This window comes from Miscanthus floridulus, chromosome 6, assembly GCF_019320115.1.
Source record: "Miscanthus floridulus cultivar M001 chromosome 6, ASM1932011v1, whole genome shotgun sequence".
In the NCBI taxonomy this organism is placed as follows: domain Eukaryota; kingdom Viridiplantae; phylum Streptophyta; class Magnoliopsida; order Poales; family Poaceae; genus Miscanthus; species Miscanthus floridulus.
The window spans coordinates 114,133,672-114,204,553 of NC_089585.1; the positions used below are offsets into that span (position 1 = coordinate 114,133,672).

The 70,882-nt window shown below is 50.9% G+C and overlaps 2 protein-coding genes, 1 long non-coding RNA gene and 1 pseudogene across 3 annotated transcripts; 2 read left to right on the top strand and 2 right to left on the bottom strand.

Moving 5' to 3' along the window:
- Positions 1-2,554: 2,554 nt before the first annotated feature.
- LOC136456637 (uncharacterized) lies at positions 2,555-14,806 on the bottom strand. The gene is made up of 3 exons (XR_010759450.1): positions 14,155-14,806; positions 13,910-14,014; positions 2,555-2,644 (listed from the first exon to the last, which is right to left on the bottom strand). It is a non-coding gene; the product is annotated as an uncharacterized lncRNA (long non-coding RNA).
- A 3,761-nt stretch (positions 14,807-18,567) lies between these two features.
- Positions 18,568-55,170, top strand: LOC136456639 (alpha-mannosidase I MNS4-like). The gene is made up of 17 exons (XM_066456564.1): positions 18,568-18,789; positions 21,545-21,664; positions 21,753-21,845; positions 34,040-34,126; positions 40,502-40,592; positions 47,555-47,610; positions 48,090-48,162; positions 48,668-48,777; positions 49,553-49,603; positions 50,145-50,233; positions 51,155-51,236; positions 51,319-51,432; positions 51,751-51,830; positions 52,355-52,490; positions 53,211-53,281; positions 53,366-53,603; positions 54,122-55,170. The coding sequence occupies exons 1-17, from the start codon at positions 18,649-18,651 to the stop codon at positions 54,467-54,469; spliced, it is 1,980 nt and encodes a 659-aa protein (XP_066312661.1). The 5' UTR covers positions 18,568-18,648; the 3' UTR covers positions 54,470-55,170.
- A 149-nt stretch (positions 55,171-55,319) lies between these two features.
- Positions 55,320-56,007, bottom strand: LOC136456638 (photosystem II reaction center W protein, chloroplastic-like). The gene is made up of 2 exons (XM_066456563.1): positions 55,840-56,007; positions 55,320-55,744 (listed from the first exon to the last, which is right to left on the bottom strand). Exons 1-2 carry the CDS (start codon positions 55,910-55,912, stop codon positions 55,425-55,427), a joined length of 393 nt encoding a protein of 130 aa, XP_066312660.1. The 5' UTR covers positions 55,913-56,007; the 3' UTR covers positions 55,320-55,424.
- A 7,470-nt stretch (positions 56,008-63,477) lies between these two features.
- LOC136461053 (calmodulin calcium-dependent NAD kinase-like) lies at positions 63,478-68,558 on the top strand (annotated as a pseudogene).
- The last annotated feature ends 2,324 nt before the right edge of the window (positions 68,559-70,882 follow it).

The following is a 70,882-nucleotide window of genomic DNA, read 5'->3' on the forward strand; positions in this document are numbered from 1 at the left end:
CAAGCGGCCTGAACCCGGGTAATGCATTGTTCATGATTAAATTTTGCATGGGTTTATAGGTTGTGCATTATTGTGTTGACCTTTGCCATGAATACCATTGCAAGATAACACAGATTGCTCCTGCACCATGATCATGATGATTTTGCCTTGCATTCATGACAACTTTGAACAGTCAAAATAATATGGTGATGTAAGAGAGACAATATAATAACAGACATATATCATAATCTAGCATATACAAAAGAACTGAACATGTATCCTAATATAGAGACAATCCTATCCATACTGGTTGTACATTCCTTGCAGCTGCAGGTGCTCTGTAAAAGATATATTCAGTTCTAGTCATGATGAGACCATATTTTTAGTTAAAAAAGATAGAGAACATAGTTGCGAATATAGATATTAGATCTATAAGACCACAGGGCACATGCTAATTCAATTTGCTCATAGGCTTGTAATGGAATTAACCCTGGATAATGTATATAGTCATAAGGGGCTTTAGACAATAGACATAATGAAATGAAAAAAGAATGACATACATAGAACAGTTAGGTACCCTAACAATGTAGACCATTTCCTTAACAGGAAGTCACACCTGAAATATACAGAACAATCCACAATGTAGGAATTGTTCTCCTTCCTGGCACTTCAATATATTAATGTACCATTTGTTAGCACTGGTATGTAAGTAACATTGTCTTATTAACATGGCACAATAACATGGTTTTATAACTGTTACTATAGATGAAGTCTCAGGTAAAAGAGCAGTGAAAAGTATGGTCTGTGAGTGTTCTTTTACCTTCAAGCTATAGTCAGTAATCAGGAGCCCACAGACCAAAATCATATAGGCAGAGCATCCTGTGTAAGGGTGGCCTATCAATAAATTTCCAACATTTTTCAGAGCATCACGGATATAATCCGAAATAGACATAAACGAAAAAGACCTAAATTAGAAGCCACCAGATAAGCAATAGCCATGACAATAAAAGGTAAAGGTTGGTTATCAAAGCTAAATTAACAAACATAATAACTGCATACCAGCTGGAGTCATGGAAATAGAACTGAAAACATGAACAGAGGGGCAAGGATGAAGCTGAGAAAGAAAAGGAAAAAAAAAACTAAATCGACCCCGAAGATCCCCGTGGGCGTGGGCCTGAATCGAGGCGGAGAACCTCCGCCGTAACCCCGCTGCGCCCTGCGCTCATGGGGCCACAGCAACGCAACCACGCTTCGCGGCAGCAGTAATAAGTGCAGCACCAGGCTCGGGGAGCGAGCGGAGACGGGCACGGCGAGGTGGATGGTACGGTGATAGTAGTATTCCCTCGTGAAGACCGTAAATCTCGCCTCCGCTATCAAATTTAATATTTATTATTATTACTAGTAGACCAAGCACTTGAGGCACGCACGTGTTCATGGTTGTAATAAGAGATATTATATTATTATTATAACAATAAACTTTAAATAATTTTTATAAAATGTTTATAAGATACATAAACAAAATCTGTTTGATCTAAAAAAATGTGCGACATCATTTTATTTTAGGTATAAGACTTCATATTGTGTGGTATGGAAACTAATTAAGAAATATTTAGAGTCACGTTTTTTGGCTTGTATTGTATATAAATTATTACTAATCCATTTAATTAATGGTATATAAAGATACAATATACAGTTGCACATTATTTAAAGATAAACTCTCGTGAGCGCCAACATTGAGCAAACCTCTTCATATTTGATTGGGTAGAGTACAGAAATGAAAGCATATGCATAGATTTGCATGTTTTTTTTAAATGTCATATAAAAGGTAAGGACAAAGGTAACAAGGCAGAATATACATTTGTTGACACACAATCAGTTCACGAGATCCTTCAGAAGTCAAGAAAACAATTTTTTAGTATGAAGAAAGATTGCATTTCAAGTCTACCTGAAAAAAAAAGAGACTCATGCAAAGGGCCTTCTCTGAGCATTTTCCAAATAACCTATGGATTGTGTTAACCAGATTCCCATCATTGTTACCAGCCAACAGTCTCGTCCCAGGATCAAATAAATGAACCTGCGGATGGAAGCATATTTTAGAAACTCCATAAGAACTCATGGCATATAGCCAAAGCCATTCCAGCAAAATCGGTGCAGGTATCACCAACGTAATAACTGAAGGATACCTGATGCATAGATGAACACAGGATTTTCTCCAAAGAAAAAAAAGGGAAACAAAACTTTGATTTTAAAGAGATCTAGTGTGGGGTGCAGTGGTGAGAGCTGTCTCACTGAGTCACCAGGTCGTGAGTTCGAAACAGCCTCTCCGTAGATTTTACGAGGGAAAAGTTTGTCTCGGTTTATCCCTTCCCTACCACACTCATATGGGAGCCTCCGACACTGGGTCTACCCAAGTGTGCTTATCAGGATCCACACCGGTTAAAAGCTAGCAAAGCTAATGAAATGTTTCGGAAAGGCAAGACAAGATAAAGATTCTATGCAGATTAGCTGATGAATTTTTTTTCAGTGCATTAGGAATACTTTTTATACCGCAATAGATAGATATAATTGTGTGCCCACCTTCAAGTCCATTTAGGTCAGCGCGTATATTTATCTAGTTTGTACAAAAGACCACGAACAGGAGCATGAATAGCTTCTGATTATAAACCTGCGCATATATGCCAAAGGAAACAAAAGGTTAGTGTATAAAACAACTTATGATTATAAAATCAGAAATTGGGCCTCAGCAGGTTCAATGTTTGTCGGTGTAGAAAGTGATCAACTAGTGAATATTTGTAGTTTTGCTGTACGTTGTGATCGGAGGTGGCCTGGCACTCAATGACACAGGATTTATACTGGTTCGGGCAACGTGCCCTACGTCCAGTCGGGGTCGGTCGGTGACTTTATTCCTGAGCCCAGGTGCTCGAAGTTTGCAGTGGGGTTACAAACGAGAGGGAGAAAGATGGGGTGTACAAGAGGTCCGGTCGGCTCCGACCGAAAGGGCCGAGAGTGACAGGAACTTCACTACGAGCTAAGTGTTCAAGCGAATGCTTGATGTCTGAACATGATGGTTCTGTAGTTATGAGCTATCGATCTAAGGAACTCTGGCCTACTGAAATTGGTCTATTTTGTTGGAGGAAGCGTACCCCCTTTTATAGATGAAGGGGACGGCTTTACAAGTGAGAGGGAAATGGTGCGTATGCTACCGAGCCTTGTTGTCCACGCTTACCGAGCCTTGTTGCCCACACCGGCGGGTACCAGATAATGGTGGACGCCTACAACACTGTTGATGTCGCTGTAGAATGTTATATGCACATGGAAGGTCGTGCTGCCTTTTTTAGGGATGGTGGACGTCGATACATGTAAATACTGTTTGATGCCTAGAGGCATGTGCGGAGTCTCGATATGTTCACCCGGTATGGTAAATCCTGGTGCCCATACCGCTATCGATGTTCAGAGACACGTGGGAGGTCTTACCTGTATGGGAGTTTTAGCGGCCCCTACAATACTGTAGAGGGAGATGTCGGCGTCTACAATACTATTTATATCAGGGTGGCTGCAGAGTATTGTTCCGTACAGGGTATGGTCCCTGGTATAGTGGTTTTGACTTGTGAGCCTTGCCTTGCCTTTCTCCGCACGCCTTTTGGTTCCTACCGAACGGGCGTCCCCGGTCGGATGGCTCTAGTCGGCTCTGAGTGCGCCGGTCGGAGAAGAGCGATGAGCAGAGTTCTTACGAGCCTCGGTCGGAGGGACGTGGGGTCGGAGTCGGAAGTAGGGCTCGGGGTAGGCCTTCCGATCGAAGAGGCCGTCCGGAGACGGCTGGAGCCTGAATCGAGCGCTCCGGTCGGATAGGTGGGCCGAAGTAGCTGACGAGCGGGCGTTGCTCTTCTTGGGCCTGGCCTTCCGGTCGGTTGCTGGACCATCCCTTTGCCCTGTTGTTTTTAGACTCTTGGGCCGAGCCTTGGCGCAAAAGCCGGTCCCCGAGAGACCCCGGGTTTATGAACCCGACAGGAGCCCCCAAACTCCCGGGCGATTCGGGTAGAATCGTCCGGGGGATTTTTGTCTTGTCGACGGGGTGTTGTTTTAGCGGGCGTGCGCGCGCGTGTTTTTAGTTTGAGATGGATTTTTGTCAACCAAGGCGTCGTTGTGCAGCCGAGGCGTTTTTGAACTTACTGATCCCGACGTCGAAGTGCGCCATGGATCGGGCGAGGAAGTTAGTCCAAGCGTGAGAGAGCTCACTGATCCTAGCGTCGATGCGCGCCGTGGGATCGGGTGAGGGAGTTAGTTCAGTCGTGAGAGAGCTCACTGATCCTGGCGTCGGTGCACGCCGTGGTTTTGAAATGGTTAGTTCAGGGGATGGACGAGACCGAGCCCATGGGTCCTGGTGTCGTGGATCCTTGGCTTTGGCGCAGCCTGGGCAGCCGAGGTAGTTAGTTCAGTTAGTTTTTACGCGAGTTCGGAGTCGCGGTCTCTGGATTTTTGGAGCGTAGTCGGAAGTGAAGCTGTTACGCGAGTTCAGAGTCGCGGTCCCTGGATTTTTGGAGCGCGGTCGGAAGTGAAGCTGTTACATGAGTTCAGAGTCGTTTGGAGCACAGTCGGAAGTGAAGCTGTTACACGAGTTCGGAGTCGCGGTTCCTGGACTTTTGGCTTGAGCCCCCGAGCCCTGTCGGGCCTTTGTAGGGGTCGATGTGAGTTGTGTGCGTTACCGCATCCGGTTCCTCACAACCGGAGGGGCTGAGTTTCGTCGCTTGTCTCGATCGCTCAGGCTCGAAGACTAGCTCGGTGAGTTCGCTAACGGGTGTGATCGAGTGGAATCCAGGTCCGTCGTTCGTGACGGGGTTGGCATAGCCCTCTTGTGACATTCCACTACTCCTTTACCTGCAACCCGGCAGATGCCTAGGTCATTTCGGAGACTGACCCGGGTGGCCTAACGGCCTCCCCTTGATGAAGATTTTGTGGGCCTGATGAGAGGTTCAGGATCAAACGAGAAGGTTGAGATGACCCAGTTTGCCGGACCGGGCGAGGGCCGCACGGTGCTCATCTACGGTTTTCTCCCCTGGCTCTGTTGTTTGCTCATGTCGAATGAGGCAACCGCCGCTTTGTGACGCAACACGGAGCGTTCTGGTGCATTTCGCTGCACGTGCGATGCTTAGTTTCTGAGCCCCCGAGCAGTTTAGGGCCCGAATCATCTGGGAGACGTGGGCGTATGGAATGAGATGCGCGTATGGATGTATGAAATGACTTATAAGGAAATAGAGGGGTTCGGTATTGCTCACCTTGATGGCTTAAGTGATGAGGTTCGGAGAGGTTCAGTCAGAAAAGTTCGACCGGGACCTGCACTTGTCAATCATGGGCGAGTCCTTGTGTGAACAATTTTTGTATTAATGAACACATGCTCACCTTGACTGCCTGAGTGACGGGGTTTTGGAAAGCTTCGGTCGGAAATGTTCGACCGGCACCTTGACGACCTGAGTGACAGGGTTTAGAGAGCTTCAGTCGGAAATGTCCGACCGGGACCCATGCTCGTCGTTCGTGACGGAGTCGGCATGGCCTACATAGGGCGCCCCTTCGCTTCCTTACCTGTCATTCTGTGTCTATCCTGAGTGATTCGATCGACTCAGGGGGTCAGATGGTTTCTTCCGGTGGAAGACTTCGCTTTGGGTTCTTCTAGGTCTGGCCTGGGGAAGCGAGGAGCCGCCCGCGTGCGGTGGCGCTTCGGTTCCTATGCCCATTGTGTGGTAGTGGTTGATCGTGCGGTAGTGGTGGGCCATGGCCAGGCCACATCCCTTCTGATCAGGAGCCGTTCCGTCGGTCAGAGCACGTCTCATCGATCAGGGCACATCTTATCTGCATTAAATGAAAAAGAGAGAAATTCTCGCTCCGTTGTTCTGGCTTCCCCGATCGGCGCGTCCTTCCCTAACCGTTGTTCCCTTTTCCTTAAGTAGGAGAGGGGAGAGGGTTTTCGTTCTGTTCTTTTGCCTGTTCTTCATCTACCGCCGCCTTCTCTCTTCCTTTTTGCCGTGAACGTTCCTGGGAGCCACGGAGGTTTCTAGGGAAGGAAGGGGAGAGAGCGAGGGAGAAAAGAGGAACTCACCGAAATGTCGGACTGGAGGTCGTCCACCGTGAGGGCATCGGTGCTGGAGGCTTTTGTCATGAAGGGGTTTCTGCCACCGTAGGAGGTGGCGCACTAGAGGGTCCCTAGGAGGGAGGAGTTCCCACAACGTCATCCCAACGAGGTGGTTTCTTTCCTTACCTTTCATGAGCGCGGATTAGGATACCCCATGCACTGGTTCTTGCGTGGGCTCCTCAACGAGCGAGGTCTGGAGCTACAGCACCTTAATCCAACAGGGGTGCTGCATATTGCCAGCTTTGTCACCGTCTACGAGGCTTTCCTCGGGATGGAGCCGCACGTGGATTTCTTCCGGCGGTTGTTCTCTGGGAGGACCCTAACAGTGGGGAGTTCGGCTGAGACCGCGCCGGTGGGAGGTTTCACCCTGTAGAGGAAGCCGAGTGTGGGAGATGCGTACACCCCATGTGACTCCAACCAGGGATGGCATGGGGAGTGGTTTTACATCCGGAATCCAGCGGAGGCGCCGTTTTCGGCGTTCACCGGTGGGAGGCCGGTGAAGCAAAAAAGTTGGTCGTGGGGTTACGCCCGCATGGAGAGGCACAAGGTGGAGGTCATCGAGGAGGAGCTGTGGAAGCTCGTAAGGCTTGGCCTTGATGGGATGCAGGTGTTCCACACCCTCCTCCGCCGTCGGGTTGCGCCGTTGGTGGAGAGGATGCGGCCGATGTGGATGTACGGTGGCCGGTCGGACCCGGACCGTGCATCGTCGGAGGACCTGCCAGACGATGAGGTCTGGAGTCGCCTTGGTCGGGTGCTGCAGTTGAGGTCCAAGGATACGGTTGTGGGGAAACCCATACCGTTCAATGCCTCGGTCGTGTCCAACCTGGTATGATTGTTTATTTTGTTCGTGTTTCTTCCTCTGCTTTTGCTGTTTCTTGATCCCACGCCATCCGTTCTGTAGGGGCTTGAAAGGTGCAAGTCCTGGCTACACCTTCCTAAGGGACCGGAGGGTAGGGCCCGGTAGGCCGCCCAGAAGGAGGCGGCAGACGCCTAGAAGAAGAAGAGAACCAGGGAGGTTCAGCGGAAGGAAGAGAAGAAGGAGGAGGTCGCATGGCGCGTGAGGGCCAGGGAACGTAGGAGCGACGTCGAGTCAGAACTCACGTCGGATGATCCTATGGATCTAGATGACATGGTCTTCTCCGATGAGGAGGAGAGTCAGGGGGTCGTTGTGACCTCGGCGGAGCGTCGCGACCCTACGGCGATGTCCGCTGGTGAGGAGCAGGAGGCCACGCGGCATGCGGAGGTTCCTACATCGAGGAAGCGTGCGGTGAGCGTGGACGCCATCGGTGGACGGGCAGCGAAGCGGACACGGTCACCGCGCCCCTCGGTGGTGTCGTCGGTCCTGTCGTCGCCCGTGGCGGACGTGGCTGAGCGAGCCAGGCGATCTGAGGAGCGGACTGGCACTCATGCGCCGATGGGACCGATGCCAATGCCCAGCTCGCAGCCGAAGAGGCCCTATCTGCCGTGGGTGCGGTTGAGCAGTCTGGGCAGTCTAAGGAGCAGACTAGCGCCCAGGTGACGCGCGTGTTGTAGTCGGAGGACGCTCTGTCCACTGTTCCGATCGAGGAGTCCCAAGCCGGGGGTCATAGTGACCCGTAGGCCAAACAGGAGCCGGTCGGGATGACTCCACCCCCGTCTAAAGTGAGGGGCGCGGGTTGTAGCCTGGGAGCGGTCCTCGTGCTGTAGGTCCGTCGACATCGGGCCCTGCTTTCAGAGTCGTGCCACTCACCTTCCGATATGTTTTTCTTTCAGTTGTTTTTTGATATTCCGCTGGCTGAGCTTTTTCGGAGGGTGACTTACCCGCACTTTCTGTTAGCAGCCGGGGGATGTCAGGGTTGAGCGTTGCTCCGACCCCCATGTAGGAGACTTGGAGGCCTACCCTACAGTGTTCCCTCTCGGGGGTGATGCCTCTCGGGGCGGCTGTTGATAAGGCGGCAGCGGCAGCATCGATGTTGGTGGCGATCCCGGTGTCGATGGCGGGGGTTGCGTCGGAGGTAACCCTTGCAGCCCCTCCTCTGCTGGTCGCGGTGGAAGAGACAAGGGAGGGCAAGCTCCCTATCTCGCCGGGCGGAGGACCGCACGGCTTATCCTTGCCATCGGAGTCGAAGGCACCGGAGGGAAGGGCGGCCAGGATGGAGTTGGGACGCCTAGCAGCGTTCCACGGGGATGAGGTGGTGTACATCCCGTTTGATGACGAGGCAGACGTCGTGGCGGAGCCGCCGGTGTCACTGCAGGAGCTGGCGAGGTCGCCGCGGGAGCCGGTAGTGTTGCCAGGGGAGCTGGCGGTGGTCTAGTTGGAGGCTAGGCCCTCCGACGGTTCGCCGGAGGGTTACCTAGAGTGGCCTTGCCCTGAGGACCCATCGAAGGCATGGTTCATCCTCTGGGATTCCCGGGAGTGTTAGCTCTAGGGCATTTTTGGGGGACAAGGGCATGCCGCGGTGTTTGAGCTCACCAAGCTATCCGCGAAGCTTGAAAGCGCCCGAAAGCAGGCTCGGTTCGCTCGGCAGTTGGTTGAGGGTGACCTATAGCTCACCACGGAGGTGAGTTTCTGTTACTTGTCCTTGCCCTTTGAATCTTTCGTTGGTTGTTTTTAGCATGCTTGTTTTTCATAGGATATAAGGAAGATGTCGTCCCACAAGTCTTACTTCCTCCGGGCGAAATACACCCGGATGGCTGAGCTCGAGTGTCGGGTGGAGTCTGCTCGTCGTGAGTCCTAGGACCGGGTGGAAGTGGCGTGGGTGGAGGGGCAGTGTGCAGCGGAGTGGGTGACTACCACCGAGCAAGGGCTCGAGGCGATGAAAGCCCACCAGGCGGAGACTGAGGCGGAGTTGCGGGCATCCCTGGCGAGCACCGAGATGGCACTTCAAGAGGCCTTGGCGGCCCTTGAGCCACAACAGAGTGCTTTGGCATAGGAGCGGGCCACCCTGGAGTCAGCACGGATGGCCCTAGAGGCGGAGCAGACGGCCTAGTCGGAGGCAGACCAGGAGGTGCTTGTGCTCTGAGGCCGGGTGATGGGGACGGAGGAGGCGAACACCCGTCTGTGCGCGCAAGCGACTCGACAGGCGGAGGAATTCTCCACCCTTGAGAACTCTCACGCTGGTACATACCCATTCTTGTTTTTTGTTGCGTTGGTTTCTTTCTTCAGCCTATTCCTAAGCTTGTCGCCCCTCCTTCAGAGCTAGATGGAACGGTGAAGACGCTGGAGCAGGACCTAGAGATGACCAAGGCGACCCTCAGCCGGAATGCGGAGGAGCTGGCCAAGTCCCATGAAGAACGATGTGCTCTTGAGGGGGACCTTGACTAGATCCACAACATTGCCTAGCTCGTCATCTTAGAAGTCTTCGGGTTAGTGCCAAGCACTAGCGCGCCTGCTGTCCAGCTAGCGGAGGTCCTAGACGCGGTCAAGGACCTTGTCAAGAGCGAGCTGTTTTACGGGGCGTCGGGGGTGCTGACCTCAGTGGCGACGCACCACCCGAATCTAGACTTCACCACTATCTACAGCGGGTATGCTGAAGGCCTGAGCATGGAGGACATCCAGTCAATCGGGGAGAGCTTGCTACCGCACGCGTGGTCGGTGTCGGAGCAAGTTTCCACCGAGTGGGTGATGGACGTTCGCTGTGAAGACATGGCCCGAAGCATGCGTGGGGAGGATGCTTCCGAGCCTACGGATAGCATGGAGCCTGGTTTGGGGGGAACGTTGCCTCGGCCTCGATCGAGCCGAATGTCGTGCTGTCGGGGAGTGAGCAGCCTGCGCCTTCGTCGGTCGCGCCGTCAGCAGATGCCGCTAGGCCGGTTTAATAGCTTGCAGAATATAAGTAGTTAGTAAACGTAAAAAGTTTAAGTTCGTGGGGGAGCCCCTGTGTAAAACGTTCGTGTGTGTTTTAATGACTGCAATCGGTTTTTGTTTTTATGATGGAGTTGCTCCGTTCGGGGAAGCTTGTTCCCTTTCGTTCCTTAGTTTTCCCTTAGCATAATTTTGTTTCTTATTTCTTTCTCTCTCGTACCTGCCCGTTTGTCCCGTAGGCTGCAACATTGTGAGCCAGGGGCATGGCCCGCGAGGCTTGGCCGCTCGTAACCGTAGGAAAAGGCGGGGTGCGATCAGTCAGAATGTTTTAAAGCAAAGCTACGTAAGGTAAATCAAAGGAACGAACTGCCCTTTTGTTCGGGTAGGAAGGAGTTTCTCCATATGAAAGTAAAAGAGTACTTAAAGTAAAAACAAAATAGAGGGGTAGTAGAGCCCCCTAGTGGAGCCCCCGAGCGCCCTGAGCCAAAAAGTGTTCGGGTCGGGGTGCTCTTATAGGAGCGTTTGCTAAGTAAACAAAGGTAAGACTGAAACTTAGGAAAAGAAAAAGTGACCTAGCTGTTCCAAGGTGCTCGGAGAGAGCGTCGTCATTGTTGTCCTTTAGTCGGTAGGCGTCCGGTCAGATCACTTCATCCTTTAGTCGTCTAGATCCTTGCCCGCTGCGCCCCCTTCTTCGGTTGATGCCCCTTCGCCTTTTTGTCTCCTTGGCATGCCAGCCTACCCCAGCAGGCGCTTGAGGAGCTGGTAGTCCTTGTAGAGATGTTTGACGGGATAGTCATGGTTGGTGCACGGGCTCTCCATGAGCTTGTGAAAGTGACCGGGAGGGTATTGCTGGGGCTGCGTGCCCGCGTGATTGGCCATGGCGACCGACGCGGAGTTTGCCAGTCGGCGGCGATCCTTTCTGTTCTTTTTTCCCCTCTGCATGGAGGGGCCCTCGTCTTGATCCTGGCGCTTGGCCTTACCTTTGCCGTGGCCTCCATTGAAGCGCGGTGGGAACGACGCTTGCTGGAGGTGTTGGACAAAGGTCCGTGGTCCCAGGCTGTTAGGGCTGGGACTCCGGTCGACGCCGCGCATGTCTCAGTTCGGCCCGAGCCACGCGTAGATAGGCGGTCAGCACGGGGTGGTCGCCAAGTCGAGGTGAGGTGCCATTGCGGCTTCCTGTGCCACACTCTGTGGTTGTTGCGGTGATAGGGTGTAGTGCCCCAGCTGCTGCGTCCCTGTTCCTCAGACGGGGAGCGAGGTCGCGAGTTGGCATCGTGATACGGAGCACTCCGCTTGTTGAATGGCGGCGGTCTCCAGCAGTGCATGGAGGTTCCGGTGGATCACCCATTCGTGAGGGTCGCTCGGCTCGAACAGGTCGCGCAGGAGCATTGCCGTGGTGGCAATGTTCTGACTGGCCCGACCGAACTGCGGGGGATCGGTCCCCCTAACCGGGGTGTTGCGCTGGACCTGGCGGGCACGACCCCGAGCGCCGTTTGCCGGTCTATGCGCACGGAGCGTAGTGTGGTGCGCCGGGCGTGCCGGCGTAGTTGGTGGCTGAGCAGCCGCCATTGTCATAGTTCATCCCCGTGCTCAAGTGTGAGCTCGAGGGTCTCCGCGTGAGGGCCCGGAGGGGCGTGGGTCCGAAAGGACTCCATTACCCCTAGCGGCTGTTCCAGAGCGTCCGCCACAACGTACTCCTGGGACGGACGGTGGCTAGGCACCACGTCGCCGATGTTGGAGCCATCACTCCTGACGTCATCATCCATGATGTCAAGGAAATAGGTGGGAGCATAGCTCGCCATCCCCACGAACTCAGACGTGAGAGGGTGCGGCGCCAGCATCTTTTGGAGTCCCCAGGCGTATGCGTCCGTGAAAGACGCGAGACCATAGGGGAACTGGTCGTACGGCGGTTGCGTTGGGGACAACAGGGTTCCGCCGGGTATTTGGTGGAGGATAGAACGTAGTAAGTGAATAACAGCATGTATATTACTCACAGCGGGGTTTGAGCAGAGAGTTTGCTCGGAATGAAGCGCAGATGCCGCGCCGTCGAAATCGTGCGTCCTAGAGTCGATGGAGGATGTCTCTCTGACGGGTGCCGGGTCACGAGTCTCCTCGCGGAGGTGGAGTATGCCGAGCCGATCGGCGACGAAGCCCAGGCTTCTGAAGAGGAAGGCCTAGGATGGCTCGAAAACAGGTGGAACCAGCATCCCGGTGGGCGAGAGTGCGGGGAACTCCAATGAGCCGAAGCGAATCGTATCGCCCGAGCCCGCCACGGTGGGGGTGGTGGAAGAATGGGCCATCCGATGACTAAAAAAGTATTGAACGTACAACGTCTTCCCCACGGACGACGCCAACTGTTGGTGCAGAAAGTGACCAACTAGTGAACATTTGTAGTTTTGCTGTACGTTGTGATCGGAGACGGCCTAGCACTCAATGACACATGATTTATGCTGGTTCGGGCAACGTGCCCTACGTCCAGTCGGGGTCGGTCGGTGACTTTATTCCTGAGCCCAGGTGCTCGAAGTTTGCAGTAGGGTTACAAACGAGAGGGAGAAAGATGGGGTGTATAAGAGGTCCGGTCGGCTCCGACCGGAAGGGCCGAGAGTTACAGGAACTTCGCTTTGAGCTAAGTGTTCAAGCGGATGCTGGAGGTCTGAATCTGGTGGTTCTGTGGTTGTGAGCTATCGATCTAAGGAACTTTGGCCTATTGGAATCGGTCTGTTTTGTTGGAGGAAGCGCACCCCCTTTTATGAATGAAGGGGATGGCTTTACAAGTGAGAGGGAAAGGGTGCGTATGCTACCGAGCCTTGTTGTCCACGCTTACCGAGCCTTGTTGCCCACACCGGTGGGTTCCAGATAATGGTGGCGCCTACAACACTGTTGATGTCGCTATAGAATGTCAGATGCACACGGGAGGTCGTGCTGCCTTTTTCAGGGATGGTGGACGTCGGTACCTGTAAATACTGTTTGATGCCTAGAGGCATGTGAGGAGTCTCGCTATGTTCACCCGGTACGGTAAATCCTGGTGCCCATAGCGCTATCGATGTCTAGAGACACGCGTGGGGTCTTACCTGTATGGGAGTTTTAGCGGCCCCTACAATACTGTAGAGGGAGATGTCGACGCCTACAATACTGGTTGTATCAAGGTGGCTGCAGAGTATTGTTCCGTGCAGGGTATGGTCCCTGGTATAGTGGTTTTGACTTGTGAGCCTTGCCTTGCCTTTCTCCGCACGCCTTCTGGTTCCTACCGAATGGGCGTCCCCGGTCGGATGGCTCCAGTCGGTTCTGAGTGCGTCGGTCGGAGAAGAACGGTGAGCAGGGTTCTTACGAGCCCCAGTTGGAGGGACGCGGGGTCGGAGTCGGAAGTAGGGCTCGGGGCAGGCCTTCCGATCAGAGAGGCCGTCCGGAGACGGCTGGAGCCTGAATCTAGCGCTCCGGTCGGATAGGTGGGCCGAAGTAGCTGACGAACGGGCGTTGCTCTTCTTTGGCCTGGCCTTCCGGTCAGTTGCTAGACCGTTTCTTTGCCATGTTGTTTTTAGACTCTTGGGCCGAGCCTTGGCGCAGAAGCCGGTCCCCGAGGGACCCCGGCTTTATGAACCCGACAATGTCTCTCCAATCGTCCAAGGTCCCATGTGAGAGATTTTCAACGGGGTCTGGGATTAAAAACACTACTGCTCCCACAATATTGGACCAGCAAGGTCAACAAAGGTAATCAAATTGGAAATCGAAATAAATTTCAGTTTTGTGTTTCTTAATATCCCTCGTGAGCTATCAATATGTAGCTTATGAGGCATACGTATGCCATAGTATCGGATTGCTCAAGTGTTCAGTGTATGAGATATGGAATAATAAATATCGACTGGTAGCATGTCAAGAGCATTCAGAAATTAAAATAGGACAGCCCAGCTTAGATGCCAAGGTAACAAGCATTAGAAATCACGGTATAAACCCCTTATAACATCCAACTATCAACGGGAAAGGTGGTAATTTTTTTTAGGAAACAGGAACGGTTGTTTTCTTACGACGAGATATGATGATGCCTCGTCTACACTTGCTCTATCCCATTATCTTCTTCCTGGTAGACAGCTTCAGATCCTTGACAGTGGCAGAACTCCACACCGAGACATCTTTCATTGGTATAAAAGAAGCAGATAAGTAATCGAGTTGAATTAAAATATACAGCAGGATACAAGGACTACAACATCTACTGAATGGTAATGGCCTAATGGGAACAAAAACGTGAGGTCTAAAGGGGATCCATGTGTACCAAAGGAGGTCAGGTGTTGTAGCACTTAACGACGGTCAACCTCATGACGCTGCCAAGCTCATCAGCGTGTCGACGTCGGCGAGGGAGGGCTTCATGGGGACGTCCATGAGTATGGGATCATGGAGGAGCGCGGAGAGCATGGACTGTGGCCTCGCCTGGTTGGCCTCTTTTGCTCTGTTCTAAGAGGACACCTCCTCGGGATCCCTGGAACAATCCATTACTCCCAGAGTGGAACTCTGCGACGGAAGTCGACCCACAACGACAGTGACGGTGAGCTTGGCAGGGACGCTAAGATTTATGAGATAGACATGGAGCGGCGCAGTCGCATGAGCCCCTCGTGGTGTCGCCGCCGCCGCTGATGGGGATGGGGGCAAGGGTAACCGTGCAATCGAAGGAAGAAGGATGGCGCGATCCCACGAATGACCTTCGGGATGACGTTGCAGTGCTGTTCGTGGTGGTGGCGCGCTAGGGCTTCGGCGGCTCGGTGAGGAGGAATTAATCTACGATTCCTCGACGTGATCACACTCGGCATCGTGTGCGACGCTGGGAGGTTCACGGCGGCGTCCGGCGACTGGGCGCTGTTCCCTGACGCCGGGCGGAAGGGGTTGGTCCTCCGAGCTTGCTGGATCGAGACGATGTCCATCGGCGGCGGCGCTGATCAAGTTCGGCGAATGTCAAATCGTAGATGCGACTGAAGTTTCCTCATGCAGCGAGTATTAAATATAGACTGATTATGAAACTAATTATATAGTCTGTGACTAATTTACAAGACGAATCTTTTGAGCCTAATTAGTCCATGATTTGACAATATTTTGCTACAGTAAACATATGCTAATGACGGATTAATTAGGCTTAAAAATTTGTCTCGTGGAGTACTAACGGATTATATAATTTGTTTTTTATTAGCATCCGAACACCCCATGCAACATCCTCTCGATACAGCTCCTAAATTTTAGTAGTCGGATCCAAACACCCTAAGAAACGAGCGTAGATTTTACGAAATCGGCTGTGTCATAGAGCGGGCGGGTATCGCTGGGTGGGTAGGAAATTCGATGGCGAAAAAAAACACGAGGGGAGTGCAGCCACGAGGTAGAAACACGCATAAATGTTTCGGTCAGATCCGCTTGTCAGATGACGGTGGGAGATTTAGATGCGTTAGATCTAATTTTAAAGTAGATCTAACAGACAATAATTAAGGTGGGTAGTAAACATCAGGTAAGAGGCTATTTTTAATTCATTTGCTCTTTTATAGTATAGATAGATATGATGGGTAAAAAGTTTTCTTAAACTAAATATTGAATATAATTTTATAAGTTAAAATTATAAATATTAATTTTTTCTATAAATGTGGTCAGATTTTAGATTTAAGACTCTTTAAAAATGAGATTTACATTCTTTTTACAATGAATGTAGCATGGCCATGTGGGGATGGAGCAATCGGTGAGGGTGGGGAGGGGGTGTAGAGAGCTGCACGCGGAAGTGTGGTCGACAGCCGTTTTTTTTCAGGGAGATTAGGATCCTGTTTGTTCAGCCTTAGGTAATGGCGCAGTGAACCGAATCAACAAAGGTCCTGTTTGGTTACCCCTTTAGGAGCTAAAATCTAGATAAAATTTGCCTAAAGAACAAAACACTTCATCCTAAAACCTCCTAAAAACTTTAGAAGGGGTCAAAAATTTTATGAGCCCCACCTCATCCTAAAACCTCCTAAAGTACATCTAGACCCTCACTATCCCCCTCTCTCTTTCTCCAACCCTCCCCCCCGCTGCCGCCGCACGGGCCCGCCCCTCGCGCCGCCCCCGCTCCCTCCCTCCTCCACTCCCCCTCGTGCCGCCCCCGCTCCCTCGCGCCTCCGGTCCGCGCCCTCCCCCCACCGTATCTACCGCCCCTTCGCGCCCAAACCTGGCGGAGGCAGCGACGGCGCCGGGGCTCTAGCTGCTGGACCTGCCGGAGTGCCAGGGCTCCCGCTGCCGGATCCGCCGCCCTCCCGCTCCCTCGACGTCGGCGGCCCACTGCTCCCCCTGGACGCCGTCGGCCAGGCTGGATCTTGAAGGGGATCTGCGCGACGACGAGTGGCTGCGTGAGGTCATGCGCCTTGGTGGAGGTGAAGGCGATGCCGGCGTCGGGCTCGTCGTCGACGGAGACCGGGATGGAGCCCCAGTCGGCACCGGCGGTCATGGAGGCTGGGTGGGTCGCCATCGCCGATTCGCCCAGGGGGTTGTTCCTCCTCTGGCCCGAGATTCACCCAGGCGCCTGGTGGTGCGGCGGGCGGAGGGGCGCGCGCCTGCGGTGGAGCCGGCCTCGCCGGAGCGGGAGGCGGCGGGCACCGCGCCGCCGAGGGCCATCGCGACGGAGGCGAGAGGAAGAGCACAGGGGTAGCAGGGGTAGGAGGAAGAAGGGCAAAAGTGTCTTTGTTCAACAGTACTTATTGCTTTTAGTCACTTTTAGTAGGTGAAACCAAACACATTTTTAGGAGGTTTTAGATTGCTGCTAAAAGCTCATAAAACTTTTAGCTCCTAAAAATTTTAGGAGGTAGGAACCAAACATGGCCAAAATGGACTGGCAGCATGCAGTCAAGATTGGCACAGTGCAAAACATGATATGGCGAGTCCACGTGGATGCCTAGTCCGTTCTTCAATTTATCACTCATTGAAGATCTATCTACTATAATAACTCATCAATAGCTCATCTAATATGGTGTACTGTCTTAAGGAGTAAAGGGCAGACTAAAAGAGTAAACCAGATCAAGAGAATCAAAATTGATGAGTCTATGATCTTTCGTGTTAGCTGACACAACGAACATGTAGGGAAGATTGTAAGCTCGGACCCTCAGCTCAAATTTCCCACGTGCAAAAGAACAAATTGATTTTGTTATTCTTGGAGGTTGCCACCTCCACGACGTTTGGGTGGTTGTGCTTTGTCTCATACCACGTGGAGATTGTCTGATGGCTTCAAAGGAGGATTTGTTTGGAGCTTTTGTGCTTGTCCTCGTTGGAGAAAGACGAAGAGCAACTCTAGTTGATCAAAGGTTTGTTAGAGTGCCTTTATTGACCAAATCAAAATTAGTGCTCATGTTGGAGCTTACTTTGCAGGGTATACCTAGCTTGAGGCTTGGCAAACCAGTAGAGGAACGACGATCCTTGGAATTGTATCAACGGGGAGTATGTGGTTGCCAAGCCATTGAATCTCAGTAGAAAAATCGTTGTGTTGTCCTTGTCTCTTGTGGGTTTGCTTCTACACTAGCTTCTTACATGTTCTATCTCTTGCTAATGTAGTTGCTTGTACTAGTGTAGCCTTATCGCTTACCTTAAAATCACTGTTATGAGAATGATTTTTATTTTTTACTTTTGTTCTAGTTGCTTAGACTATCTTCAACAACATCACCTAAAATATAAGACATATTTCATATTTAGGTAGCGCTACAGGCAAAGGGTTCAATACCCATTTTTTGTCTTCTCCAACAACATGACCTAAAAGAGAACTTTTTCTGCAAATGAGTCTCCAGGAGAGAGGATACTCATATTTGGGTTGTGCCTCTGCTGTAACCCAAAATGGGTCTCGCATATAGGTATTCTGTTGGAGGTTGATACAGTACCATCCACGACCCATTTTTTGGTTCGGGTCTCCATATGGATCATCCATTGGAGACGGTCTTAGTTGATTGACATTGCATAAAAAACTTGTGTAGGAGCTCGTGCAACTACCTTAGTCGCCGTATTGCTTATCTTGTGCGTATGGTCTTTTGGCTGGTACGGAAGGAGTGAAATCATTATCTGACCAGTAGTTTTATTCTAATGTTTTATATTAGCTAGGATTCGTAATTAAGTTTTAGACATGACTAAGCATCGCGACAAAATTGCTCTCGTATAATGAAGCCTTCATATGGTAGCTGGAGATCCGTACGCTTTTCTGCTATCTTTGATGGGGTGATAGGTTGCCGAGAGCTATAAGATCTCAAAGAGCGAGGTTAGCACACCGACCCCTAGAGGCAACTGCTTACGTATTCGATTGGCGGTTTCGCAACGGACTATGGTGGCTAGTCCTGCATGGCAGGGCTAGTCTAGTATGTGACAATATTGTGATGCCGCGAGCAGATTTAATGATGTGACGGTTACATAATTTATAATTGCCTGTAGTGTCTAGCTGTGCTGGACAAATCCGAACTCAATGTTGGACAACATTGATAACAATGGTGTAAGTGGTGTTTCAGGTTTTTTTGTCTTGACAATTTTGGTGCCGGGTGCAGTTTGACAATTGGCTGGCTGTTGCTGGGGACTTTACGGAGTTCTCTTGGAAAGTTTAAAAAATGAAGGACTTTGGAGCTCAAAAATCTTGTAAGTTTTCAAGTGTTGTTAAAATCAAGCATGATTTATTTTGTTTGGATATGTTATCATAGCTTGTAGTATGAAGTCTCGGTTCCGTAATTCCAGAAGGCAACGTGTCCTTCATACATTCCTCCTTCCGCCTCGGGCCCGCCCGTCCTGAGGTCCGAGCTCGATGCAGCCGATCCGGCGGCGGCACCGAGGCTTTCCACTCCTCTGTCTCTCCGCCGCCCTCCTTGCTGCCGCCACTCTTTTCCCCGGCGCCGCCGTCGCCGAGGGCGTCACGCCCTCCGAGGCGCGCCGGCTCCGCGATGAGGTATGACCGGCCCCTCAGATCCGTCGCTCCTAACTCTTCTACGCACCGTTAGTTCCGTAGCTTCGCGCGCCTAGCGAGTGCTTGAGTGGTGATTTTAGCGTTTTGCTTGGAGGTGTGAGGAGTATGGTGTTCGATTGCAAGGGTGGAGGTCCCAGCCTGCTTGCTTAGGGAGCTGATTTTGGAATTTCGGTTGATGATTGAGCGAATTTTTTAGCTTGCTTAGATTGATTGTCTGCTAATGCCTGATGCGAGTTGATCAGATCGCGGTTTTGTTCTCGTTATTCTGCTATTGCACATTTGCTTTTGTTCATGCTTGGTATGTTTTACCAATTATTATGGTAAATGGTTCTACTTGATCATGTGTTAAGCTCGTAGGCGCGTCTCAATCGTATATGTTTCAGTTCACGCTCATTTGAGTAGGCTGCTAGTTACCATGTCTGTGTCACAGTGGGTGGCCTTAGCAATCAAGACCAGGATACCAAAGAACCGCCACTTCGTGGATCTTGAAGCTGATTGTCGGTGTTTCAAACCACCGTCTAGTAAATTTGTATCTGCGCGTTTGTCCCGGATGGTATGCTCAGAGGACACAATGATTTATACTGGTTCGGGCAGAATGTCTCTACGTCCAGTCTGATTCTGCTCGTGTTACCGGCACTAGTTCGTAGTAGGGGTTACAAACGGGCGAGAGAGGGAGAAGGTCCCAAGTCTCTGGTGAAAAGATCGAACGGAGTTGAGTCTTGTTGAGCTCGTTCAGCCGTGTGCTTGTGCCTCTCTCCCTCCATGGGTCGTCCTGCTTCCCCTTTTATAGGTGAAGGGGAAGGGCAGGTTACAGAGAGAGAAAGAGAGAGAAAAGGAGAAAAGCGAGGAAGAAGAAGGCCTCCAGGGTCGCGGTGTCCTTCATCTCCTTTATGCGGGTCCCGCCGGTCCTATAGACGGGGACGGCTCCACGTCGCGGCCCTGTTCGTCACTGGCGCTATACGTAGGAATCGTCAGCCGGTCGTGGCGCTCCACTCTGTTCCGTCGGGCGGCGTGGTCAACAGGTCTCCGTTCAGAAGCCGTACGGGGATTAGGCAGCACAGCCCCGGCACGCCCGACACTGTTGGCGACGTGAGCCCACAGGTATGGTCTGTCGTGGCCACGGGTCACGTCGAGACGTGCCCGCTTCCCTCACGGTGTCAGAAGTTTGACCCTGGGGTCGTACTCTTAGGCCCGTAGTGGTTGGAGGCGGTATGGATCCCCGTCGGGCGAGACGTAAACCGCGCCCAAGGGTTCTGGCAAGACAGAGCCCGCGCCCTCGGGGTCGGGCGAGACGGAGCCCGCGCCCTCGGGGTCGGGCGAGACCTTAAATACGTCTTGGACCATCCGGGCGAATTAACGTTCGTGGCCGTTAACTTCCCTCCTCCGGGTATCCCTAATATCGATACCCGACACTGATGTTGGCTGGCTGTGGTGGATTTAGCGATTGGCCAAAACTAGGGCAGAAAATTAAGGGCATAAAGATATCTATGCTGGCCGTCGTATCGGAAAATAGCAAAAATAAAGGAGAATTTCCTAGTCGAGATGGCGATTGAACTCCATGCTTAACTATATGGCGGGCCGCACAAAACTAGGTAGTTCTTCAAGATTTGCTTCATTCAAATCTCATGAGCAAAATATGAAACCAACGTCTTCTCTGGTTTCTACTGTTTCTTGTTTTGGAGGTAGGGGAGGTATGCTTCAATTGCGTTGCAGGACCACGAGCAAAATAAGAAACCAATGTCACTTCTCTTCATTTTGTAATCCTATTAAAGATGCTTAAAATAGATTGTCTAATCTAAGTCAATGTGCTAGATCCTTTTGAATGTGGAAATAGCGACAAGTGAAAACTTACCTGACAATATTAAGATGCTTGTCTGCTTGCAAACCGCTTCCTCGGGCAGATGGTCATGTTTACTCAGATAGTCAAGCGTCCAGTGAAGGACGGTAAGAGCCGAGGTCCGGAAGGATTTGTGGAGGAATGAGCGACCAAGGGTGGGAAGCTGGGAACCGCTGTTCCCATTCAGCAAACTGGAAGGAGTGAGCCTGGAGTCACACCAGGTGACCTGCCAGGATGCGATGGATGATGCAGGCAGTGCTACTGTGTGGGTGAGCCGGTGAGGGCTGGGATCGAGAGCAGGATAGGTGCCGCCAGGGTTGTTGATTTACTCCTGCCAGCCATTTGCTAGCTAGGGTTGGCATTGGGGAATCCCTGACTCCGGTGGCGTCCTCTGCTCAATGGTAAGGAGAGGAGGTGAGAGCGAGCTGAGAGTGAGGCAATAGCCGTGCATGCGTGCCTTGGTACTGGGAGTTGGTATTGGGCCAGACAGTTAAATGGGCTGCTGGAGTGATTTATAGCCTGGGAAACTGGGGCCGTTAGTTTGGACAGGCTGAAATATTGGGGAGGTAACATTTGCTAAGCGAAAAACTAGGGCCTCGGGCCTAGTGACTGGTCCGCCCTGTTAGCTGGGCTAAAATATGAACCCAAACTATGAGGCGCAGCTGCGGCCAGTACAATTCTCTGAGATAAATTCTCCAAGGAACTTGATTTCCACATAGATATATCTTCCACATCACTCTTTTACGATAGCATGTGTTAATTTGGCAACCGATCATATTCGTTATCTTGTCTTGGATTAACTCATACCTACAAGGACAAGCTAGCCTTGTTGTTGACCCCTTATTTTATGGCAAGATTTATTTGCTTAAACACTGGCTCAAAATAGCATCTTTCATGTAGGTGAAAGATATGTTCTATCATGCATTTGATGGGTACATGAAGTATGCTTTCCCACTCGATGAGCTGCGACCCTTAAGTTGCCAAGGTGAAGACTCCCTTGGTGGTTACGCACTCACTCTTGTAAGAAACTGAGATTTGTGTGTATTTCATACAATCTGTCACCATCATGGACCTGTCATCATTCATGAGCATTTGCTTCATTGAACAGATCGATTCTTTGGATACCTTGGCTTTGCTGGGTGATAAGGAGAAATTTGGTGCTGCTGTGGAGTGGGTTGGTAAGAATGTCCGCTTTGATATTGTAAGTAAACATGTGGACCATTAAGTGAATTTAGTTTTACTAACCAGATACTTCAGACTGAATATTCACTAGAATCAAGTAACTGTATTGAATTTGTTTTGCCGATACATGGTCAATTCTTGAGTTTGCATCTAATGTGAATGGGTAGATGCTAATTAACATTTATGCATCCATTTGGTAGTCTCTGATTCTCTGATTGGCAGCAAGATTTTTAGCTACTAACTGAAAGTACTACTTATGTGAATGTGTAGTTGCAATCTCATTTCCAAATTTGCATGTATTAAAAGTTTAAAACCTTTGTGAATGTGGTTACACTATCTTTACGCCCTTTTAACCAAATACTACCATAATTCTCTCATCTGATAGAAAGTACTTCAGCTCATTTTCAGTATCTCCTATTGACTGGATAGTTTATAACTTTGCATGTAAGAACTTGTATACTGTTGGGTTTGTGAAAAAAAAAAAGCTAAACTGGCTTGCTCTACAACTACAAGCCATATTTGACAATTTAGAATATTGTAGTGTAACAGAGCACATTCTTGAAAGTTTTAGACTTATAACTTACTTAGGTGAGTCATGATGATTATATCTGTTGCAGTATATGTTAAATTTTGCATTTCGGAAGCTCTGCACTAATAATCAAATGGTATTCCTGAAATATGATCACTGTAGCTTCTAATCTAGTCCCTCTGTTCCAATTGTAAGTCCTTTTAGATTTGTATTGAGTCAAACTTGTCTAACTTCGACCAAGTTTATAGAAAGATATATATACATCTACAATATCAAATAAATGCACTATCAAAATAAATTTCATGGTGCATCTAGTGAATCTAGTTTGGTGTCGAAGATGTTTGTGCATCTTTTTATAAATTTGGTCAAAGCCAAACAAGTTTGACTTGTTGGTCCCTGGGATCCCTGCACAGGTAAGCAGCTAGCTTACCAGCACACCCACACACTCACTTTGGCTAGAGGTAGAAGAAAGGGATGAGCACAGCACACACACAGCCGAGCAGCAGCAAAGCTGCTCTGAATGTTGCTTCAGCTGAACTGAATGTTTCCATTGCCTTGTGGTGATATATATACAAGCTACAAGTACCATACAAGGTACAAGGTACACCTACTCCTATGTCCTCTAGGACATGGTTGATTTCAGCCCACTACTTGGTATGGCTGAGGTATGCCAATACCAACTAATGTACTAACTAGTACTAGGTATGGCCTATTGCCTTACTGCTACAACAATCAGCACAACAGAGACTTGACCAAATGCCAACTCTACTTTGCAGCAAAACAAGGAGAGATCAGCAACAGATTATGTCTTACAATTCTTCCCCTAATCCTGCTGCTATCCTGAAGCCTTGACCTCATCCATGCCAATCATTTTCCTCAGCTCCATGAACCACAGGCGCCCGAGTGACTTGGTGAGGATGTCAGCGAGCTGTCTGCCGATCTCGACGAACTCGATGACGATCTGTCCATCGATGCAGTCCCGATGGAAGTGGAACTTGATGTCGATGTGCTTGCTCCGGTCGTGGAGGACTGGGTTCTTGGCGAGGGCGATAGCGGGCTGATTGTCCACCATCAGAGCTGGCGGGTGAGCTTCCTCGCCGGTCAGCTCGCCCAGCAGCCGGCGTAGCCAGACAGTTTGGCACGCCGCCGTGGCCGCTGCAACATACTCCACCTCACATGTTGACAGCGTCACGATCTTTTGCTTCAGCGACTGTCAAGCAATGGGGGCCGCTCTAAGGAAGACGAGCACACCAGAGGTGCTCCGTCGCCCGTCGATGTCGCCCGCCATGTCTGCATCGCTGAAAACCATGAGCTCTGGCGCACCTTCCTTGGTTTTGGGGGTGCCTCACTGAAGACCGTGAGACGCAGCCCACCCTTGCCGCCATGCTTGGGGAAGATGATCGCTTGATCGAGCGTCCCCTTGACGTAGCGCAGTAGCCTCTTCACCGCCGTCTAGTGATCTTCACACAGGTCCTCCATGAAACGTCTGACGTACTCGACCGCGAACGCGATGTCCGACCGAGTGTGCGTGAGGTAGCGCAGCCCGCCGACGATGCTCCGGTAACGCGTCGCGTCCACCTTTGCCGCGGTGCTGTGCTTGGACAGCTTCAGCCGCTCCTCCATCGGAGTCGCGCACGGCTTGCACTCCGCCATGCTGTCGCGCTCCAGCAGCTCCTCAGCGTAGGCACGCTGGCCCAGGGAGATGTACTCCTTCCCTTGCTTCACCTCGATGCCGAGGTAGTAAGAGAGCGCGCCGAGATCGCTCATGCGAAATCGAGCCGCCATCTCACGCTTGAAGCTGTCGATGTCCTCCGCACGCGCTCCAGTGACGATGAAGTCGTCCACGTACACGCCGACGGCGAGCTCCTCCTTCCCCCATTGCCGCGTGTAGAGCGCGTGCTCCGTGGCATAGCGGGTGAACACGAGGTCGCCCAAAGTGGCGTCGAGCTTGGCATTCCAAGCCCGAGGAGCCTGACGAAGCCCATAAAGCGCCTTGCGCAGCCTGAGCACCTTGTGCTCTGCTTCCTTGACGGCGAAGCCCGAAGCTTGCTTGACGAAGACCGTCTCCGCGAGCTCACCGTTGAGGAACACCGACTTGACGTTGAGGTGGTGGACGCGCCAGTCCTTCGTCGCTGCCATGGCGAGCAGCAGGCGGACCGACTCCATGCGCGCCACCGGCGCAAAGACTTCCTCCAAGTCAATGCCCTCGCGCTGGACGAAGCCGCGGGCGACGAGCCGTGCCTTGTACTTGACGATGGCGCCGCGCTCGTTCCTGATGGGATAAGTCTCTGTGTTGGCTGGTCTTTATGGGGCAGCAGCATATGGTTCTTGTGGCTGCATGGTGGTCTTGCTGTCCATCAAGGACAACATCCTTGATTAGCATCTTAGCATCTAGGACAACATCTTAGCATCTAGAACATCTGTTTTAGGACAGCATATTAGCATCTAGCATCTTGGCATATGCTTGGCTGGCTAGCAGCCTATAAATATGTATCCCCAACCCCTCAGGTTGGCATGGTATTTGTGTGAGAAATAAAACAGAAAATTGCCCTAACTCCTAGTGTCATCCTCTCTCGATGAGAGTAAGAATTCTGCTAATACCAAGAGTAAGAATTCAGCGGCTAACAACTGGTATCAGAGCCGTACTATTGTGTAGCCTGAGCATCTCCCTTCCGAGCCTCGCAACAGCCCCAGCTGGGAGCAGCAGCAGCTCCGGCCGCTCCTGCTCACTCCTCTCCCTCTGCGCAGCTCGTCTGAAGCAGCCCTCTTCCCACGCAGCAGCCCCCCGGTAGCGCGTCATGTCCGCAGGACAGTCTCAGTGCTCGGTCGCCTCGAGCACGCGGCGTCGGTAGGAGGCCGAACTTGCCGCAGCAGAGGAACGCGAGCGAGCGGCGGCAAGGGCGTCGAAGCTGGCAGCGGCGGAGCTGGCAGCAGCCAGAGCGGAGGCGGAAGCGGCGGCGGCGGCGGATGCAGCGCGTGCGGCGGCAGCAGAGGTCGAGGTTCTGCGCGGCAGCATCAGCAGCTCCATTTCTGCTGACGACAGCGCCGACGCGGACCTCGAGCTGCTGGGGAGGGAGGCAGCGCGAGCGCGGGCGGCGCGGTGGGCAGCCGCGCACACCCACGAGCGCGGCGGCAGCCCAGACAGGCGCGGATGCGCCGGCGGCGCTCCTGGAGGAGGCGCGCACGGCAACGGTGGCGGACGGGTCGATGGAGAGCGCGGCCTTCACATGCAGCGTGGCTCTCTCTCCCCGGATCGGTACCGTGGTTACCACGGGCTCCAAGCTGTTGTCAGGGACTGTTGTCAGGGACGTCGGCCCCGGCGGTGGGTGGCCTACCCTCACTAAGACCAACTACGTCGAGTGGGCTGCGGTGATGAGGGTAAAGCTCCAGGTGCGACACATGTGGGAGGCAGTCCGGTACGGCGACGTCGACTACGACTAGGATCGACGGGCGCTGGATGCCCTCATCGCTGCAGTCCCATCCGAGATGCAGTTCTCGTTTACCAACAAGCGGACTGCCAAGGAGGCTTGGGACGCCATTGCTGCGGCACACATCGGCAGCGACCGCGCCCGCAAGTCCACACTGCAGGCACTTCGCAAGGAGTGGGAGAACCTGGCCTTCAAGCCATGTGAGGATGTTGATGACTTTGCTCTCCGTCTCAACACTCTGTCGCAGAAGATGGTGTAGTTCGGCGATGACACCTACGGCGAGGAGAGAGCTGTCGAAAAGCTCTTCCGCTGCGTCCCCGAGAAGTATAAGCAGATGGCTCGCTCGATCGAGTCTCTGCTGGATCTCTCCACGATGTCGATCGTGGAGGCGATAGGTCGTCTCAAGGTCGTCGACAGTGACGAGCCACAATCTCTCTCGGGGCCCATCACCACTGGCGGGAAGCTCCTTCTCACTCGGGAGCAGTAGGTTGCCTGCCAAGGTAACCGGAAGAAGGGGGAGCCTTCTTCCACGACAGGCGGCCGCAAGCGTGGCAAGCCGCGCAAGGCGCGCAGAGACGCCCAGGCCGGGGCGCGAGGACGTGCCGAGGGTGATGCCCGCGGAGGCGCCCAGGGCGGCGCCGCCGACAAGCACAAGACGGCACAAGACGACACCTGCCGCAACTGCGGCCAGCTTGGCCATTGGGCCAAGGACTGTCGATAGCCACGACGCGGCCAGGCCCATGTCGCACAGGCGGAGGAGGAGGTGCCGGCTCTGTTCATGGCACATGCAAGCATCGAGCTACCTCCAGCGGCACCGGCCGCAGCGGCTCTCCTCCACCTTGACGAGCCAAAAGCACACGCCCTCCTCGGCGACGGCTCTGACAACGACAAGACTGACGGGTGGTGCCTCGACACCGGTGCCACCCATCACATGACCAGTCGACGGGAGTTCTTCACCGAGCTTTTCTCCAGCGTCCGAGGCTCCGTCAAGTTTGGGGATGCCTCCGGCGTGGAGATCAAGGGCGTCGGCTCCGTCACCTTCACCGCCGTGTCTGGTGAGCACAGGCTGCTCACCGGAGTCTACTACATCCCCGCGTTGAGGAACTCTATCATCAGCTTGGGACAGCTGGATGAGAACGGTTCGCGCGTGGTGGTTGAGGATGGAGTCATGAGGATTTGGGATCGCCGTCGTCGCCTTCTTGCCAAGGTAACCAGAAGCGCAAATCGACTTTACGTCCTTAACGTGCAGGTGGCACAACCCCTCTGTCTCGCTGCTCGTCGGGATGACGAGGCGTGGCAGTGGCACGAGCGCTTCGGGCACCTTCACTTCGAGGCCCTAAAACGGCTCAGTGCCACGGAGATGGTGCGAGGCCTGCCGTGCCTTGACCATGTGGAGCAGCTCTGCGACGTCTGCGTGTTGACGAAGCAGAGGCGACTCCCCTTTTCCCAGCGGGCGAGCTTTCGAGCCAAGGAGAGGCTCGAGCTTGTGCACGGGGACTTGTGTGGCCCGGTGACACCAGGCACACCGGGAGGACGACGCTACTTCCTGCTGCTCGTCGATGACCTCCCGCTACATGTGGGTGATGGTTCTCGGCAGCAAGGGAGAGGATGCGGATGCCATCAGGTGCGCGCAGGCTGCTGTAGAGGCGGAGTGTGGCCGCAAGCTGCGCGTGCTGCGCACCGACAACGGCGGTGAATTCACGGCGGCTGAATTCACGTCGTACTGCGCTGATAAGGGCATTCAACGCCACTACTCCGCGCCGTACAGCCCGCAGCAGAACGGCGTCATCGAGCGGCGCAACCAGACGGTTGTGGGGATGACTTGGGCCCTTCTCAAGCAGAGGGGGATGCCGGCTGTCTTCTGGAGAGAGGCGGTGGTGTCGGCCGTCTACATCCTCAACCGCTCGCCTACCAAGGCACTCGACGGCAGGACGTCATACGAGGCTTGGCATGGGCGCAAGCCTGCGGTCTCCCACTTACGGGTCTTCGGCTGCCTCGTGTTCGCCAAGGAGCTTGGCCACATCAGCAAGCTCGACGACAGGAGCACTCCGGGAGTGTTCATCGGCTACGCGGAGGGCTCGAAGGCCTACCGCATCCTCGACCCAAAGATATAGTGTGTGCGCACGGCGCGCGACATTGTGTTCAACGAAGGGCGAGGATGGGCGTGGGACAAGGCGGTGGACGACGGCTCGGCCCCGACATACGACGACTTCACTGTCGAGTACGTTCACTTCGAGGGAGCTGGGAGAGTAGGCAGCTCTTCTTCGACGAGCGCGTCTACCCCAGTCCCCGAGCCTCCACCGACCCCGGCGCCTGCTACTCCGACAGCACCACGCTCTCCAGCCAGGACCTCGGCTGCGATGAGTTCTTCGCCGGCACCGCCACGCACTCCAGCACCGACAGACACCTCTCCGGGCACGTCTACTCCAACACCAGTTCGTGTCGAGCACAACCCGGTTGAGCTCGCTACTCCGCTCTCTCACGACGAGGAGCGCATCGACGCGTACCACGACGGCGAGCCGTTGCGGTACCGTATGATGGAGAACCTTCTCGGCGACCAGCCGGTGCCGGGACTGGTGTCTCACGACCTGGAGGCGCAGTTGCACCTTGCGTGTGACGACGGCGAGCCTCGGTCGTTTGCTGAGGCTGAGAGACACGCGGCATGGCGCGCCGCGATGCAGTTGGAGATGGATGCGATTGAGAAGAACCGCACCTGGGAGCTTGTTGACCTTCCTCGCGGCCACAGCGCGATCACCCTTAAGTGGGTGGACAAGCTGAAGAGGGATGAAGCCGGCGCCATCGTCAAGCACAAGGCTCGCTTGGTGGCACGAGGTTTCGTGCAGTAGGAGGGGGTCGACTTCGACGCCGCCTTTGCTCCCGTGGCACGGATGGAGTCCGTGCGACTCCTTGCGCTAGCTGCCCAGGAGGGCTGACGTGTTCATCACATGGACGTCAAGTCGGCGTTCCTTAACGGCGACTTGAAGGAGGAGGTCTACGTGCACCAGCCGTCGGGATTTGCGATCCTCGACAAGGAGGGCAAGGTGCTCCGCCTGCGCAAGGCCCTCTATGGCTTGCGGCAGGCACCGAGGGCGTGGAATGCCAAGTTGGATTCCACGTTAAAGGGGATGGGCTTCGAGCAAAGCCCGCACGAGGCGGCCATCTACCGACGAGGTAGTGGAGGAAATGCTCTGCTGGTGGGTATCTACGTCGACGACTTGGTGATCACCGGCACCAAGGATGCGGAGGTGGCGGCATTCAAGGAAGAGATGAAGGCCACCTTCCAGATGAGTGACCTGGGGCTTCTCTACTTTTACCTGGGAATCGAGGTGCACTAGGATGACACCGGGATCACGCTTCGACAGACCGCCTACGCCAAGCGCGTCGTTGAGCTAGCCGGGCTCACCGACTGCAACCCAGCTCTCACTCCGATGGAGGAGAGGCTGAAGCTGAGCCGCGACAGCACGACGGAGGAGGTGGACGCTACGCAGTACCGGCGTCTTGTGGGGAGCCTTCGCTACCTCGTCCACACACGGCCGGACTTGGCATTCTCCGTCGGCTACGTTAGTCGGTTCATGCAGCGACCGACGACGGAGCACCAGCAGGCTGTGAAGAGGATCATCCGCTACGTTGCGGGGACTCTCAACCACTGCCTCTACTACCCTAGGTGCCCTGGGGCGGCACACTTTGTCGGGTACAGCGACAGCGACCACGTCGGTGACATCGACACCAGCAAGAGCACGAGCGGGATCCTCTTCCTCGGCAAGTGCCTCGTTAGCTGGCAGTCGGTCAAGCAGCAGGTGGTGGCCCTGTCCAGCTGCGAGGCCAAGTACATAGCGGTCTCCACCGCTTCAACTCAGGCGCTCTGGCTCGCTCGATTGCTTGGTGATCTCCTCGGCAGAGACACTAGAGCGGTGGAGCTCAGGATGGACAACAAGTCCGCTCTAGCCCTAGCAAAGAACCCTGTTTCCATGAACGGGGTAAGCACATCCGGGTGAGGTACCACTTCATCCGAGGCTGTTTGGAGGAAGGGAGCATCAAGGGAAGCTACATCAACACCAAGAACCAGCTTGCGGACCTGCTTACCAAGCCCCTTGGGAGGATCAAGTTCCTTGAGCTCTGCTCCAGAACCGGGATGGTTCAACTTTCCCACAAGACGACGCACAAGACTTAGGGGGAGAATGATGGGATAAATCTCTGTGTTGGCTGATCTTTGTGGGGCAGTAGCATATGGTCCTTGTGGCTGTATGGTGGTCTTGCTACCCATCAAGGACAACATCCTTGACTAGCATCTTAGCATCTAGGATAACATCTTAGCATCTAGGATAACATCTGTTTTAGGACATCATATTAGCATCTAGCATCTTGGCATATGCTTGGCTGGTTAGCAGCCTATAAATATGCATCCCCAACCCCTCATATTGGCATGACATTTGTGTGAGAAATAAACCAGAAAATTGTCCCAACTCCTAGTGTCATCCTCTCTCGATGAGAGTAAGAATTCTGCTACTACCAAGAGTAAGAATTCAGCGACTAACAGTCCCGCTTGACCTTGAAGACCCGTTTGAGCCCGATCGGCCGGCAGCCAACTGGCGGATCGACGAGCTCCCGTGTCCCGTTCTCCTTGACCGCCTTCATCTCCTCCAGCATCGCCCGCTGCCAATTGGCGTTGCGCTCGGCTAGCACGAACGTGGGCGGCTCCTCCGCGCTAACGAGGAGCAGCTCTGGGTCCTCGAGGATTCGACTGGCCAGCCCAGGAGCTCCCCCGTCGCCGACGATGTTGTCCACCCGGTGGAAACGAACCTCCTCGCCGTCGTGGAAGGCGTCCACGTACTCGTCGATGTCGGTGGGCGGAGTGGCAAACTCGAGCGGAGGCATCCCCTGTCTTGCCGTCGCAGGGGACTGTGGTGGAGGCGTGTGCGCGGCTGTTGCTGGAGGCTGCTCACCCGCGCCCGCCATGGCCGGACTTGGCGGCTCCTCCTCGGCCGCCACAGCTGCTGAACTTGGCGCGTCCGCAGCCGGCTCCTCAGCTCCTGCATCTCCTCCCTGGATGACCAAGTGCTTGATGATGAACGTGCCGCTGACATCGCGGACTCCCCCTGTGCCGGATCCTCCCAATCCTAGGCCGCCATTTCGTCGAACACCACATCCCTAGAGATCACCACCTTACCTCCCTTGGGATCATAGAGCCGATAGGCCTTGCTGCCCTCCTCGTAACCTAGGACCACCACGGGCGTGCTCATGTCCTCTAGCTTGGTGAGGAATGGCTTCGTGTTCTTCATGTGGCCGAAGCACCCGAATGTCCTGAGGAAGGACACGTTCGGCTTGCGCCTGTGCCAAGCCTTGAACGACATCTTGCCCTTCAGGGCCTTGGTGGGCGCGCGGTTGAGGATGAACACTGCCGTGGTCACCGCGTCGCCCCAAAACTCTGCCGACATCTTCTTGGCCTTCATCATGGATTGAGCCATGCCGACCACCATCTAGTTCCGCCGCTCCACCACGCCATTCTGCTGCGGCGAATACGGCGCGGTGTGGTGGCGCACCACCCCTTGATTCGCGCAGTACGCGGCAAACTCCACCGAGGTGAACTCGCCGCTGCGATCAGTCCTCAGCACGCGCAGCTTCTTCCCGGACTCAGCCTCCGCGCGCACCTTGAACTGCTTGATCGCCTCCACCACCTCGCCCTTGCTCGTCAGGAGCTGCAGACACATGTAGCGGCTGTAGTCGTCCACGAGATTGCCGTGGACGAGCTCGAGGGCCTCCGCCGCGCGGTACTTGGTCGTCTTTGGGAACGACAGCCTCCACTGCCTCCCGACCAGGCAGCGGTCACACAGCTCGCCTGCATGCTCAATGTGAGGAAGCCCTCAGACCATTTTCTCCAGCTTGCCGAGGGCATCGAAGCTGAGATGGCCGTAGCGGGTGTGCCACAGCCACGGCTCCTCCGTGCGCTGCGCTGCCAAGCAAATGGGCTGCTCTACCTTCAAGTCGCGTAGATACAACCGGTTACAGGATCGCTTTACCTTGGCGAGAAGCCGTTGCTCTCGATCTCGGATCCTGAGGACGCCGTCCTTGATCAGCACCTCGCTCCCGCGCTCATCCAGCTACCCGATGCTGACAATGCTCGAGCGCAGCTGCGGAATTTAGTAAACATCCGTCAGCGCACGGTGCTCGCTGTTCTGGCACCTGAAGATGACGGTGCCCCGGCCTCGGATCACCACCCTTGAGCCGTCACCAAACTTCACCGTGCCGGTCATGTTCCCGTCGAGCTCGGAGAAGGCCTACTTGGAGCCGGTCATGTGGTTGCTGGTGCCGGAGTTCACGTACCACCTCTGCTCCTTCTCGTCGCCCACTCGTCCGAGGTGGACTTGGGCGCATGGCTCGTCGAGGTCGATGGCCTTCGAAGCCTTCCCCTTCTCCGCCACCGCCACCTCCTCTGCTTTATCCTCTGCCTCGATGTCTTGCAGTGCACAGAACGTCGCCATCAGGAGAGTAGGCTCGTCGTCGTCAGCCTGCGCCAGATGAGCCTCAGCCTTCTTCTCCTGCTTACGGTTTGGCACTCCTTTGCCAGTGGCCGGTCTTCCCACAGCGTCGACAGGCGTTGGGATCGACCTTCTTCTCCTGTGGAGCCTTGCCGCGGCGCTTGCCGTCGCCGCCGCGGTTGGAGGAGCCTTCCCCGGACCGCTTCTCCTTCATCCGAGCAGCCCACTCCTCCTCGGTCAGCAGCAGCTTGCCGCTGTCCGTTGTCGCCGTGGCCGTCTCCGTGCGCTCGTCCACCTCCCGCAGACGCCCCGTTACATCCTCAATGGTGAGGGTGGACAGGTCCAACATCGTCTCTATAGAGATAGCGATTTGGATGTACTTCACCGGCACGGAGCGCAGGTACTTGGAGACCGCGTCCTCCTCGTCGATGGTGATGCCTTGGCTCTCCAGCTGGCTGATGAGCGACTACAGTCGGAGGGAGAAATCCTCCATTGTCTCACCGTCGCGGAACTTGAGGTTGACGTACTCCTGCTGCAGCAGTTGGGCCTTCGCCTTCTTTGCGCGATTGGAGCCGACGTGCATGGCTACGATGGCCTCCCAAGCCTCCTTGGTAGTCTTCTTCGCCCCAAGCGGCTCCTTGTACTCCTGTGGCACAGCGGCGAGGATCGCCTCCATCATCGACATGTCATCTTCTTCATTGTCGGTGCCCTTGTCAACAGCATTCCAGAGCCGTCGGGCTCTGAGCTTGACCTTCATGGTCACCGCCTACTCACCATAGTTGGTGCGAGTCAGCGTCGGCCAATTGGCGCCGCTGACCTCCTGCTCCATGCGCACGACGACCTCCTGACGTGGCTGGGAAGCCCCGGCAGCTCCGCTGCCGTCGCTCGTCTCCGAGCCAGTGTCACCTGCCATCGCTGGCGATCAGTCCGGGCGATGCAGCAACCTGTACGGCTCCAATACCACTTGTTGGTCCTTGGGATCCCTGCACAGGTAAGCAGCTAGCTTATCAGCACACCCACACACGCACTTTGGCTAGAGGTAGAAGAAAGGGATGAGCACAGCACACACACAGCCGAGCAGCAGCAAAGCTGCTCTGAATGTTGCTTCAGCTGAACTGAATGTTTCCATTGCTTTGTGGTGATATATATACAAGCTACAAGTACCATACAAGGTACAAGGTACACCTACTCCTATGTCCTCTAGGACATGACTGATTTCAGCCCACTACTTGGTATGGCTGAGGTATGCCAATACCAGCTAATGTACTAACTAGTACTAGGTATGGCCTATTGCCTTACTGCTACAGCAATCAGCACAGCAGAGACTTGACCAAATGCCAACTCTACTGTGCAGCAAAACAAAGAGAGATCAGCAGCAGATTATGTCTTACATGACTTAGGACAAAGCTAAAATGACTTACAATTTGGAAAGGAGGGAGTACTCAAATAAAATTGCTTTGTTTGTTGTTGAGAAAATTTATGTATGCGCCATTGAATTTCATTTGAAAGATTCTCTTGGTAATTCCAATTTTCATGTGTCTTTTCTTCTGTATCGAAACTTGTACTAAGCATGCTATTATATTTATGTAAATATTCTATTGTTTTGGTGTTTTTAGTTTTATGCAATGTAGCTGTTTTACTACTTGATTAAAGGTTAAGTGTATAGGTTAGAACTTAGAATGCTACCTTTTGGCTACAACATTTAGCAGCCTATTAACACCACATTTTTGTTTGCAGTATATGCTGCTTGAACAATCATATTTCCTTACTGTGTATGCAGAATAAAACCGTCTCTGTTTTTGAAACCAACATACGTATCCTTGGGGGTCTGCTATCAGCTCACCTGATTGCCAGTGATTATGCCACTGTATGTCTGTTCTATCATGTGCATTCTTTTTCCTTTGCTCATAATCTCTTTAACTAACTTCCTGATAGTTGCTATTCACTGGGTGCTTTACTTTTTTTTCCTTTTTTATTTCTGCTGCGACATGAAATCATTACTGAAGTTGCACTGCAAAACGAAAGCTAATGTAAGATCATATTGGAAAAAAAAAGTGGCCATGGAAAGTAGTCATCCCCCTGGGCTCTGGGCCTCTGGCTTTGTCTTAATTAATACAAAGGAGTTTCAGACCCTGTAAGGAAGTACTCATGCAACCTGTGAGTACCTGGGTTCGATTTCAGGTTGGCAGCCTCTCTCAACTGGAGGCTCTACCAACTGAGCTATCACTCAGATGATATTGATATGTCAACATCTATTATCATTGTGAATGTGTTTGTATTAATGGGTGAATGGTAGGCAGGTCCATTGGTACTCAACAGTGAGTCATAATACTAGCAAGCTACCTTACCTTATTTTATTTATTGAGAATGGCTGCTTAGGATTGTTCCTTGATGTGGAACATTTACTTGAGTTCAGTAACTGATAACTGATTACATTTCAGTTATGACCAGGTTGCTGGTTACCTTTATAGGCATAAGTCCATCTGCTCCACTTGTTATGGATATATGGGTATTGCGATTAGGCCCCACAAACTATTTAAAAAACCTTTCTATATACTAATTTTTGTTTTATAGTTGAGGTGTCATGTGGGGACGCACGTACGTGAGACGCCGTCGCGCGCGTGACGTGCGCCGAGCCACAGAGCGCGCCCAGCGTGCGGCTGAGGAAGCCACAGTGAGTGGCTAAGATTAGAAAATAAGAGATTAGTTTCCTTATTTATTCCTAAATTGTAGGCATGGTTAGTTCAGCCTGAGGGCTATTTGAGTCTTGTAACCAGACGATAAAGGCAAGCAAGATTATTATCCCTAATCTCTCTCGTCTCCCATCTAAGCCTGCGGAAGAGGGGCATAACCTCGCCGGAGAAGACGACGGACCGCGGCTACAATCTCCGTAGCCGAGGGCCTCCTACCCTAGACACCAAGGCCCTTGACAACCTGGTATCACGGTCACGCCGATCCTCTTCTTCCCGCTCCGCCGACCCATCGCCAGCCGCCGCGTTTCCCACAGCAGCCGCGCCACCAACCAGCCCACCACCATGTCCACCATCAGCCAGCTTCGTCCCATCACCCATGGCGGAGCCCTCCAACGCCGACATCGCCAAGATGATCGAGAGCCTCACCGGCACGATCGCCTCCCTGCAGTCCGACGTAGCGACGTTGAAGGACAAGGAGAAATCCTCTTCATCGTCTGGCCCGGGCGGTAGTGCTGACGGCCAGCACCACAACGACCGCCCTCCGAGATTTCAGAAGATGGATTTTCCCCGCTATGATGGCACGACCGATCCGCTGATCTTTGTCAACCGCTGTGAATCTTACTTCCATCAGCAGCGAATCATGGAGGAGGAGAAGGTTTGGATGGCCTCGTATAATCTGGAGGACGTCGCCCAATTGTGGTACATCCAACTCCAGGAGGATGAGGGTACCCCCGGTGGAGCCACTTCAAGGATCTCCTCCACCTGCGTTTCGGGCCGCCCCTGCGCTGCGCACCGCTCTACGAGCTCGCCGAGTGCCGGCGCATGGGCTCCGTGGAGGAGTACCAGAACCGGTTCCAGGCGCTCCTGCCACGCGCCGGTCCATTGGAGGAAGCCCAGCGCGTCCAACTCTTCACGGGGGGCCTCCTGCCGCCGCTAAGCCACGCGGTGCGGATTCACAACCCGCAATCGCTCGCGGCCGCCATGAGCCTGGCCCGTCAAGTGGAGTTGATGGAGCTTGACAAGCCGGCCCCGGCTCCCGCCCGGTCAGCGGCCCGCGGCCTGCTTCCAGCACCGCCTCAGCGCCCCGCGCTCCCTGCACCACCACCAGTGGGCGCCGCCGCCGCCAAGATGGAGACCAAACCGGTGAAACGTCTCTCTGTGGAGGAGCAGGCGGAACGTCGCCGCCTTGGGCTGTGCTACAATTGCGACGAAAAGTACTCGCGTGGCCATAACCGGGTCTGCCGCCGCATCTTCTACATCGATGGCGTGACGCTCACCGACGCCGAAGACGCCGCATGGGACGGGGACCAGGAGGAGGCCCCGGTCTTCTCTTTGCAGGCGGTCGCCGGCGTGCAGCCCTGCGACACCATGCAGGTCCGGGTGACTTTGGGCGCGGTGACCCTCACTGCCCTCCTCGACACCGGCTCCACCCACAACTTCATCGCCGAGGAGGCGGCGCGCCGCACCAACCTGCCCATACAGTCCAAGCCACGCCTCACCGCCATAGTGGCCAATGGCGAGAAGATCCAGTGCCCGGGCGTCCTGCAGCAGGCGCCGATCACCATCGATGGGGAGGCGTTCCACGTGGACCTCTTCGTCATGCCGTTGGCGGGATACGATCTCGTCCTGGGAACCCAGTGGATGGTTACCCTAGGGCCGATCACGTGGGACTTTACGGCGTGCACCATGTCGTTTTCGCGCCAGGGCAAGGACGTGTGCTGGACCGACGTGGCGGCGCGCCCGGAACCGACTATCGCCGCCACAGCAGCCTCGGCGGACTTCCTCGACAAACTGCTGGCATCCTTCGAAGGGGTTTTCGCCGAGCCTTCCGGCCTACCACCACAGCGCGGCCGGGACCACTGCATTGTCCTCAAGCCGGGTGCGCTGCCCGTGGCCGTTCGCCCCTATCGTTACCCGGCGGCCCACAAGGATGAATTGGAGCGGCAATGCGCCGCCATGATCGCTCAAGGCATCGTCCGTCGCAGCGACTCCGCGTTCTCGTCACCGGTCCTCCTCGTCAAGAAGCCGGACGGATCGTGGCGTTTCTGCGTCGACTACCGCGCCCTCAATGCGCTTACGGTCAAGGATGCGTTCCCGATCCCCGTCGTCGACGAGCTGCTTGATGAGCTCCACGGGGCGCGTTTCTTCACCAAGCTCGATCTCCGCTCCGGGTACCATCAGGTGCGGATGCGGCCGGCCGATGTCCACAAGACCGCGTTCCGAACCCACGACGGCCTCTACGAGTTCCTCGTCATGCCGTTCGGGCTGTGCAACGCCCCGGCAACGTTCCAGGCGCTGATGAACGACGTACTCCGACCGTTCCTTCGTCGTTTCGTTCTTGTGTTTTTTGATGATATACTAATCTACAGCAAGACTTGGGTGGATCACCTACGCCACATCCGCGCCGTCCTCAGCGAGCTTCAGCGGCACCAGCTCTTCCTCAAGCGCGCCAAGTGCGCCTTCGCTAGCGCGTCCGTCGCCTACCTTGGCCATGTCATTTCCGAGGCGGGCGTCGCCATGGACCCGGCCAAGGTGCAGGCGGTGCGAGAGTGGCCGACGCCGCGCTCGGCCCGCGCGGTCCGTGGGTTCCTCGGCTTAGCGGGCTACTACCGCAAGTTTGTGCACAACTACGGCACAGTCGCAGCACCCCTCACTGCCCTCCTCAAGAAAGATGGGTTCTCTTGGTTAGGGGAGGCCTCGGCGGCATTCGACGCGCTCAAGGCTGCTGTCACCTCCGCCCCGGTACCCGCCATGCCGGATTTCTCCAAGCCCTTCATCGTCGAGTGCGACGCGTCGTCTCACGGCTTCGGGGCGGTGCTGGTCCAGGACAGCCACCCGGTGGCCTTCTTCAGTCGGCCGGTGGCGCCCCACCATCGCGCACTCGCTGCGTACGAGCGCGAGCTGATCGGCCTCGTGCACGCGGTACGGCACTGGCGACCGTACCTATGGGGGCGCCGCTTCATCGTCAAGACTGATCACTACAGCCTCAAGTACCTGCTCGATCAGAGGCTCGCGACGATCCCTCAACATCACTGGGTGGGGAAGCTTCTCGGTTTCGACTTCGTTGTCGAGTACAAGCCGGGCCAGGCCAATGCCGTGGCGGACGCGCTGTCGCGTCGGGACACGCCGGCGGAAGGCACCATCCTGGCGCTCTCGGCCCCACGTTTCGACTTCGTCGATAGACTCCATCAAGCACAAGCTACTGACCCGGCCCTCGTCGCCATGCATGAAGAGCTTGCTGCGGCTCCAGAGCTCTGCCGTGGGCGGTGGTGGATGGGCTGATCCAGTACAGTGGGCGCTTGTACATTCCCCCGGCCTCGCCCTTGTTACCAGAGCTCCTGGAGGCGGTCCATGCGGAGGGACACGAAGGCGTCCAGCGCACGCTGCACCGGATGCGGCGGGATTTTCATTTTCCTAACATGAAACAGCTCGTGCAGGATTGGGTGAGGGCATGCCCTACGTGCCAGCGCTACAAGTCGGAGCATCTACACCTGGCCGGCCTTCTTCTACCGCTGCCCGTGCCGCAAGGAGTCTGGACTGACATCGCCCTAGACTTTGTTGAGGCGCTGCCGCGTGTCCGGGGCAAGTCGGTCATCTTGACGGTGGTGGACAGGTTCAGCAAGTACTGCCACTTCATCCCTCTGTCCCACCCATACTCCGCGGAGTCCGTCGCCCAGGCTTTCTTCGCCGATATCGTCCGCCTCCATGGCGTGCCACAGTCCATCGTGTCGGACAGGGACACGGTCTTCACCTCCAACTTCTGGCGCGAGCTGATGCGGCTGGTTGGCACCAAATTGCACATGACGACGGCCTTTCACCCCCAATCCGATGGGCAGTCCGAGTCGGCCAACCGCGTCATCATCATGTACCTGAGATGTCTCACCGGAGACCGACCGCGGCAGTGGCTCCAGTGGCTTCCGTGGGCGGAGTACGTCTTCAACACCGCCTACCAAACGTCACTGCAGGACACGCCGTTCCGCGTCGTCTACGGTCACGATCCTCCGTCCATCCGGTCATATGAGCCCGGAGACACCAGGGTGGCCGCCGTCGCCAAGACCTTGGAAGAGCGAGATGAATTTCTCGCTGACATCCGCGCCCGACTTCAGCAAGCACAGGCGGTCCAAAAGCGCCACTATGACAAGGCACATCGCCATGTATCGTATCAGGTGGGGGACTGGGCATTTTTACGGCTCCGGCAGCGCGCGGCGTCCTCACTGCCACAGACCGTCACCGGCAAGCTGCGGCCACGCTTCTACGGCCCCTACCGCGTCACCGAGCTCCTCAACGACGTCGCTGTTCGCCTCGCCCTGCCACCCCGAGCCCGTCTGCACGACGTCTTCCACATCGGCCTCCTCAAGAAGTTCCATGGTTCGCCGCCGGATGCTCCACCGGCCCTGCCTGCTGTTCACCATGGTGCGGTGGTTCCGGAGCCCGAACGCGCGGTCAAGATGCGCCTCGCCCGCGGGGTGCGCCAGCTGCTGATCCAGTGGAAGGGCGAGTCCCCGGCTTCGGCAACCTGGGAAGACGCCGACGCCTTCACCGCCAAGTACCCAAACTTCCAGCTCGAGGACGAGCTGTCTTCCGAGGAGGGGAGAGATGTCATGTGGGGACGCACGTACGTGAGACGCCGTCGCGCGCGTGACGTGCGCCGAGCCACAGAGCGCGCCCAGCGTGCGGCTGAGGAAGCCACCGTGAGTGGCTAAGATTAGAAAATAAGAGATTAGTTTCCTTATTTATTCCTAAATTGTAGGCATGGTTAGTTCAGCCTGAGGGCTATTTGAGTCTTGTAACCAGACGATAAAGGCAAGCAAGATTATTATCCCTAATCTCTCTCGTCTCCCATCTAAGCCTGCGGAAGAGGGGCATAACCTCGCCGGAGAAGACGACGGACCGTGGCTACAATCTCCGTAGCCGAGGGCCTCCTACCCTAGACACCAAGGCCCTTGACATGAGGTTATCTAATATATTAAAATGGCTGAATGCTGTGGATTAAGTACTGCACTTTCCTGATGTTTCTTTAGTTCTTTAGCTTTTTCTTTGTGATTGTTGCAAGGGTTCTGGAGCCTTTTCAAGTTTCACTAAATGTTGTTGTACTGAATGTGGAAAAAATGCCATGAAAGTGAAATAATCTACAGTAAACTTGGAAAAAATGAAATGGTGGACATTTCACTGTGCTACTTTCACCCACAGTATCATGCCAACTATTGTGTGTGCATAGATGAATAATGCATGCATGTTTCTAAATCCGTAAAACTTAACAGGGTTAAACCAACAGATATCGAAATGTAATTTGAGTGTTTTAACCTTCGTATTTTATTCATGCCTAAGACTTGAGAAGATTTCAGAGTTATTATGTGTAAGCAATAAAATTAGCATAACGCCTATAGGGGGTCAAAACCAAAAAATACTGTGAACTGAAAGTTTTGCTTCTTGTTATTTGGATCCTAATTGCTAGTCTTGTGTATTAAGAGTGCTTCTTGGGCAAAGAGATTTTTGAAGGCTAATACAGTTCAAGTGGTCCAATTCTTATTGTAGCTTCTCATTGACAGGGTATGAGAATCCAATCTTATGATGACCAGTTACTTCATTTAGCTGCTGACTTAGCTCAGAGGTTGTTGCCCGCATTTGACACTCCTACAGGTTCATTACCTTTTCTATTATTATAATCTTCCTGGAATGACTGGTTATATCTTGCATCAGACATTTGATTCCATTTTTTTTTCGTGGTTTTTGTTGTAAAAGGATCGTTTCCACTGGTCAGGAATTGTCACTTGGCGATACACACGGAATTACAAACACACAACTGCATTTGATGCTTTACTCTAATAAAACATAAATATAACACAAACATTGCTTAGTGATGGAAAGAACTTCATGATAGTCATATTAACTTATCTCCAAGTTTGCAGACTGAAACTGGATGTCATATAGATATAGTTATACTAGGTGATAACCCGCGCGTTGCTGCGGAGAATTTGAAGTATGATTACAGAAGCATCTTAGAACCCAAACTAAACATTTGATCATAACATTTTGGGAAAAGAAACTAGTTTTTTAGAATTAGGAAGTACGGGAAGTGCAAAGATCGAGCTTTACCTGGGAGATATATATATTTTAAAAAAAAACTAATTACTGGGCATGAGTACACAGGAAGAATACTTTTGGTTGTTGCACAAATGCGCATGATTCATGAGGGCCTCTTTGAATGAACATACACCCAATACACTGAGACGCAAAAAAATAGGCATGTAAAAATGTAAGAAACATAGGGATTGTAGAAAGACAGAGAAATGGGAAACACCACACACCCAACATGGGGGGGTGACATTCATATATATAGCCAATATGGCAGGGTATAACAGGCATGTACATGCTTTACATAGCAGGTGCTAATCACACTGATTTGTGCCGTTGCCTATTATATACTTGGCTAATATACACTTGCCTAATATATCTATCAGCCGCCCGCAGTCGAAGCGTCAGGATTCCGGATGCAGAGACTGGACCGAAATTCTTCAAACAGCTGAACCGGCAACCCCTTTGTCATGATGTCAGCGAACTGAAAACGTGACGGCACATGGAGAACTCGAACCTCGCCGAGAGCCACCTTCTCACGGACGAAGTGGATGTCAATCTCGATGTGCTTGGTACGGCGGTGGTGGACCGGGTTGGCTGTCATGTAGACAGCGCTGACGTTGTCACAGTAGACAACTGTGGCAACCTTCAAGGGAACATGAAGTTCCTGAAGGAGTTGTCGAAGCCAACAGCACTCGGCAACCACGTGAGCAACAGCCCGGTACTCGGCCTCCGCACTGGACCGGGACACCGTGGTCTGCCGTTTTGAAGACCAGGACACCAGACTGTCGCCGAGGAAGACGCAGAAGCCTGATGTAGAGCGGCGGGAGTCTGGGCACCCGGCCCAGTCAGCATCGGAGTATGCAATCAGCTTGTCGACTGGCCCAGTGCCGATGTGGAGACCAGCCGACAGTGTGCCCTTCACATATCGAAGGATGCGCTTGATCAGCGCGAGGTGAGCTTCGCGCGGGTCATGCATGAAGAGGCATACTTGCTGTACAGCATAGGCCAGGTCGGGGCGAGTAAGCGTCAGGTACTGGAGAGAGCCGGCGAGACTCCGGTACGCGGCGGGATCAGCGACAGGAGCGCCCGCCGAGGCAGAGAGCTTGGCACGAGAGTCAACAGGTGTCGATGTCGAGTGACACTCGGCCATGCCCGCCTTCTGGAGGAGGTCCACGGCGTACTGCCGCTGGCTGAGGAAGAGGCCGTCGGAGGAGCGAGTGACGGATATACCCAGGAAGTGATGTAGTTCCCCGAGGTCCGTCATGGCGAACTCAGAGTGAAGGCGGGCGATGATACGTCGAAGCAGAGCGGCCGATGAAGCCGTGAGGACGATGTCGTCGACGTACAGCAACAAGTAGGCGGAGGAGCTGCCCTCGGAGTAGATGAAGAGGGAGGCATCGGTGGCAGAGGCGACGAAGCCGAGCTGTCGGAGAAACGTGGCGAAGCGTTGGTGCCACGCTCGAGGGGCCTGCTTGAGGCCGTAGAGGGAGCGCTGGAGGAGGCAGACGGCTTCGGGTCGTGCTGGGTCGACGAAGCCGGGGGGCTGCTGACAGTAGACCGTCTCATGCAGGTGGCCATGAAGAAAAGCGTTCTTCACATCCAACTGATGGATAGGCCACTGGCGAGATGCGGCGATGCTGAGGACGACCCGAATAGTGGCCGGCTTGACGACGGGGCTGAACGTCTCGTCGTAGTCGACGCCGTGACGCTGGGTGAAGCCGCGGACGACCCAGCGAGCTTTATGCCGAGCCAAGGTGCCATCGGAGTGGAATTTGTGCCGGAAAATCCACTTGCCGGTGACCACATTGGCGCCAGGAGGACGAGGAACGAGGCGCCAGGTGTTGTTGTCGACAAGGGCCTTGTACTCCTCAGCCATGGCTGCACGCCACTGGGAATCAGCAAGACCCCCCCTGTAGTCGCGCGGAATGGGCGAGGCAGTGGAGCCGGTGGCGACGTGAGCTGCTGGAGGGAACCCGTACCGATCGACAGGCCTGAGGGAACCTGTCTGGAGGCGCGTCACAGGTCGGTTCGGAGGCAGTGGTGGTGGCAGTGGCGGAGCAGCCACCACAGCCGGAGCAGCCGCCATGGCTGGAACAGCTGCCACGGCTGGAGCCGGGGCCGGCTGTTCGGAAACAGCAGGTGCCGTGCGGCGCCGGGTGTAGACCCGAAGGGGTGGGGGAGCGACCGGTGCAGGTGGAAGAACCGGGCCAATCTGGAGGATGGCCGGGTCCTCAGCGAGCTCCTCCAGATGAGCTCGATGACGCGGCTGCTCAGCGTCGGGTTGCGACGGAGCGACCGCTGCTGCACGTGGCACCGGCGCTGGTGTTCCTGCAAGAAAATCCAGAGAGCTTGGCAGCGCACTGGTGGAGTCAGATTGAAATGGAAATGTCGTCTCGGCGAATACAACATGACGGGAAATGATGATCCGTCGTGTCGTTAGGTCGAGACACCGGTAGCCCTTATGGGAAGAGGGATAACCAAGGAAGACACAAGCGGTGGAGCGGGGGGCCAACTTGTGTTTGGAGGTAGCGGTGAGGTTAGGATAGCATAGACAACCGAAGACACGAAGAATAGTGTAATCTGGTGGCTGCTGGTAGAGTTGCTCATAGGGGACTTTATGGTGAATGGCTGAGCTGGGGCGCCTGTTGAGGAGATAGGTGGCTGTGGTGAGCGCCTCGGCCCAGTATTTGGGTGGCATGTGAGCGTGGATGAGGAGGGTGCGGCATATATCGTTCAGAGAACGGATGATGCGTTCAGCCTTCCCGTTTTGAGGGGAGGTGTAAGGGCAAGAGAGGCGTAGGTGAATACCGCTGGAGGCAAAGAAGGTGGTGAGGGCAGTATTGATGAACTCAGTGCCATTATCAGCTTGTACAGCTTTGACAGGAAGGCTAAACTGTGTGTGGACGTAGGCGCAAAAATTAATGATGTGAGTGGCTACCTCAGATTTGCGGACGAGGGGGAACGTCCAGCAATAATGTGTGAAATCATCTAGGATGACAAGATAGTACTGCGCACCAGAAATGCTAGCGACCGGGGACGTCCAAACATCACAGTGTACAAGCTCAAAGGGGAGAGATGAAACTGAACTGGAATTACCAAAAGGCAGCCGCACATGCTTGCCAAGTTGACATGGATGACATAAAGTAGGAGCTGATTTATTACAGGAAATGGAATTATTGTTCCTAAGCAAATCTAGAGTGGCAGCCCCTGGATGACCAAGACGATGGTGCCACAGGTCAGTGGAGGTGGCGAGGTTGGCCTGTGGCGTGGCGGGGACGGTGTAGAGGCCGTCGGAGCTATTGGAGCGAATAATCACGCGTCGGGTCTGCAGGTCCTTAACAGAGAAACCAAACGCGTCAAATTCGATAGTGCAATGGTTGTCACGAGTGAATTGGCGAACTGAAAGTAAGTTGCGCACTAAGGAGGGGACAACAAGAACATTGCGAAGAGAGAAGGGGGAGGTGCGGCCAGGTAAAGTGGAGTGACCAGAACAGGACACAGGCAATTGATGCCCGTTGCCGACAGTGATGGAAGAAGAGGAGGAGGGATGACGAGATAGAAGTATACCATCCGAGTTGTGCATGTGGGAGGTGGCGCCGGAGTCCATGACCCAGCCAGAGTTCTGGAGCGCCATTTGGTTCAAGGCGGCAATGAGGCCGGCTTGATCCCACATCGGTGTTGGTGGAGGTGCAGCGAAGTGCGCCTGCGGGTTGGTGCCCATTAGCCCCTGGTGACGCCCGCCCTGGGCATTGGGGTGTTGCAAGCCAGGGCGAGGGCCCTGCTGCCAGTCGCCATGTGGAGGACCGCCCTGGGGGGCCCAGGGGGTGTAGCAGAACCAGGGCACCATAGGGCGGTTGCCCCCGTGTTGCTGACCGCCACCGCCGCCCTGCTGCCAGGCAGCGCCGCCGCCCTGCTGCCAGCCACCCTGGCCGCGCCAGGGACCCTTCTTGCCGCCCTTGCCTTTCTTGCCGCCCCCTGGACCCTTGGAAGGGGCAGAGGGAGCGCTGGAAGTGGAGGAATGGCACTCGGCAGAGGTGCAGCTAGAGCCGGAGGCGGCTACCATAGCGGAGGCCGCCGTGGTCTTCTCATCGTTGGCGAGGCGCAGTTCCTTGAGGGAGAGCATCTCGCGCGCCCTGGGAAAGGAGGGCAGCACGGTGGCGTTGGCGATGTCGTCGGCGGTGGCGCTGAAGCGCGGATTGAGGCCGCGGAGGAGACTGAGGACGAGCTGCTTGTCGTCGATGGTTTCGCCGACATCCCGGAGGGCGGCGGCCTTGACCTTGATCTTCTGGCAGTACTCGTCGATCGTCGAGTCGCCCTGCTTGAGGGAGTGAAACTCCTCAAGCAGGAAGACGGCCCGGGGTGCGCGGTTGGAGCGGAACAGGGCTTCAATTTCCACCCACAGCTCGCGGGCGGTTTGGTTCTCGTCGGTGATGGCGAGATCAAGAACCGAGTCGTCGACGGTGTTGAGGATCCAACCGCGGACAGTGCACTCAGCAATGGGCCACGATGGATCGTTGGCGGGGGGGTCAGCAGACTCACTGATGTGTGGGAGGAGACCGAATTTCCCACACAGAGACTTGAAGAAGGAAGCCCACTTGGTGAAATTGGGATTCTTCATCTCCAGAACCACCGGGATGTGAGTCTTCACATTGACGGCGGTGTAGGGGTGGACGAGCACAGCCGGCGGTGAGCCGTCGGCGGTGACAGACATGGTGTGGACGGCGGCTGCAGAGGTCAGCCGGCGGGAAAAGGTGGAGAGGAGAAAGGGGCGGAAGCAGAAGGTCCGGGATCAGATTGATCACGCGGTCTGTGATACCATGTAGAAAGACAGAGAAATGGGAAACACCACACACCCAACATGGGGGGGTGACATTCATATATATAGCCAATATGGCAGGGTATAACAGGCATGTACATGCTTTACATAGCAGGTGCTAATCACACTGATTTGTGCCGTTGCCTATTATATACTTGGCTAATATACACTTGCCTAATATATCTATCAGGGATCCAAACCTAAACAATTTCTAAAAGAAGGAAGCATAAATTTGTGACATGTTTATTGAATATGATCTAAAAAAGTACCTGCATCTACAGCCAATAGAAAAGGCATCCTGAACGGCTCTTTATATGAAGATACTCAAAGCAGTAGGAAATCTATCGACCTTATAAATATAAACTGGTGAGCCATAGATGTGGTGGAAATTGTAACCTGAAGGGCATGAATTCACGTTTGAATAGAAGAGTACGAAAAAGGAGAGTGATCAGAACAGCTGATAAAATCTTGCACAGTGTTGCATTATTTGACAATTGAGGGAACCTAGCTACAGAATGATGTTGAGAATTGAGATAGAAGAATATGAGATAATGCTGTATTTTGAGAAGGCTGAAGATCAGAGTCTTACAGGCGCATAGCTTCATATAGTTGCCAAAGCTCCATGTAGAGCAGCCTGCTAACGCACATGGGTGCTGAAGCAAAAGATGTTGTAAGGACAGTGGACTACAGGATTGGATGAACTGATTGAAGCCCATGGCCAGCTACCCACCTGCAAAAGGTTTGGAAGTATAAAAATCAAAGGAGATGAGGATGAGTGATTTGGTGGACAGGTGTTTCTGAAGCCAAAACGATAAGGCGTTTAGGCCAGAAGATAGTTCGGCACATCCTTGATTAACAGAGTAATAAACTAATAATCATAACATTGGGAGAGGAGAGGATGAACGTACATGATTAAATAGTGGCTTCAAATCTGATGGATACTATTTGGAGATGACGTGGCTTGCTGTCGTTGCAGCTTTATAGCAATCAATGATTGCTTGTGGCCTCCGTCTATATAGGTATATAGGATAGGATGTGGTTGTTTCATATTCTCAGTAGTTAATCTGATTTTTACTGCACTGCTTCAATGGATGCAATTGTTGGAGACATGCAAATTGTGTAAGTCATCATTTGAATTGAAACCTGCTTACACAATTACACCTGAACCATTTTGGTACTCTTTACTAACACAATCTAGGACATAAATCTGTTCTGAGTGTGTTCAATATCATACATGAAGTAATTTGCTAAATTACACTACTGTTCCTACCAACTACCATATGGAAATTCTTCACGACACTGACATTTTGCGTGCCAGGCCAGGCTGAAAAAAAGCCTGATAATTTTTGGGCCTAAAATTCGTGCCCATTAACGGCCCTGGGCAGAGTCGGCGTGGTGTTTTTGTCCTGGGTCTGGATGGCCCGACCGCTATTTTCCAGCAGAAAAATAATTGTAGAAATTGTTTCGGGCTGGCCCGGTTTTTCACGAGCCTGGTTTCCTCTGCCCAGGTCTGGCCCTAGAGCAGTCATGGGCTGGGCTTGGGCCAGGCCAGTTTTGTTCCGGTCATTTGCTTTACAGTCAACTTGAACAAAATACCATTTTACCTTCTTAATATAATGATGCGCAGCTCTCTTGCGTTTTCGAGGAAAAAACATCATGTTATGTTCTTAATTTCCTATGTCTTTCTTGACTAGTGTTGTCTTCACAGGTATTCCATTTGGATCTGTTAATTTAATGTACGGAGTCGATGAAAATGAAAGCAAGGCAAGCTTCTTTCTTCCTCCTATTGCTAGCTGTAGAGCTTGGTAAACAGAAATAGTTCTTCATACCTCTAATGATTTCGAACCTTGAATCTGAATATTGATTTTGGAACCACTAAAAGAACATAAAGAGCTTACCCAGTGCTGAAAGCTCCCACACAAGATAGGGTCTGGGGAAGGTAGTTTCTAGGTTGCCTTGCTCTTGTTTATTTTATAAGGAGGCTGAATGGAGAGACTACCAGTGCGCCAGGGGTACCCAGTGCTGAAACAACTAAAAGAACATATAACTGAAGTTTTGAGACACCTGTCTCACATTTGTTTTTCTGTTCATCGCAATAAACATCACCCTGTCAATCACATTTGTTTTTCTGTTCATCGCAATAAACATCACCCTGTCAATCTCACCTAGTTTTCCATTTGTGCTCAAATGGGCATAAGCAGTTTTGAGTTTCACTGCTGAGAGCTGACACTATCTTATTCCAGATAACATCAACGGCTGCTGGTGGTACTTTGACACTGGAATTTGGCATATTGAGTCGCTTGACTAATAATACTGGTAAGTCCTAATATGTGTAATTGTGCACTGTTTTGACGACGGCGCTGATATACTGTACATTTTCTACATGTACAAGGGCTAGGACCTTTTTTTTTGCGGTTTATGTTGACCAGTTAGTATGCAGGGGATATTTTATGCAAACTCTTCAAATAGCAATGGCAATGTGTGAGTGTAGACTTAAATAGTCATTATGTAAAAAATGCACATGTATATCTGTCAGAATACTCTGTATTAGATGTTCAGAACACAATACTGCATACCTTTGATCATTGACCATGGACAAACTTTATAACTGAAGATTAGTTATCATGCTTAACATAAAATGTCCTCTACAGTGTACAGCTTAGATAAGTGGTTATGCTTCTTGGTCTGTTAATTTCATGCTTCATTTACGTTGGTCATGTATCATACTTAAACAGAAGAAGATGGCCTCTGGACAGTGATTTTGGTACTCATTTTTCATCTGTTGTACCATAATTTTAAGTCCTCTACTTCTTTTTTGCAGTTTTTGAGAGAGCTACAAAAAAATCAGTGCGTGGAATATGGTCACGCAGATCAAAACTCAATCTTGTTGGTGCCCATATAAATGTTTTTACTGGTGAATGGACACAGAAGGTTTGGTTTTGTCCTTTCAGTGGTAGTTTTAAAGCAACTGCTAGCATTCTCTCTTTAATATTTTAACTACGTGTATTTCATTACATTTGTGGAGCCATGCAGAAAGCAGCATACTGTCAGTGATGAATATCATGCTGAGATGATGACCTGCTATTTCTGTCTATTAAGTTGACATGTAATTGATAATACCAATATTTCAAGAACGCACTAGATGCTAGGCAGGTGGTGATGCTTTGCCTAGAGTTTAGTCGTGGCCTAGGGCTGTTGTACTTTTTGCATGCATCTGGGGTAATGTCTTGTTCAATAGGCATATTAAAATTAAGAATATGACAATATCATGCATCCATGAGTTCTGTGGCCATAGGCTGCCGTTCTCCACCTCTCATTTGTCCCAGTTTTATAATGAGATCAAGTTCTAAACCCCTTTAGATGAGAAAATGCCTAGGTGTTGTGTCATTATGTGAGGTGATTTTGCTGCACCTAGTGCCTAGGTGCCACGAATCTCCACCTAGCCAACTAGGCTCCACCTTTTCAGACAGAGTTGATAACCCCCATGGACTGGAACCATTTTGTTATGTATCCAAGATGTTTGAGTTTTCTTCCTGACTGGTTACATGACTATTTTACTAATGTAATTGTTGTTGCATGACACATAAGTATATAGATATATTTTTAACAATGTTTTTATTTTCTGCAATGCTTAAATTTTAAGGTGATTGATCATCATGAACTATTGCTAATGAAGTAATGATGTTAGTTTTTTCCCTGGTTGTAGGATGCTGGAATTGGCACAAGCATTGATTCATTCTATGAATATCTTCTAAAGGCAAGAAAGGCCACATGTTTATTATTTTTGGCGTTCATACTTCATATTTGTTCATCCCGGTGCCTTGAATCATATTTTCCTTTTTTTTTAAAAAAAAACTTCACATCCTTACAAAGTATTCAAGGTATGCCGTACTGAATCACTGATAATGTCATAAAATGAGTTACACTGCAGGTCCTTAAAACTTGTGCAATATTCTGAAGTTAATGAGCCTAGAGTTTATTTATAGCCAAGATTGTGTTTACGTTACCAACAATTCAACACAACTCCAGGAGCACAGTGTGCACTAAACAAATATGTCGCTATAAATGCACGATTCTCAGGTTTCTTACTTGAACATAGCACGCAAATTTTAAGGACCCAACATAATCTACTCTCGACTAGTCTCAGATTAGATTATTGAAGTTATCCCCGATATATATTCTTTGCTAGAGCTTGGACAAAACTAGGCTCGTCACCTAGCTTTGTTCATTCTTCCTTTTCGTTTACTATTTACTATCAAACATTCTAACAGTTAATTTTGTATGCCAATGTTCAACAGGCATATTTATTGTTTGGAGATGATGAATACCTGTATATATTTCAGGAGGCTTACAAAGCTGCCATGCACTATCTCCATCATGATCCCTGGTAACGATCCTAATTCCTATTCGTTACAGTTGGGTTATAGGATATAAATCTGGTACTGTTGGATTCACATTTAAAGGTACTTTATATGATATAAATTTAGGGTCTTTTATCTGTATGCCATTATAAAAGTTCGAAATGATCTACGTGCCATTGAAATTTTAAAAAGTTTCTCAGTACCCTCGCCCAAAGTTTCTTTTACCTACGTGCCACTTTCGTTAGTTTTCCTTGTAACAGCAAGCGGAAAAGACGATTTTGCCCTCAGTTATAGAATGCATCAAAATTTTCATTCTTTCCTCAGGTGCCACTTGATTCAAAAAACTTCACTTTTTTCTCTGTACCATTATGAAAAAAATCATGGTAACAGCTTGTACGTGTGCACGTGAAAAACTTTAATAATTATAATAAATTCGAAATGCATCCAAAATTTTTTGGTAAAATATTTTAGATGCATTTCGAATTTATTATAATTATTAAAGTTTTTCACATGCACACGTACAAGCTGTTACCATGATTTTTTTATAATGGTACAATATTTTAGATGCATTCTATAACTGAGGGCAAAATCGTCTTTTCCGCTTGCTATTATAAGGAAAACTAACGAAAGTGGCACGTAGGTAAAAGAAACTTTGGGCGAGGGTACTGAGAAACTTTTTAAAATTTCAATGGCACGTAGATCATTTCGAACTTTTATAATGGCATACAGGTAATTATCTCATAAATTTATGGTCATAGGCAATGTAGTATGAAAGGTAATGATGGTCAAGTAGGGCTTTGATGATCACATCTGGTCAAACTGTGCCTTACGTTTTAAAAAGGTGGGAGTATTTATATCTGTAGAACAAAAAAGGTGTACCTACATATAAGTGATTATGTTTGTTTAGCTCTATGGTGATGAACCAAAAAATGAAAATTCCATCACAGGTATGTGGAGGTCAATATGAACTCTGGTGCTACTGTTTGGCCACTCTTCAATAGTCTGCAGGCATTCTGGCCAGGGCTTCAGGTTTGGTTACATATATTTCTGATAATTGCTGTGGCTTTGTTGCACATGTTTTAGATGATTGCTTATGCTGCTTAGATTTAAGGTTTTAGCTGGAGATGTTGATCCTGCTATTCGCACACATGCTGCCTTCTTCAGCGTCTGGAAAAAGTATGGTTTTACCCCTGAAGGTTTTAATCTTGCTACATCCACTGTCCAGGTAATGAAACTGTTAAGCTATAATAGTCAAGGGTATTAGCATAATCTCCTATCTAAGGCTTGCCATTTGCCTCTCATTATTCCTAACAAAAACAAATTTTACCAAACCTTGTGGCAGGACGCACTCTAACCCTTGAACTTCAAACTCTCATATTAGACCTTACTACAGGAAAAATATTGTAGCAAAATTGTATGAATCGATTGAAGGATTAATTTTTTTCCTGTTGGCCTGTGATAGCTGGGTGCACAAAAGTTGAAGGACAGAAGAGACTTACTGATTTATACTTGCACTAATATTGCCATTTTCAACATTTCATAGAATGGACAAAGGAGCTACCCGCTACGGCCAGAGTTGATTGAAAGCACATATTGGTTGTTCAAGGCTACCAGAGATCATAGGTGTGTCTTTCTTTACAAGGTGATGGTATAATTTATTTTGTTGTATAAGAAATTTATAGTCTTAGTTGCAATCTTCCTTACTGTTAGAAAGAAAAGGAGAATTGCTTTCAGTGCAAGATTCACTAAATTTTTAGATTTTGTTTAGGTTGTTTCTTGAAACTTGGGCAAATTTGCCCTAAACATTCGATGACATTTTAATCTGTCACATTTTGTACCTATGTCCTGCTCGGACAACCCAAGATAATCCTGCAATTGTGATTACCCCTGACCAATGGATGCTATGTGGCAATGTCAAAAGTCAAGTCCAATCTAAGCACATGGTGATTAAGTCGCAGCACTTGCATTGCCAGTTCATTTGCTGTTCTTTCAATTGATTATCATAAGCTGAAAATTCCGTGTGTAATTTCTTTAGTATTATTGGTGTCTGATCCATTTGATTTTCGCCTATAGATTCACTTCACTCAGCTGTATCCTACCAATATTCTATGCCCTGGCTTTAATGTTTTATTTTTATATTAATGCAGATATCTTGATGTTGGAAGGGACATATTAGCAAGCCTTCAATATGGTGCTAGATGCCCTTGTGGCTACTGCCACATATCAGATGTGGAAACCCACAAGCAGGATGATCACATGGAGAGTTTTTTCCTTGCAGAAACGGTGAGAATCTCTACAGCAAATGCTGGTGCCAATTTTACCTTTGATGATATGATGCTGGTATGCCTACAATGTTTGGGAGTGTGTGGGACATGCAGTGAGGAACTAAGGATCTATAAGACCATAGTTTAAAACAGATGGGATCAGCTATATTAGCCTTAGTATTTTGCATAAAGATGTCAGATGTCAATTTAAGGGTTTACTATGCTCCAGTTTGTACAAAATATCTCTAGGTTTACATAATTGCAATGTACCCCTACTTTTGCAGTTTTCCCGTAAATTCAATAAGTGTCCTATTATGATGAAACAAACTCCTTGATTTGTTTCCATTTTGAGTGCTGGACTGAAATCCCAGCTCAGAATAATTTTGTTTCAAATTCCAGCAATTCCCTGCTAATTAAGCTGCTAAATTTACTCCCTCCGTCCCAAAAAGAATACACTTCTCGTTTGTTTCAAGTTTGACCAAATCTACGCAAAAAGGTACTAACATTTATGATACCGTATGAGTACCATTAGATTAATCACGGAATATATTTTCACAGTAAATCTATTCGGAGACAAAAAAATATTAATACTATTTTATATAAACTTAGTCAAACTTATGAAAATTTGACTTAGACCCAAACTAGAAATGCACTCATTTTTGGGACAGGGGGTGTAAATACATGCCATTTTCCTTTATTTATCCTCTATTGCTGAAATCTAACTACCAGCACATACCAGGTCAAATATCTCTGGCTTCTTTTTGATTTAGCTGCTGGCCCTGACAATATTGTTGAAAATGGACCATATAGGTAAGTATGACACCAGAATCCAGTAAGTTCAGGTGTTTATTCAGATTTAGAATTCATAGTTACAGTGTATCGTCGGCTCTGCAGGTACATATTTAGCACAGAGGGTCATTTGCTACCTGTTACTCCTGACATAGCCTTGGTAGATGAACATTGTTCATATTTTGGAGCATTCTGTCATGGTAGTGCCGACCATGGATATGGTGCTAGTGCTAATTCTACTAAGCATCAAAATGGAAACTATACCCAATTAGATGATATTCAAACCCCTTCCGGTCACTATTCAACGTCCAACATGTTGTTTACGACAGGAGGTTACATCAAGGTAACTCTGATGTGGTTCCTGATTAACATTTTTTATTTCTTGTTCACGGCATGTGTAACTTTTGTTGACAGAAAATGGAACAATAGTGGATTACATTGTGTAAAGTCTAAGCTATTTTAAAGAGTCTATTGATGTGATCCATGGGACATAGAATGGTGTATATGGCATCCAACAGGTTGCAGTTATTAATTAATTGGAGTTAGAAAGCAATGAATATACAGCAAGGAAGGTGTAGTTTTCTTTCTGTCTCAATGTGGTGTACATGGCATCTGAAGCTAGTTTTCTACCTTAATCCAGTGTATTTGTTATTTTGTTACATGAACAAGAGCATCATGTTTTCCTGGTTTTATTCTTCTTTTTTTTTATTGAATGCTAGTCTTGCTAAGAGAATCCTCTATGTTTTTTCCTTTTCATCTAATAGATTAACACTACATGCATGCGCAAAATTCAGATTGTGCATGCTATTAAATTATGTTTATTTTTCTTTTTCTCCAACCTTAACATATCCCTTTTGATAGGGAGTTTGTCCAGGATTGACTCATGCACAGAAACTTGGGATATCATACTCTGATGAAGAGGATAACTTTATAGAGCAGACTTCTGAAAGTCGTGAGCATCATGGTGAATCTGCAGTAGAATCTAGCGTCCAAGACCAATCAAGTTCTATTATATTAATCTCTCACCCAGTCGCAAGCCAACATGATGAGGCTTTGGAGAGCGGGTCTGGAAGTCAAGATCATGCAAATATTGTTGTAACTTCTGATTCTGATTCCACAAGCAGTGATAATACTGTTGGCTCACTGGGAGCGAACACTGAAGAACTTATGGAGGACATTGAGGGCACCTCGGGACAGGACAAAAGATGAAGAGGTTGCTCAGAGTGTTGAGTCGAAGATATCAGCTGACCCTTTGTTCATGTAGCGACCCATTTCTGTGGAATCTTCAGGGTCAGTAGCTTGCCGAATGCAGAACAAGCTAGCAAGCAAGCAAATGCCTGGTAGACGCTTCAGTATCTTGCCCGCTTCTCTACGATCTGAAAGGAGTTCTTGAGATGATTGGGCACCATTGTTGCGTCGAGGACATTGACTTTGAACATCGGAAATTGATATTTACTTTCAGATAGTAGTATATTACAGGGTGGGCATTCACTAATTTGTTCTTTTCTGTATCTTACATAGATATTCTTTTGATTAATAGAGAAGGTACGAATTTTGTACACCAGATGCATATGAAGAGACACTGCATACATCATGGGACCTATTCAGTTGCAGAACAGATCATAAACAGCAAACGAGTTTTAGTGTGTAAGCTTACAAGATTTTAGATTCGAAATCAGGGATTTGAAGCTAACATGCTCTTAATTGGGCGTGGACATGGGCCGATGGACATGAGGTAATGTCGTTGGTGGTGTCCACTGCCACTGGCCGGAACCTAGCGATGGTGCAGTGTTGCCAGGTGCGGTAATGCAGGACTGGGTTGGGCTGGGTCCGCTGGTGAGTTTAGATTGGGCAGGGTCGACAACGGCGGAGTCGGTCGGCATCGCCGCTTCGCCGGCAAAGGGTAGTGGGAGCAGCGACGGATGCTGCACACAGCCCTCCTCAAAGCTCAGAAAAAATTCTGTGCGGCAAGTTTTCTCGCAAAGTTGCTACTCCTAAGTGCGTGCGTAATCTCCACGGCCGGATCAAAATATCATTACTTCATCCAACTGCCAACATCTCGCGAAAGTGAAGCTTAGATACAAATAGCCATGTCTGAAATTACATCGATGACCGCCACCATGTTTACATCCAGATCATTAACAGCAGGAGAGGGTGGATCGATCTAGAGCGACAGGCCACCGGACTCCTCGTCCTCGTCTAGGTCAGAGGTGTAGATGGTGTAGAGGGACCAGATGAGGCCGAAGACCCCCAGGAGGATCCACCCCAGCAGGTTGTTGCTGAGCCCAAGGCTCAGCCCGGTGCCCTCCGTGGACATCCGCTCGTCCACGAGCGCCAGCGCGGGCCCCGCCGACGCGGTCACCGCGCCCGCGGCGGCGAGCAGCGACGCGCCAGCGGCCTTGGCGCTGACGGCGGCCGCGTTCTTGGCGTCCTTGGCGTAGCTGCACCGCACCCTCTCGCTCCCCGCCTTCAGCTGGGGCAGCCCTGCGGACAGCGAGCTCCGCCGTGAGCATATATGCAAGCGTGAAACGCGACAAAAACGAGCTGTATACTAATATATACTGGCAGTGCCGTCGTACCTAGACCGTTGGGCCTGGCGATCGCGGCGCGGGCAACGACGGTGGTCGCCGCGGCGGCGCTGACGGTGGCCATGACTGCTGCCTCTGGATCTCTTTTGCTGGATAGTGGAGTGTGGTGCTTTTGCTTTGTGGCTCGCGTGCACCAGTTGGCGGTGTTTCCTTTAAAAAAAAAGGCGATACACGAAATTATCGCGAACTTGATGTGGCTACAAATCGTCTGCCGCCGCTAGGATTGGGTGAGGCACGGGATTGGCTATCCTTGCACCCACGGCCTATCCACTCGCACCCAATCGGGCTGAACCAGCTGGACCCGTCGATGGACATCTGGACGTGGAATTCAGGGTAGCCAGGTCGGCTGGTGAATGCTGGCTGGGCACCAGCAACGTTGGTTTCAGTACAAATAAAGTGGTTCCAAGTAGACAATTCACATAATACAGACCACTAATTTTATTTCTAGCGGTCTCTACGGTGCTTTTCTCCTTTAACTATGGGTCACTTTTATCCCCTCTCCCCCTTTTCTTTTCTAGCAAAGGATCACATTCTCTGTTCTCTCTCAGAGAAGAAATATCTCTCTATAAGTATATGTAGCTTTTGGAATTAACTATAATAACTACAACTTAGCTGTGCAACTGCATCGGGCCCTCATGCTTCCCAACCACCACCACCGCCGCTGCCCCTCCCCAAGGACACCACTTGGTCCCACTCCTCTCTCCTAACCGACATCCGGTCGACAGAGGAGCACGCGTGGTGGGGGGGGGGGGAGGGGGATCCCTTCCCTTCGTAGCTTTAGGTTAGGTTTGTGGATCCTTAATAATCTAGGTTTTGGTTTTGGTGTCATCGACGAGGTGGTGGCGATGATGGTACTTTGGAATAATGTCTCTTTGGCCTCTTCCTACCTCGACGACGTTTGATTTGACATCGGCAAAGGACCAGTGAGAGTTTGGTCTGTCAGATCTGTTGTTCTTTTTCAGATCTTTGGCATTTGGTGTGCTTATCAGAGGAAAAACGGTTGGCTGGCTTTCAATGCGACGATCTCGACCTCTTCTTTTGGTCTGTTCTATGGCAAGGTTCGTCATCTTCAACACATTGTTCTGATGGTGAAGGAGTGTAAGTGTCGGTGTTTCGAGTTGCCACCAACAAGTAAATTTCTAATATTGCGCGTCTGGCTCGGATGATGTGCTAAGAGGACACGAGGTTTATACTGGTTCGGGCAGAATGTCCCTATGTCCAGTTCGTTGCTGCTGCTCGTGTTACTAGCACTGAAAGTTCGTAGTAGGGGTTACAAACGGTCGAGAGAGGGACATGTCCCAAGTCTCTGGTGAGAGGAGTGAATGGGTGCCGAGGGCTCGGTCGCTTCTCGGCTGTGTGCTTGTGTGTTCTAACCGGTTCGGGGTTTGAGTCCGAATCGGTGTGATGTGTTGTGATGTGATCGAGTCGAGTGCCCTTGAATCCCGTCGAGTCGAGAGTCGAGTCGAGTCCCCTTCATGGGACGCCATGCTTTCCCTTTTATAGGCCAAGGTAAAGCACGGGTTACAGTTGAGGGAAAAGAGGAGAATGAGAAGGAGAAGTCCTCCAGGATCGCTGGTCCTTCTTTTCCTTCACGCGGGTCCCGCCGACCCTGTAGACGTCAATAGGGACAGCTCCATGTCGTGGCCTTATCCGTCACTGGCGTCATGCGCAGGCGTCGTCTCCCGGTCGTGGTGCTCCACTCCGTCCTAACGAACGTCGTGGTGAACTGACGCGCCTGTCAGTGCCCGTACGAAGGTTAGGCAGAACAGCACCGGTAAGCCCAGGTATGGCCCGTCATGGCCACGGGTTACATCGGGGCATGCCAGTCACCTCTCTGGTGTCACAGCTTTGACCCAGGCCTATTCGCTAGGACCTAGAGTGGTTGGCGGCGGTATTGGTCTCCGTCGGGCGAGGCGGAGCTCGTGGCCTCAGGGTCGGGTGAGGCGAAGCCCGTGGCCTCGGAGTCGGGCGAGGCAGAGTCCTCCCCTAGAGGCCGGGCGAGGCAGAGTGTAGACCCAAGGGTCAGGCGAGGTGGAGTCCGCGGCCTCAGGGTCGGGTGAGGCGGAGTCCTCCCCCAAAGGCCGGGCGAGGCGGAGCGCAGGCCCAAGGGTCAGGCGAGGCGAAGCGCGGACCCAAGGGTCGGATGAGGTGAAGCCCGTGGCCTCAGGGTCGAGCGAGGCGGAGTCCTCCCCTAGAGGCCGGGCGAGGTGGAACCAGCCCTCAGAGGTTGGGCGAGGCGGAGCCCGCAGCCTCAAAGGTTTTATGAGGCAGAGTTTGCACACCTTGGGGTCGGCTGGAGCTGTAGTCGCGCTCTTGACTGCTCAGACGTATCAATGTTGATGGTTATTAGCTCCTTCTCTTTGGGTACTGTCGGTATGGGACCCATGGGATACCCCGCAAGGAAGGGAGAAGACCTAATCTAATTAGGATTCTTCCCCTGTACTCTTAGTAGCAGTATTATTCTATAATCCTATTAGGAACTCTCATTGTAAACCTACTAGGATTCTGGCCTCCTGACTATATAAAGGAGGGCAGGGCTCATTGGATCAGGAGTTCAGAGAACAATTGTACAACACAACACTTTACAATCAATCCAATGCAAAGGCTAACGCCGACTGGACGTAGGGCTATTACTCGATCGAAGATCGAGGGTCCGAACCAGGATAAATCGACTGTCTCTTGCATTTACCGTCGAGTTCTGCATATGCTGAAGCCCGAACAATACTGCCCCGAGGACCCCCGTGGCAGGCTATCGGTGGTCAAACATCGACAGCTGGCGTGCCAGGTAGGGGATTTCGGTGACTTTGTATCCGAGAGCTCGATGGACCTCGATAACATGATCTTCTCAAAGGGATCAACCTTCATCTTCGGTTCATGGATCTGCGAGGCAAGCGAGGATGGCAAGCTCCAAGGTCGTCTCCTCGAAAATTCAGATCATCATCAGGACTTTTCCATTTCGGCGACAACGACAGATCAGCTTGCTGGAAGGTTCGCGCAGCTCGTAATGTCCAATCCAACTCAGATTTCGTGACTTCGCACATCTGATTCAAACTCAAGTTCCGCTTCTGAGATGGAGTCTTATCCGAGTTCTTTTGGAAAACCGAGTTCTTTTCCAACAAGGCTCTGAGGCACGATGTCAACTTATCAAGGATACAACTCGGAGTACACTCAGAGTACTAAAAAGAAGTCAGGTCCTCTTCCGTTCGAACTCCGCAATATGACAACATCTTATCAGACATGGCCCGAAGGATCCACCTATCCCGTGCTTAGAATGCCGCTGAAAGGAGCCTAGGAAGGTCTCGTCTTAACTATAACATCTTAAGACTGCATCGTCCACTGGCCAGGTTCCATTCCTGAGGATGACGACACCCAACTAGTCGATGATACAACAATGACAACTCTGCCCTACCAAGAAGGAGACTCGATCTATGACCTTGAAACCTCTACTGAAGTTATCAACAGCTCTGACAGTATAGAAATCAACAACAATGACAGAACAACTCACGCTAGAGAAGTATTCATGATTCGCCGTCCCCGATCACCATTGGTCCTCCCAGAAGCACCCGACGTCAGATCCTCGGATGAATCCGAATCCAACATATCACCATTTATCTAGGGGCATGATGGTGAAACTAAGAGTCAGAGGCAGGCCAGAGAGAGAAAGAACAAATTGAAGCAAGGACGTCAACGCCGTGCTAACCCTAAACATAAATCAGAGCAACTTCAAGACAAGACCCTCCAACTCTTTGTTCCAAATAGCAAGAGGCTCGGGGCTACACTCAAAAGATCCAAAGAAGCGCTACACAGTTTTGCTCAAGAAAGCACTCGGACAACGCTTGTTCCTGACTTGAAGAAAATAAGACGATGCTTCTAGAGCTCTACCATGAAGTGCTCGGGGGCTTGCCGGTCCTAGGATATTTTTGCAACCAGAGATAGGACCAGATGCTAACCACACTACGAGCTAAGTCGAGAAGAAGAAGTTGGACATATCCTAAGTCTTTTTAGTACTAACAAGAACACAAAGTTTGTTGAGACAACGGTCTATACCGAGTTGTTTACAAGTCACAGATGAAAGCCAGACAAGCACTCAACAAGTCAAGGAAGTCTATCAAGACATCAATCTGCATATACTGAGTTGTTTATAAGACACAAACACTAGACAGATCAAGAAAGTTTGTCAAGACAATAATTTACCAAAGCCAAGTTGATTACGAGACAAAGAAATACAGACAAAGAAGACATCAACGAAAAATAAAGATTCTCCATTTAGTTTTCAAGTATAGCATTTTGTTACAGAAACCAGAATGCAAAGGTCGATTACATCAGGCATTGTCATCAGGGGAAGAAACATCAATGTTAAGATTATCTACAATCTTTCTGGCTAAGTCATCGACCTCAGGCTCCAACCTCTCAACAGCATCCAGGTACTCTTGGCTCTTGGCTTCATCGACAACCTTGGACAAAGAAAAATCCGGAGAAAGAACCCGGACCTGGGCTAGAACGTTCCTGGTGCAAAGATGGGCACACCGCTTCACGAACTCCTAGAAACGGGCGGGCACTTGAGGAATGAATTGAGCCCAAGAATGACCATCGTTTGCTGAAGTCCGAAGAAGGTCGGCTACTAATCGAAAAGACTTCCACAAAGCTTTCCAGTTTTTAGTAGCCATTGCCAACTTGCCAGTCAAGTCCTCGACGGTCTTTTGGGCCTGCACAAGATCTCTATCAGCTCCACGCCTAATCAATTTAGCAAGCGCGAGTTCTTCTCCAGCTTGAGTAATTACCTCCTCAGCCTTATTGTGGCTAGTTTGAACGAGCGTCTTCATCTCCTCGATACCCTCCGAGAGCTTCTATTTTTCAACTCAGAGAGCTAGACCAAACAAGAAAAGACAAGTCAGTAGAAAAGCAAATTTGAATACAAAGGGAAGCGAAAAAGAACTCGTGATACCATGGCACTCTTTCCTCATGGACTCCATATTTTTCAGGGCCTCCTAGGCAGCCGCATCCCGCTGTTTTTCCACCTCAACTACTCGGGCACAGAGGGCCTTCTCCTCATTCTGATGCGTCTGACGCTCAGACTCCAACTCGGTCCGACAGAGGTCAAGCTCAGTCTTCAGAGCACTCACCTCAGAAGATAACTTTTTCTCATTCTCAGATGAGAAAAAGAAGCCGGTATGATCATGAGAAAAAGACTGAGCAAAAAGAAAGAGAGAAAAACAAGAAATAAGGACAGGAGAAAAACGAACACCCAAAGAAAGAATTGCAGAAAAACTTACCTAGAGCCTTTCCCCAAAAGAAGTCGCAAGGGTCGACAAGCTTCCCCAGGCGGCGGTTAGCTCCGACAATCGATGAGTGGCATCAAACTACTGCACCACATCATCAGCCAAAGGATGACCACCGGAAGCAAGAAGAGGAGAGGGAGAAGACGGCCAAGGCGAAGAAGGCACGACCAGGGCAATCTCCTGGGAAGCAATGGCCAATACCTCTGATGAACCCACCGCCATGGCCACGGTCACCTCAGGAGCCAGAACGGCCAACCCCTCAGATGAACCCGCCGCCATGGCCACGGTCACCTCAGGAGCCGGCAATTCAGCAGCAGTGGACTTTGTCCCCCTCACAGCCACCTCGGTGACCGTGCGTTTTGAGTCCTGAGACTCAGTATGCAAGGGCGCAACAGAGGTTTGACAAGAAGTCGACTGGAGGCTCAGGGAAGACGAAGGCCTAAAAGTTGATAAGGAAACTCGTCAAAAAGAATAAGAAAAAAGGAGAACAGAAGCAAAGAAATAAAACCAAAATTCACTTACCTAGCTATCTTCTTCTTCATAAAGCCAAAAGAAGACCTCGTAGGGAGAACCACAGCGGCAAAAACATCACCGTCACCCTACGACAGGAGCGGCGTAGCCAGTACCGAAGCCCCAGAAGAACTCAGTAATGGAGCTACAGAAGAACTCGGTGCCGGAGCTCCAGAAGAACTGGTACCCGACGACCGATTACTACAAAGAAATCAAGACCAAAGTCAGAACAAAGGAGGGGTTCAACAACAGGAAAACGAGAAAAGAACTCACCGACGCACAACAAGAGGCACATCATCAGCCTCGTCCTCCTCACTCTCGACCAAGGCCACCATGGCTCCAACTGAAAAAGGACAAGAGTACTCGGTCAAAGATAAAAACAAACATCAAAAGGACAGAGCGTATTAATATGCTCACCTAAGAGCATGCTAGCTACAACTAGAGTACCTGGACGAGTACTCGATTAGCGAGACTTCTTGGCAGCAGATGGAGCAGAAGAAGAACTATCCGCTTGCCCCCTCTTTCCGAAAGTACGAGGAGCTCGAGGAACTAGACAAGGAACATACTCTTCATATACGTCAGAAAATGCGAAAGAAACACTAGGAAGCATAATAGTAGTTTGAAACTTACTGGTCAAGGACACCCCAGCAAGACTACCCCCAGCATCCACATTTGCAGGGAGATCATCAAGGGGAATTGGATCAGCGAAATTATGCCCCAATTCCTATAAGAGTGTAAAACAACAAGACAAGGAAGATTAAGCAAAAGTGGATACAACGAAAGAAAATCAAAAGTACCCAAATAAAGAAAAGAACAACTTACAACAGGAGGCGGGTTCTTTGCATTGTACTCAAGGACAGCAAGCGGAACAACGCTTACTCCTTTCAACATCTTCTGGAGATGCTTGAGCACTTCCTTATCGGTCAACTCAAGGGCAGGGACCATACGAGAAGGGTCCTCTGCCCCAAAGTACTCGAAACCGTAATGTTTGCGTTCCTTCAAAGGTTGAACTCAGCGGTGAAGAAAACTTGAAATAATACCGAAGCCGGTCAAGCCTTGCTGCTTCAGAGTACAAATCTTCTCGAGAAATGGCTTGATCATCTGGATCTCAGCAGTCGTCAATGGGTTCTTTTTCTATCGGTCATTAACCAAGGGACCAGACCCGGAGTGAACAGAAAGAGGAGGAATCAAGTTGGCAGCATAAAACCAATCAGCACGCCAATCTCTTATAGAATCAACCAGGTCATAGTCAAAGAATTTACTTCTAAAACCCTAGCGAAACTGAATCCCGTAGCCACCAAGAACGCTGGTGTCATCGCGGCGAGGTTGGGGCTTCAAACGAAAGAAGTAACGAAAGAGGGAAAGAGAAGGATGAATTCCAAGGAAGGTTTCACAGAGATGAACAAAGATAGAAAGATGGAGAATAGCATTGGGAGCAAAGTGATTCAGGCTAATCCCAAAATAGCCAAGAAACTGATGAAGAAAAATAGAAGCTAGGAGACAAAGTCCAGCACAGACAAAGGAAACGAAGAGAATGATCTCACCAGGACCTGGAGCAGGGACCTGATGCTCACCCGGAGCCCTCCATTCAGCAATGTCCTTGCTCTGGATCAGGCCATCACCAACAAGCTCGCGAAGCTGGTCTTCAGTCATTATCGAAGCCGGCCAAACCTTCTGGGCAGCCCTCATGGCCATGAACTCTTGGTTCTTGATCACGGAAAGTGATGATTCCTCGTCCACAAAGGCTGCCTAGGACTTGCTCGTGGCTTTCTTCCTACCCATGTACTAACGGAGGCAAAAAGGCACTAGGAAAAGAGAAAGCTCGGACGGCGGCGCTCAGATGGCGGCGGCAATGGCGACGGCGGAGTTGTGAAGGCTAGGGTTTTCAAGGCAAAGGCAGGGTACCAAAGAAAAGGAGAAGAATGGCCTTTAAATAGATTTTACACCGGTAAAACACACGGCCCACCAGGCCCGTTTTAACACGGCATGAGGACGCAACGGTCCATTTACCGACACAGCTAAAATGATGGACGACTCAAATCCACACAACGGTACAGTTCAACGGACAGATTTACGACTTATCCATCCAGCACCACGGCGGAGTTATCATATTACCACAAAAAGAACTCATCAACAATAAAGCAAAGAAGGGTTATCACACAAGGAGCGCAACAACCCGGTCCTTACAGAAAGAACTCGGAAATCTCATCAACAACTGGGACATTAGGAAAATAAAGAATTACAACTCAGAAGACAAGGTTCTTTCCATTATAACTGGTTTTAAAAAATAGAAGATTACACATCTTACAAGACCCAACGAACTCGGTACCACGAAAAGCAAAGTAGCAAAGAGGAACTCGGACACGGCTAGGCTCTGGAACGACTACGTATTTCAAATTGCTACTCGATAGAACAAACCGCCCTCGGCCACATTGTTTTCTTCAAAGGACGGACGCAGTGCATCCAAGGTGGAAATCAGCAGCACGGCGGGACGACATGGAACAGAGAAGGCCGGTAGGCATCTGTCTACCTAAGACCGATGTGATGCTGGATATGGTGTTGATCTGCACCAGACAATCTCAGGGCAGGCGATGAGGATCAACCCAGAACTGCCAGATGAAGGATCGCATCCCACATCATAAGACTCCCTCCAACTACCACCATGTACATCCTGGTACATTGCTGCTGCGGGATTAGCCTACCTCTAATCCCTATCACAAGACTCCCTCCAGCTACGGCAAGACACACAAGAACTGCAAAATACGCTCGTGGGCTGCTCTACTTCACAAACTACCATATTCATGACTACAGAGACTTCAGAACAAGCAACAAAACGCTCAATGAATTAAAACAGCACTCCAGGAGGGTATTTATAGACCGAAGGAGCGGTGCACATGGACCAGGAGCACAAACGAAACAAGCCTAACAAAGGACATAGTAAAAAGACAGAATTCAATGAAAAAGGACTCAGGCGTGAAGGAACAGTACTTAAGGACAAGCATATTCAAAAGGATATACCAACACTGTACAACTCATGAACAAACAACATTCACACTCAACCACCACCATACAACTATATCTGACAACAGCAGACTACAAGAGAATATGCCAAGACCCTACATCCGAGTTCTTTCTGAACAAAACAATCCGGATATATGCTCAGGAGCTGCAACAGGAGAAGTTCTCAGTCCTTTCAAACAACTCAGATTCAAGACCCTCCAACTTTTTATTTCAAATAGCAAGAGGCTCGGGGGCTACACTCAGTGAGTGCATTTTTTCCTTCAAAAAGCGCACATCACCAAGACGACTACTTCAAGACAACAGTTTTTCAAACGACATAAGATTCAAGACCCTCCAACTTTTTGTTCCAAATAGCAAGAGGCTCAGAGGCTACACTCAGTGAATGCACTTTTTCCTTCAAAAAGCGCACATCACTCAGAAGACTTCTTCAAAACAAACGACATCAAGACCACACAACAAAAAGAATCCGGGTATATGCTCGGGAGCCTTTTAACGAAGAATCGGGGCGATTTCAAGAAAAGACCCTCAAGCTCCTTGTGCCAAACAGCAAGAGGCTCAGGGGCTACATCCAAATGGGAATACTTTTTGTCTTCAAAAAAGGTACACACCACGCAAAGATCTTACGAAGCGCTACATGGTTTCGCTCAAAAAAGCACTCGGACGACGCTTGTTCCTGCTCGACGAGACTTGAAGGAACAAGACGAGGCTTTTAGAACTCAACCATGAAGTGCTCGAAGGCTTATCGGTACGGGACCCACGGGATACCCCGCAAGGAAGGGAGAAGACCTAATCTAATTAGGATTCTTCCCCTGTACTCTTAGTAGCAGTATTATTCTGTAATCCTACTAGGAACTCTCATTGTAAACCGACTAGGACTCTGACCTCCTGACTATATAAAGGAGGGCAGGGCTCCTTGGATCGGGAGTTCAGAGAACAATTGTACAACACAACACTTTACAATCAATCCAACGCAAAGGCTAACGCCGACTGGACGTAGGGCTATTACTCAATCGAAGATCGAGGGTCCGAACCAGGATAAATCGACTGTCTCTTGCGTTTACTGTCGAGTTCTGCATACGCTGAAGCCCGAACAATACTGCCCCGGGGACCCCGTGGCAGGCTATCGGTGGTCAAACATCGACAGGTACCCTAGTATTGATCCCTGACAGTAAGCCTGCGTTCTTTGGAGGGTTACTCTAGCCGATATTTTTTCATTGGGTACTAAATCTTGTTGTTAGCGGCGAGTGACTTTTGTGATCTTCAAAGTCTTGTTTGGTATGGGTGTTTGTAGGTGTCTTTTTCTTTGTTGCAATCTTCAAGCTCGTGCAAGTAGTGAATGTTTGAAGGAAGAAGACGACCAATTTAATTTTTAACTTATTCTTTAGAGGTCATTTTGTGTCTTATTGTCTATCTTTTGTACCGGCCTTTGTTTTTCTTAAGGTATATAAGATGTGAGACACTCTTTCTTTTAAGTGTCTTTATCAAAAAAAAAATTATGACAATTACAAAGAGCTTGCCTTCCCTTTTTATAACGTCACCACTTTTGGGGAAGCCCTTTGGAACTACATCGAGCTTTTAGGACTTCCACCTCGTGGCGAGTTGCTATTGGATTAAAACTCAAAGGACGGAAGGCAGATAAGTTGAACGTTAAACTCCAAATTAAAGTAGCTCGATTCATCAATTATTCAGCTGGAGCATCCATTTACTCAAATATTTTGATACCCTTGACGTTCGACAAGGCATGACCGCCGCTTAAATTTTTTGCCGATGACTACCTTCAGTTAACTCGAAGCGGCACAAAGCTTATCTATCCTTCGTGGTTCCATCCACAAATACTCCCTGCACATCTCACTTCTCAAGAAATTGATTTTTTAAATTCAACTAAATATATAACAAAAAAATAATAATATTTATAATGCATAATAATATCAATAGATTAATTATGGTATATACTTTAATAAAAAGCTTATTTAAAGATATAAATTTTAATACTATTTTCTATAAAGTCAGTCAAACTATCAAAGTCTAACCACTATTTTTCATGCAAGTCACAAGTATGTGATTTGATTAAAGTACTTCCCGTAACCAATAAAATGACACTTTATGACTTTAGTCGGTAGAATATTTTGAAAAAAAATATTAATTATCAGGGTATGAATAGTGTTCCTTGAAATAAACAAACAAAAAACTAAAGCCATCCATTATTGTGAACGGAAGTTAATATTATATCTTAGTTTTTACACATTTGTCTAACTGTACATCCGTGCTTAGTTTTTACACATTTGTCTAACTGTAAATACGTGCTTTTGCAGCCATAGCAACCTAAAACTTGGGCAAATTTGACCAACAATCAGTTAAATTATACAGTATGCAAGCTTAGTCATAAAACTTATATTGATAGTAATATATTTATATTTAAAGCACCTCTGATATTTGAGATGACATTAACTTCTTTTCGCAATCAATAACATATATACTGTAAGAGAAATTAAGAGTCGATCTACTTTGTATGACTACTTTCTAATCAGAATAGATGATATTAACTTCTTTTAGCAATTGATAGCATACTGTAAGAGAGATTAAGAGCCAAATCTACTTTGTACGACTACTTTTTAATCAGAATAGATGATATTAACTTCTTTTTGCAATGGAAACTAACGCCCTCCACAATGGTGCAGTGACGGCAAAAAAAATTTTGGGTCCCACGTTTCATTACTGGCACTACTCTTTGCATGCCACAGTGGTGGAGCATCACTATCATCATTTCTGGGACCCACTGAGTAAGAATAAAGAAGCACCATGCATGAACGGGATGAGCACCAGCGCGAAGAGAAATGCGTCCAACTGATCATGCAAGTACCGGCTAATTCTTATTTTACTGAGCAGACACCAGCGCAACTACTTGCACCGCTCCAAAATTTGGAGCAGACTGCCGAGCTGGTACGTCCAAGCCATCAGCTCGCGGGGCCACCACACCGACATGCTGCAGACTGCCGAGCTGGTACGTCCATCATCGGAGCTGCTGTTCCTGTTCCCACCGCACCAGGTGACTGATCACTGATCACCAGGTGCACCAGTCGTCGACGGACGCGGCGGCGTCGCTGCTGGTGACGGCGCTGAACGAGGGGCGGGACGTGATCATGGACGGCACCCTGTCGTGGGAGCCGTTCGTGCGGCAGACCATCGCCATGGCGCGGTCCGTGCACCGGCAGCGGTACCGGATGGAGGTCGGCTACAAGGTCGCGGCCGACGGGATGACCACGGAGAAGTACTGGGAGCCCGTGGAGGAGGAGGCGGACGGCGAGCAGCAGGGACAGGGACGGCCCGCCAGCAGGACGAGGAAGCCGTCCCGCATCGAGCTCGTCGGGATCATCTGCGGCGCCTACCTCGCCGTCGTCAGGGGCATGAGGCGGGCTATCATATCTGGGAGAGCCGTGCGGGTGCACTCGCAGCTCAAGTCGCACAAGCGCTTCGCCGGCGCGTTCCGCAAGTACTGCGACCTCGTCGACAACGCCAGGCTCTACAGCACCAATACCATCGCCGGCGCAAAGGTCCGGCCGGTCCTTTACACACAAGTCGATTTCGATGTTCAGCGTGTGAGCTAGCTAGGTTTGAGGTGCTTGATGTGCCATGCTTCTATTGCGTGCATGCAGCTGATCGGGTTGAAGGACAAGGACAGCCGGCTCCTGGTGGACGTGTAGGAGATCGTGCTGCTGGACCGGGTGAGCCGGATCAACGAGGAGGCCAACCGCGTGCACGAGCTGTACCCGGACGGGCACCCCACGGCGCGGCGCCGGTTCGGTGTGGGACGACCTGGTGGCGTCGCCGGTGAGGGCGTCCATACAGCGGGAGCTCAAGGAGGCCATCTTCGACAGCGAGGCGTGCTTCCCGTCCCCGTAGTTGCCACGCGCCCAACTGATTTGCTGGACTAGCTAGTTGTATAATTAAGCTAGTTATCATCTCTTTTTGTAACCAAGTTTTGAACAGAAATAAGAAATACACACACACACACACACTGATCAAGAACCTCAAACAATCCTTTTAATGACAGGTTTTGCCTAGTTCGATCCATTGCACTACTCATCACATACACTTGCGTACATTTGTACCACACGGCTATTTGGAAAAGCTCTAGCTTTGGGTATGTAACTCCAAAAAACTGGCGGTTAGATAAAATATTTTATTAATAACATAAATATTTATTAATAACATACTCCCTCCGTCCCAGATTAATTGGACGTCTAGGATTCAAAATTTATCCAAGAATACATGCTCGTGTAAGAACACAAAGCTTACAGCACTAGGCCTGCCAGCTCACAGCATTAGGCCTGCCAGCGGCCAGCAGTAGAGTGTCAGCCACACAACTTCGTTCCTTCACTGTCCGCTAACACAAGCGTCAGACCATTTCTATAGGGGCAAAATCGTAATTTCCCACCTACACTAATGCCCTGGCAGAGGACCTAGACGTGCGGTTATTGTTGAACAGAGAGAGTAAATATTAAAATCACTAGAATTTAATGACTATTTGGAACTAGTCCACTACACTAAAAATACTAAACAGCTTCACTCTGGATTTGACCTTTTGACGGGCACTTGTTTACCTTGGAACTAAATTCTAATTTCAGGACTTGAGATTTTGGTGGGATGTTGTATGCTAGGTGTTTTGTCATATTTAACTTTTGAGTGATTGTTATATTTTTCTAAAAATATTTTGTAACTTTACCATTATAATAAAAATGGAAAGCATATTTACATCCTTTGACATGTAAGATTCATTAGGACCACTTTCATAGAACTCTCATTCCGGATTCTTGAGCTTTACTTGATTCTCCCAAGGAGTGATTCTCGGGCAGAGCAATGTATGGAGCAGGTGAGAATCAATTTTGGAGTAATTCTTGTGGCAAATAAATGGGGAGTAATGGGAAGGAGTGGAGAGCGTTTTTTTCTTCAGCTCGTAGTATAAATAGAGAAGTGATTATCATTAGCTTCCCATCTGAATCCAGTTACATTTTATAAGTGATTGGTAGGGATTCACATAATCCACTCCGAAAAAGCTAGAAACCAAGCTCTGCCAAGCTGGCCTTGTGTTCATCCGAGATTCACGCATCTTTGTTTGGTCCTTGGAGCAGGTATAAGACTGTCTCCAACGATAAAACACAAACACGAGACCTATTCCAAGCATTTGAGTCACGTACAGGCAAAGGGTCACGAACCGAAAACATGCCTTCTCCAATAGCGACCCCAAAACAAGACTCCAATTTCCTTCGTCTTCGTCTTCTCCGCGGTCGGCCACCGAGCTGCAAGCTCCGGCGCGAGATCCGGCGAGAAAATCAAATAAAAGATTTGAGCAAGTAGTGAGCAGCGAGCAAGAGCAGATCCGCGAGTCGTGGTACCTTTGGATGCCGAGATCAACGAGCTCCTGGATGGCGGCGCGTAGAGGTGCCTCACGGCGGCCTTGTCGTCCTCCCCCGTGGCGGTGTAGACCTCGGCGAACCGGCGCACGGCGCGGTGCCTGAGCTCGCGCGCGTTGGCCGTCCGCGCAGCGGTGAAGAGGCAGTTGCCCACGGGCGCCGGCGCCGGCGCAGCCCCTTCGGCGCCCGGTGAGGAGGGCTTCCACGCGACGCCGCGCTCCCATATCCGGTGGAGGCGGCGGCGCTGCTGGTCCTCGAGCGGCCAGACCGCGTCCCAGCCCGTGGGGGCGAGGTGGAGGGCTCGAGGGAGGGGGCCGGGGAGGAGCAGGCGAGGAGCGGCAGCGGCGGAGCGGGGGCTGTGGACGGCGTCGCCGCTTCGGGAGGGAAGGGAGAGGGGAAGGGAGAGAAGTGGAGGGGGCCGTTGGCGAGCGGTGCCGACGCGAGCAAGCGCGGCCGACGGCTCGGCCGGTGCGGGAGCGGGCCACCTCGGCGTTGCGGAGGCGTGCGCGGGCGGGCCACCATCAGAGATTTGCGTACCGACGAAAGAGGGGATGCTTTTTTGCGTATCGTTTCGGTCGGTAGGCAAAATGGGTCGTGTGTCTGGGTCAGCTGTTGTAGAGTGTTTTTTTAGGTAAAACCACCGTGGAGGACGTATTTTGGATTTGCACCTCCTCGTTGAAGACAGTCTAATAAGCCAGCTTAGCTAATAGCCAAGACAGCTTAGCAAAATCCTACGTGGAAAGAAAGAGAAAAGAGGAGAGAGAATGAGCTTGGCGTCGCATCTCACGCCGAGCTCCAGCATGGGAAACCAAG

Excerpts from the sequence above, each read along its gene's own strand:
- LOC136456639 (XM_066456564.1), top strand. The coding sequence starts at position 18,649 with ATGCAGCCGATCCGGCGGCGGCACCGAGGCTTTCCACTCCTCTGTCTC. Across the intron at positions 47,611-48,089 it reads TCGATGAAAATGAAAGCAAG|ATAACATCAACGGCTGCTGG; the intron begins GCAAGCTTCTTT and ends ATCTTATTCCAG. Across the intron at positions 48,163-48,667 it reads TCGCTTGACTAATAATACTG|TTTTTGAGAGAGCTACAAAA; the intron begins GTAAGTCCTAAT and ends TCTTTTTTGCAG.
- LOC136456638 (XM_066456563.1), bottom strand. The coding sequence starts at position 55,912 with ATGGCCACCGTCAGCGCCGCCGCGGCGACCACCGTCGTTGCCCGCGCC. Across the intron at positions 55,745-55,839 it reads CGCCAGGCCCAACGGTCTAG|GGCTGCCCCAGCTGAAGGCG; the intron begins GTACGACGGCAC and ends CGCTGTCCGCAG.